General features: G+C 39.2%; 1 protein-coding gene across 1 annotated transcript; it reads right to left on the minus strand.

Annotated features, from left to right (window-relative positions):
* Positions 1–9,416: 9,416 nt before the first annotated feature.
* On the minus strand, positions 9,417–48,173 carry DBX2 (developing brain homeobox 2; the record flags this gene model as incomplete). Its single annotated transcript, XM_082634714.1, has 4 exons — positions 9,417–9,749; positions 15,827–16,014; positions 32,792–32,887; positions 47,774–48,173. 4 exons carry the CDS (start codon positions 48,171–48,173, stop codon positions 9,417–9,419), a joined length of 1,017 nt encoding a protein of 338 aa, XP_082490840.1.
* Positions 48,174–72,089: the final 23,916 nt, after the last annotated feature.

Below are 72,089 nucleotides of genomic sequence, written 5' to 3' on the forward strand. Positions count from 1 at the left end.
AAAAGCAGTGCATTCATTGAGTCTGAAGATATAGGAAGCTGAGCTCACTTGGAGAGGAAGATGCAATCAGTCTTGAATGAAACATGAAGTTAATAAATGGTTGGGGAACTCACAATTCGAACCTAACAAATTCCATCACTGAAGTAAAAAAAAAAAAAAACCCAAGATATAAATTCTCAGAGATAAATCAAGACAAATCTTATAAAGGTGAAAACAATATGGTATGAATAAATAGTATACAGTACAATTACTAGAGATATTTCACAAAAGGAAAGAAAAGAGAATAACATGAAATAAGGTAAAAAGGAATAAAAACTTCAGAAATGCAGTGATTCAAAATACCTAGAGAAATCATTGAGAGCATACAATAAAGCAGAAACTGAGAGTAGGAAACCTTTAAACTGATGTATAATCCCTTTTAGCACAAGTGAACAATTAAATGGCCAGTTTGGATTACTCATGTGAAAGGAATTTAAAAGTTTTATAATATATATAGAAAAGATCTTTTCTATATGTATACCCTTTAAAACAATGGTGTTAAGGCTTCTGATTTTATTTCTGACCTTTATGACTTGAAGTTCTTCATTATAAAGAAGATTTATATATGTTTATGGAACCACAACATAAAAATATACTTTTGACTGAAAGAAATTATACTTTAATATCAAGGCTTAATTGTAAAAGACTACAATATTTTAAAATACTGGTTGTGGGACTTTCCTGGTGGCGCAGTGGTAAAGAATCTGCCTTACAATACAGGAGACACAGGTTCGAGCCCTGGTCAGGGAATTAAGATCCCACATGCTGCAGGGCAACTAAGCCTGCGCCACAACTACTGACCTCACGCACCTCAGCTAGAGCCCATGTGCCGCAAACTACAGAGCCCACACGCTCTGGAACCTGTGCGCCACAGCGAGAGAAAACCTGCACGCTACAACTAGAGAGAAGCCCATGCACCACAAGGAAGAGCCCGCACACTGCAAGGAAAGATCCCGTATGCCTCAATGAAGATCCGTGTGTCGCAACTAAGACCCGACGCAGCCAAAAATAAATTAAATAAATAAACAATAAAGAAATTTAAAAACAAACAAATAAATAAAATAAAATACTGGTTGCGGTAGACTGAGATATCTTCCCTCCAAAGATATCAGATCCTAATCCCTGGCACCTGTAAATTTTACCTTATCTGGAAAAAGGGTCTTTGCAGATGTGATTAAGTTAAGGATCTTGAGATGGGGAGATTATTCTGGATTATCTGAGTGGCCTCTAAATGCAATCACATGTAATCTTATAAGAGGAAGGCAGAGGGAGATTTGATACAGGCAGAAGTAGAGAAAACATAGACAGAAGAGGATGCCATGTGACTATGGAGACGGATTGGAGTGATAAAGCCGCAAGCCAAGGAATGCTGGCAGCCAGCAAAAGCTGGAAGAGGAAAGGAATAGATTCTCCTCTAGAAGTTCCAGAAGAAGCTAGCCTTGCCAACACCTTCATTTCAGCCCATTAATATTGATTTTGGATTTCTTGCCTCCAGAACTATGAAAGAATACATTTCTGTTGTTTTAGGACACGAGTTTGCAGTAATTTGTTATTATAGCAGCCATAGGAAACTAATACAAAAGAATATTTTAAATACTTGTATATTTAAAAAACAAAAAGTAGGGAGAGATGAGACAAGAGATGTGCAGATATCTGATCTCAGAGGACACTGTAAACTATATGAGGGAGGTTGGTCTTGATCTTAGCTTAGGGAAGAACCACAAAAAGATTTTAATCAGAAGAATGGTTTGATCAAATTTGCATTTAAAAAGGATCCTTCTGACTACAGTCTGGAGAAGGAGTTGGAAGGAAGCTAGAAGGAAGAATGCAAAGAGACTTCTAGGAAACAAGAAGGGGTTGCAAACCAGAGGGACTGGTGATCTGGAATGTATTAGCGGCTGTGGGAGTGGTTAGAAGGGGCCAGATTGAAGAGATGTTTAGGAGAATGCATAGACAGGACTCACTAATTAATTATATATGAGGGGAGCAGGGAAGAAAGAGTCAAGCTGACTCCCATGTTGCTGACTTCAGCAACTGTTTGTTCTACTTTACTATTACCAAAAGAAGGAAATACTGCTAAAGATTTGAGGCGAAAGAAGAACTCATTTGAATTGGAGATGTCTGTGAGACATCCAAGTCAATGTGTGTTTTCTAATTTTAAAAGTAATATGATTTGTAGTAGATTATTTGGAAAATGGAGGGAAAAAAGAAAGCAAACATCATCTTTAACCCCACTACTCAGAGACAGTTACAGTTAATACATGGGTGTACAGTTTTTTCTTTAAACCTGTATACACACACACACACACACACACACACACACACAAGCAATATTAGGTGATTAAAATATTGTTTTGTAATGTTTTTCCCTTTAACAATGAATTATGGCCATTTTTATCAATCATCATTCTTCTACAATACTTTCGACGGCTGCATAGGATTTTATTATATAAATTTGCTATGACTGAGTTTAGCAGTCCCCTATTGTCATCAAACCCCTTTGTTAATCAAAATATATAACGAGAGGACTTTTAGGGCAGTGAAACTATTCTGTAGTTAAATGTCATTATACGTTTTTCAAAACGCATAGAATGCACAACACCGAGAGTGAGCTCTGATATAAACTATGGATTTTAGGTGATAATGGTGTGTCACTGTAGATTCTTTCATTGTAACAAACGTACCATTTTTGTGTGAGATGTTGATAGGAAGGGAGGTCGTGTACATGTGGAGGCGGGAGGCATATGGGAACTCTCTGTACCTTCTGCTCAACTGTGCTGTGAACACAAAACTGCTCAAAAAAATAAAGTCAAGTGTATTATGATGAGCATCCTTGTATGTAACTCTGTTTGCATAATCCTGACTATTTCCTTAAGATAAATTCCAGTAAGTGGACTTGTCTGGTCAAAAGGTATGCTCATTTAACAACTTGTTTGTGTTACCGAATACCCCTCCAGAAAGTTTATGGTAAGTTACACCCCTAAGAGAGTACACTTGAGTTGATTTCTCATCCCTGACTCAACACTGCCCATACTGTATTTCACTCCACACCTCCATTTACCCCATCCTCAAAATAATGCTATCAAAACATTATTGGATGTTTCCATCAAAAAATCCCTATTTTCTTAACCACAATATAATACCAAGTTCACTCTGTTTTTTGACTACCAGCTAGCTGCATCTCTGAGAAAATGTATGCCATGCTAATTTGTCTTTATTTAAAATAAAGAAATTCCCACATGGATCCCAGATGTTGACCATTTAATGCAAGAAGGTGTTTCCTCATTATACAAACATGGTATATGTCCTAAATATTGGCATTGTTTCATTTATGAATCACTTAAAATAACTACATCACAAAAAAACAATGGTTCACGTGTGAGTCATAAATTAAACAATGCCAATTTTTTGATGTGCACCACATTTGTATAATAAGGAAACACCTTGGATTAAATGGTCAACATCTGGAATCCATGTGAGGGCTTTAAAAAATTAGTGCTACATTTTCTTAAATTTTCCCATTGTAGAAAGAAATCCAAAATGGAGGCAATTTTTACAAAAATTTCCCTGCTCCAAATATCCTTGCAAGTAGTGCATTGGTTGGTTGGTACAAAAGCCTAAGTCAAAGCAATATAGTCAAATTCCATTACAGGGAATGCCATAGGAGTCTAAGTCTTCTGTTTTCATTTATTTTAGGTCTTACGCTGTGATACTGAGGAACACAGTTGTAGTGGATTGAATAGTGGTTCCCAAAAAAGATACGTCTATGTCCTAACTCCTAAAACCTGTGAATATGAACTTATTTGGGAAAAAAAAGGGCCTTTGCAGATACAATTAAGGATCCTTAGATGTGATATTCCTGGACTTCAGCTCTAAATCCAGTGACAGGTGTCCTTATAAAAGAAAGGCAGAGGGAAGTTTGTGACATAAACACATAGGAGAGAAAAACATAAGAAGTCAGAAGTAGAGACTGGAGTCACACAGCCCAAACCAAAGAATTCCTAGGGGCACCACCAGAAGCTGAGGAGAGGGCTTCCTAAAACCTTCTGAGAGACCAAGGCCCTGCTGACATCTTGATTTTAGATTTTTAGCCTCCACAACTCTAAGAGAATAAACTTCTGTTATTTTAAGCCACACAGTTTATGGTAATTTGTTATGGTAGCCCTAGACAACCACCATGGAAATTCATTGTAATAGGATTAGATTTACATTATGAATTGGTTATGACACGTACTTTTTTCAAATTTAACATGCTTGATATTTTGACTTTTGATTAGCATCAAGCACTTAATGGTTCTATTTTGGGTTTAGATAACATTCAAGGCTCTCTTTTAACCTTGGAATGTTCTGATCCCAAAAGATTCTCTCCATAATTTCTGTTTTCAAGCACATCTGAGAGAATATCCATAGAGTTGTGAGAGCTGGGGAATTCTAGACTGGACAGGCAAAACAGCCTTATCAACGAAGCCTTCAAAACGGTGACACACGTCAGATACCCATTAGCTTACTTGACCTCTGCCCACATTGTGAACAAAAATATGTACCTGAAAAAGCTAACTAATGTATCAATGTGACCGTAAAGCACAATTAAAGAGATGTAGACTATTACCCTACACTAGTTATGTTTGCTGCTGGCTACGTACTGAAATCCATGTGTATACACTCCCTTGGATTTTGAATGGATGGGGGATGTTTTGATAAATTTCATGGTGGATTTTTGGAAGAGGCTCTCCAGTTAGTATATTTGATATTCCTTGATATTCAACACCACTGAAAGTATAAGCCCAAACTTCCTCAATTTTCATTCTACATCTAGTGTTTGCTGGGCTTTCATTTAGTTAAAAGAAATAACAAGCATCAGATTGTTTTTCTTAAGTAAATTTTTGGTATAGGAGCCCAAGATCATTCTTCCCATGACCTACCATGTCCTGGCCCCATCCCCTGGTCCACCTCAAGAAATGAAGGAGTTACAAAGAAATAATATTATGCAGCTGTCATAACCAGTTTAAAGAATTTTTAATGGCGTGGGAAAATATTCTCTATAAAGTTGAGTAAAAAAAAAGAGGATAAACTAGATATACACTAGGATCCAAATTTGTTTAGACATATACATTTACATACACATACATTCAAAAGTGAAAATTTTTCACAAGAGCTAAATTGGCTATCTCCAGATGGCAGAATTACACATGAATTTTTCTTTGTTAGCTACATTTTCAAGTGTTTCTTAATAATGAGCATGTATAGCTTTTATAACCAAAAATACTAATGTAATGGAACCCATCTAACAGCTGGAAGCTAAGAACCATCTTTGGAGGAGTTAGTACTTTGTCCTTAAGGTATTTGCTTATTTAAGAACTAGTTTATAAAGGATATAAATTAATTCTGCAAGATTCTCCCTATATAATCAAGAATACTCATCATCCTGATTTCCTCCCACTTGTGTTATTTGCTTTTTCTTCACTCTTACCACTCAGCATGGTTGCAAGTTGATCTGAGGCTGGGAAGATAGAAAGACGAAAGTAGAGGGTAGGGTGCACTATGAACAAAAAAGTCACTATATTCTTTCCTTAGACTCATTCTGACTCCTCTTGGGACCAATTGTGGCCTAAATGGAGGGGAGAGAGCACAGAAAATCAGCAACTCCAAATAGCTTGTATTTTTCTGAAAAATGGAGCCCTCAATAATTACCCCCCATTCCACCACCACCACTGTAAATGGATAGATAGGGTTTTGGAGGATGTTAGATTATTTTTTACCCCAAATTTACTGGATCCAGTCACTGGTAACATGGAATATTTCAAAAATAGTTTGGCAAGAAGACTAGATCATAAGCTCCTTAAGGGCAAGGACCATGCTCTCCCTCATATTTGTTTACATAGAGCCTAGGACAGTGCCTCACACATAATGCCTAAGAAGTGTTGAGATCCAGAAAGAAAATATTTTTGTGTATTTCAAAAGAGTGCAGAGGCAGTGTCTAACAAGCTTACGAGCCCAGTGGAATGAGCTTTGTTTTATTAAAGGCCAGCAGAACTTGACGAAATCACTGGTCATCAAGGAATCGGTGGTGGATCAAGCTGGGGAGTATGTACCTTTGCAAAAGATGCATCAGAATGGGGAATGAAGGGGGCCAGAAAGGACATGTGTGGTTTATATTTAATTATGCTTTTATATTTGAAAAGTGAAAAGCAGTATATGTATGATTCTAAGGGGGTGGAGTGGGAGGTGTGGGTGCTGAAGAGTATTATGAGGTATATGCCAAATCTGAGCACATACCCAAAACTGGTTGGAAGGTATGGCATGTTCAAGGGTATGGATTTTTAAAGACTGTGAACCACTAGACTGAATAATTAGGTTCCCCATTCAAACCACTTCATTACTAAGAAAACAGAGTTGCCTTTTAAACATCAGTGATCATGGCCTCACTGTCTCCAGATCCAGTGACCATTCCAAACCTGGTTATATACTTCCAACCCTTTATACTTAGCATTATAAAATATTTTCCTGTATAAAAGCTGAAGGATGGTGTTCACCATTGTTTTCCTTCTCTTCCACCTAAGATAATTAGACAATGTCTTTTAAAAAATTTTAAACACTTTTACCTGCAGGCTTATATGGTCCTGGTGCTTTCTAGAGTAGTGTTAGCTTGGAAAGCAGACAGAAAACATACTCATATGTGATCACTTGGAGAAAAGGAGTCTGCATTTAGAAAACAGAGGGAAATACATGTGTAAGAACACTGTAGGTGGAGGGGGCATTGGTAAAGCACAAGTTAAAGGGGAAAGGAGACCCTTGTCAATTAGAATATGAAGCTCAGCACTTCTCTCCAACAACTTGGGTAAATGAAGGCAAAGTCAAGGCACAGCAAGCATATGCCTGTGGACCATGTGCATGTTTGTGTGTGTTTCCTAAGTACCCCTAATATATTCATTCAAGACGTACTTTTCCTAAGCCTTTAACACATTCTGAGGTAGAAACCAATTAAAAGATGTATCTGTGTATACGATTATCAGGCCAATCATACAGAGAGAAGCCTCTGCTGGGTCTCAGAGCTCGAGATGAAACCCTGGGGGAAGATCATTTAAGCACCAAGTAGCCCACTTCTAAACCCTGGGTAATCAGATGGCCAAGACACAGGTTTCTCTCATTTGATTTTCAAGTTATTCTCAAGAAACATTGACCACAGATAAGCACTCTATGATTTCTAGCAACAAGTGATAGAAAAATACACTTCCATTTCATACTTAAACACTCCTGAGTGACTATTCTCTACAGAGACTTCAAAGTTGAAGACTTTTGTGATTCTTTACTTTCCCCAAACTTCAAAATTAATAGAGAAGATACTGAAGAGAAAATCTTTCCCCAAGTAAGAGATTATAAAGTACAACGTGCTTCTGAATTTCTTTAATACATTTCTCTGCAATCCTCAAAATGTATGTCTTACAATGCATCTGATAGCTGGGTGAATACATTCACAGTGGTATACACCCCCGCATGGCTGGTTAGATTTCAAGAGCTGAAACTTGACTGCCAGGGGTCAAATCCCATTTATTACCCTCAGTACCTTGGGCAAATCACCCTAACCATACTGGTCTGGGTCCCTTGTCTGAATAACAAGAATCCTAATAGTAACAGAGTCCCTACACCTCATAGGTTATTGTCATGAGGATTAAATGAGTTAATCCACATTAAAGGCCTATTAGCAGTCTCCAGCACACAGAAAGGACCTGATAAATGTAAATGAGGTTAACATTATACAAAGAAAAGGAACCGTATTATAAATCATTTTAAGACAGGTTTTAAAATTTAAATTGTTGTCAGCAGATCCCTGCCTCTGCTTCCCACAAAGAGGGACTGAGACAATCTTCTTCTGAGATGATTTTTGATCTTGTGATAAAGACATAAGCTAGCATATACCAAATCAAGTTCCATTCATACAAAATAAGTCCCTGGTGTTGACAAAAACCATTATCATCTGAAATATTACCTTTGCTAAAACTCTAAACCCGCAAAGTCCATAGCTAAGAACGTAAGCAAATTAGAAGCTACTCTCTTTATGCAGCTTTCTCACTAACAAAATTCCACATCATGAACTTCTACTAATGTTTCTTGTCCACAGATTAATAACAACCTAGTTCAAAACCACATCATTTCCTTTTTCTGCCTCATTTCCTTCAAGTGAAACATAATTTTTTCTTGGACCTGGAATAAAAAATTCTAGATGAACTAAGCAAATCGTTACCAGAAATGCAATTTTATAATAATACTATTTCAGAGTACTCAAGAAACATAAAACATCTGTGGTGATGCTTTTGTTAATACATAAAAATAACCTAATATATACTGCATACCACCTAAATGGAAAATTGAGTCTATAACTAAAAGTGCAAACAGAAATCACTATAGATCCCATCAGTATCGGGTTTTGAAGCCCAGTTGGGAACATTTTAAGAACTGTGACACTTCTTTAAGTCTTGGTTGGAGGTCACAAACTGCTTGGCACAGATGTTTTGTTTGGCCAACACATTATTTAAAAATTATTAAACTCAAATATCTTTAGGTGAGTCATGCCCTCTATTTACCTGACAGGCCCTTAAAGGCATTTTATTTGGCAGACCCTGATAAAGACCCATCCTTACAGAAAAGAGATCAAATGATAATCATTAGTTAAATGGGTCCCTCCCTCACTGATAGCCTGATAAAGTCCAGAGCCTTGGAAATTAAAGATACTAACAGTTACATTCAGAAATTCTTCTAGTTGCTTGTTGGATTAATTTTAAATACATACTTTCAGTGCATGTATCTAATAGTGGCTCATTTGATTAGGATCGCTGAGCCGAGTTGTTAAAAATCATTTACATCTGGATACTGAAAGAAACCAGAAAGTAGAGAGTTTTTTAAAAATGTTCTTTTGATATGAAAATTTGTACTGAAGTCCAAATTTCACATAATTTTCAAAAAATTAAAAACATTCAGTCATCGTTGGTTTTTCTTCATATAAAAGGAAGTGAATTTGCTCAATGCACTATTTAGAGAGAAACTAATTTCTACTGATGTATTTTAATGAATATTTATATATATACACATAGAGACACACGCATATATACACATATTCAGAGCAAGGACTGAGCTGACCATTATTCTCGTTCTTTTCAGTTCCATCGTACTTTCTAGGAGATTCTGTTCCACTTACAAATTAAGTCTGAGTCTAGGACCCAAATAAGAGAACACTGGAGAGGGTTTCCTAAAACATTAGTCCATGCTTCACTCCAAAGGTGTTAGGTTTTAGGCACTGATGAGACACAAGCTAGCAGGCTTAAGAGTCCAAACATTAATAGTTAACTGTTCTTTACGTTAACGTGGCAGAATGCTTCCATTCACACTGAGCCAGTAAGTACACCCTTGTCTCTGGCATCCTCTTCGGAACACAAATACAAGGCACCTTGCAGTGACTTTGCTTCTGGGGCCAATGCCCCTGGACTCTCCAGGATTAGTCTCTCTGAGGGTTCTGGTGAATTCTCCCTCCATCTTGGACTCGAGTGCTGTTGGGAGATTTCCCAGAGTGAAGGACATGGAGAAGGGAAACCCAGAGCAGATCGTGAGAGGGGGTCCTCTTGAAGGACTACTTCTTGGATACACCTGTTGGAAAGCACTTCCTTTTCTTTGGAATTCCGCCATTTCATCCTTCTGTTCTGAAACCAGATTTTCACCTATTGATAAAGTAATTGGACAAAATGATCACTTACATCACGTTACTTCACTTCAGCATTTTAAACTGTAATTTCTTCCACTGTGCCTTCCATAGAATACGTTATCCTGAGAGCCAGCCTAGCAAAGTCCTTGTGGCTTTTTACTTCAGAAATATCTGAGAAATTATTTTAGTAAAGCATTCTCCACACACTTATGAAACAAAACAACTGTGGTAAGCTGCTGATATCCTGAAAGTCAGACATCTTTCAAGACTGATTTAACTCTCTTCGATATTTTAAAACCTCATTTAGTCTGTGCTAAATTATTTATCCAAAGGAAATGTTATTGACTAGTAATGGCATCTGAGTGTTTATTTTGTGCCAGGTGTCAGGCCAGGCACTCATCGTGGATTTTACAATTTGATCCTCACAATGACTGCAAGAAGTCCTTATTTCACACATAAGAAAACTGAGGTTCAACGCAATGAACGAGTTCAAGGTCACATAGCTAGTAAAATAGAAGCATTTAGACTAGAATCCATGACAGTCCCACTCCAGCACTGAGGCTCTTATAAACATTCAGACCTCATCAGAAACTTCTGGAGACTAAATTAAGATTACATTTTATGGGCTTCCCTGGTGGCGCAGTGGTTGAGAGTCCACTTGCCGATGCAGGGGACACGGGTTCGTGCCCCGGTCTGGGAAGATCCCACGTGCAGGGGAGCGGCTGGGCCTGTGAGGCATGGCCGCTGAGCCTGCGCTCCGCAACGGGAGAGGCCACGACAGTGAGAGGCCGCGTACCGCAAGAAAAAAAAAAAAAAAGATTACATTTTATAATGCTTGGATAAATTGCAAGCTTTATACAATTTCCAAGTTCGAGTACTTCCAGGATTTATCAAACTCGAAGAATTAGGCTCAATAAATAACAATTGATTGTAATTAACCTAAAAGTGCTTATGATGGTAGTTTCTAATTTGAGCCATACCTTCCCCCACCCCACTTGAGTCTCTCTTTACTACTAACCTCCCTCTGACTGTGTAGTCAACTGTGCCTGAGCAGGAAACTTCACAACTGGTTTCCTGATAGCTTAAAAGCCAATCACATTGCTTTCCTGTGCATTACATTGCACCCTTTTTTAGTAGCTTTCTATTTTCAAAACAAAACCTGGAAAATTTTTACCTAAAGAAGTAATTATTAAAGTGTACCAACCAGATATTTCTCCCAATGAAGTAAAAAATTCTACCTGAGATGGTCCTTCCAGATTGGCAAAACAATTCTTTCATTCTTTCAACGTGATGGGCAATGTCCAAAATGGCTACAAAAGAAATCTACCACAGGCAGCTGAGTCCAAAAGACTGCCATCTCAGTTGTAATCCTGTGACTCAGGCTTTTCACAAGAAACCAGTCCTAATGCATACATAGCAGAGGATTTGCTTCTGTTCACAAACTCATTTATTATTTGCAGTAGGCATTTACTCCCAGAATGCCTGCTAACTATTTCTAATGGGTTTTCACCAAGACAGTTATTTGTTGCCATTAGTGATTTTTGTCTTTCTCATCACATTAATTATTTTATTCTCCTCTTAGCTTTTCTGTATATCTAGAAATTTTTTGAGTAATATCTCAATTTTAAAAAATCATGAAAGGAGTTTCTTCATAATCAGTGGTATTGGGACAAATGTACATATTTGGGAAAAATCATAAAATAAAATTTCTACCTCTCAACAAATACAAAAACAAATTCCAGATGGATTAAACAGCTAAACATAAATAAAAAACTATAAAAATTCTAGAAGAAAATATAAGAGATGATCATTACAGTCTTGGGGAGATGAATGTTTTCTTAAGCATGACCGAAAAAAATAAGGCTACAAAGGGAAAACTAGACCTGACTACATTAAAAAAAGAGAAATTTTTGTACAAATAAAGATGCCACAAGCATATGAAAAAAGCCACAAACTACCCAAAATAATTAAAAGCAGGGACTCAAGGAGATATTTGTACACACAATGCTCACAGTAGCATTATTCATATTAGTCAAAAGGTGGAAGCAACCCAAGTGTCCATTGATGGATGAATGAATAAACAAAATGTGGTATATACATACAATTGAATATTATTCAGTCTTAAAAAGGAAGGAAATTCTGACACATGCTACACCATGGATGAAACTTGAAGACATTATGCCTCGTGCGATATTCCAGTCACAAAAGGACAAATACAGTATGATTCCACTCGTATGAGGTGCCTGGAGTAGTCAAATTCACAGAGGCAGAAAGTAGAATGGTGGTTGCCTGATGCCTGGGGGGAGGGAGGAATGGGGAGTCATTGTTTAACGGGTGCAGAGTTTCAGTTTCGAGAAATGAAAAAAGTTCTGGAGAAGGGATGGTGGTGACAGCTGCATAACAAGGTGAATGTACTTAATGACACTGAATCGTACACTTTAAAAAGGTTAAAATGTTAAGTTTTATGTTATGTGTATTTTACCACAATAAAAATACGCCACAAACTTGGAGGGGATTTTTATGGCAGCTGTTAACAGGAAAATGTTACAAGCCATAATATTCCAAATATTCTGATTAACAGCCAAAGTAATTGCTGCATATCTATCAACGAAAAGACAATAGAAAAAAAATGGTGCAGCCATGAAAAGGTTAAATTCAGATGAAAAATGACCAGTAAAGTGATCAAAAGATTCCCGAGTTCTGATAATTAGGAAAAAAATGACAAATACAACTGCCCATGAGGTTGGCAACATTTTCAAAAATTTAAATAGGGGAGGGATTTCAAAAAAAGGACTGTTTATTAGTAAGAGTAAAATTTGATATAATTCAAATTGATATAATTGATATAATTCAATATCTTGATACAATATTTGGAAAGGAATTTTAAAATTGATCACAACTTAAAATGTACATAAACTTTAACTTATAAACCCAACTCCTAGTTCCCTATCTTACAGAATTATTTTTAAAGTGCATAAAGATATGCAACAGTAAAAACTAGGAAGTAACTTAAAGCTGAGGATGGCTAAGTGAATTACAGTATATCCATGTAATGGTCTGCTCTGAGACACTCACTAAAAAAGAATGAAGTAAATGTGTATGCAGACATGGAAGGATGTATCCCATGATATTTGAGTGGGGGAAAAAAAAGCAAAGTGCCAAACAATACGCATTGTAAGCAGCATTAATCATAATAGCCCCAAAATGGGAACAATCCAAACACCCACCATTAGAATGGATAAACCCTGGTATACCATGTAATACTACACAGCAATGAATGTAAATGAGCTACTGCTACAACACAGCCACATGGATGAATCTCACAAGCATATGGTAAGTGAAAGAAGCCATATACCAAAGAAAATGTACTGAGTGATCCTATCTATATAAAGCACAAAAACAGGCAAAACTAATCTATGCTGTTCAAAGTTATTAAGGAGAAGGTAGTGACCGGGAGGGGGCACGCAGGGGGCTCCTGGCCCGGTGGTAATGTCCTATCTGGACATTGTGCTGGTTACACAAGTGATTAGTATTGTCCTCCAGAAGATGTTAAAATATATACAGTGTGATGCCATTTTTATTTAAAATTATATACATGATTCTAGGTCTCAGCTTCTTCATTTGTAAAACAGAAATAGCAAAAGTAGCTACTTTTATTATCTGTAAGTAACATCAAATGTAAGGGCACATAGTAGTCATTATGAAAGTATCTGTGTTTTTATATGTTTGTGCATATATGACACACATATACGTTTATTTATAAAATAATACATGATATGTCAATAAACTCAAACAAGAGCCATATATAAATGACAGTAGTAACCAGGGAGTTGGATTGGAAAGGGAACAGATATGTTTTCATTTTTAACTTTACCAATCTCCCTCTTGTTTGAATTTACCGTAATAAATACCATGTAGTAACTGTGTAATTAGATATAGTGTACATGCAAATAAGAAAACGTTAAATTACTTCCGAACTGTTCGCCAAATTCAATAAGGTAAAAAGCATTCATTCCTGAGGCACTTGAATTTTAAAAATGATACAATCGACTATGTAAAACTATGTGCCTATGGATAACAACTGGGAGATAATATACAAATATGGAAACAGTTTGTTATCTCAGAGTGGAAATATTATGGTCATGCCCTCATAAATATTCCTTAATAGGCTTGCTGCATTCCCTTTTCAACAGTTCATTTTAAAGAAGATGCTATGTACTATCACGGATTTTCACACTTTCTCAGAGCACTGTCAGATCAATCCTAGCCACTTTTGATCTTTTAACACCTACCTCAAGTTCCAACTCAACCAGAAGTCCCCAGCCTCCCAAACCTGCACACTTTCTCCCCTCTGACTCCGGTGTGTCTTATCCATAGCAATGCGATGCAGGCCAGGCCCACTGAGCCCCCGACGTGATCCTCTCTCAGGCCCAGCAATTCCTCTGAGGATCAGGTAACTCCCATCACTAGACTCCCCAGGGGTATAGGAACCAGTCCTATGATCATCCTTTCCAGAGATGGGGATTAGTGTAAGGCTCCAAAGAGATACATAAGTTCTAGGAGAACCACTGATCTAGCTCCTTTATTTGGTAGTATATCTAACCTACCAGGGGCGGTTTCCTACATTAATGTCTTATATTGTTATCTAACTGTTCATGAGCTTCTGTTTTGTTTTCCCAGTTGGTTGTATAAATTCCTGGGGTCCAAGAAGTGTTATTTATCTTAATCAGTATTTATCAATATTCCCTCTTACCTAGCACAGTGTCTTACACACAATAGACCACCAAGATATACCTATTGATTTGTCTGTCATAGACACAAAATTGCTCTGTGACATAGACAGAATTCCTATATTTGTCCCTGTTTTTAAAGCGAGAAACTGAGGCACAGAGCAGTTAATTAAGGTTATGGGCTCATCAGTCCCACACATGAGGAAAACACAGACTGGCTGATCTAGGCCAATTATCCTCTACCACACCTCGTGCTTCCTACGACTATAAAAAGTCGGGGGACAGGGGGACAGATCACTTCCCTAGGGAAAGGAAGCAAGGTTAAGAAGGGTTTCATCCAAAAATAACTAGTTTAATAATATCCAAAGTTAGAAACCAGGTCATTTGTATTGAGGGAAGTACAGTAGAGCATGGTGGTTAACACAGAGCCTCTGCTAGCCCTTCAGTGCCTTTATGCTGATTCAAAAATTCCAGGTGGAAGGAGCCTTGCACCTGGAAAGTCAGTTTGACAAGCAGAGTACCTGCTGCATTTCAGTTGCTGCCATCCCTCTTAGCCAAATGCCCTTGTGCAGTGAACATCCTGCACAACTGTACATGGTGGCTCCAGGTTAAAGAGAATGCAAACTCCAGAGTCAGGGTGCCTGGGGTGGGAGCCCAGTTCCAAAGCAGCTTCACTTTGTGACTCTGTTTACCTCTCTACATTTCCTCATCTAGAAAATGGGGATATTTCATATGGTGATTATAAGAAGGATTAAATAGGAAAATGCTAGTGCCTTATACTGTTAATTATTTATAAGTAGGCCAATCTTTAAATGGAGTATGCTGCACTTCCCAAAAGGCCAGAAAGTCTCTTTCAAAATTATATGAAATATCATTGTACAAGAAAGGTTTGTAAAGGTTGCAAATGTGAAACTACTTGACTGTACTTGACATAAGCCCACAGTGCAAAATAATGAAATCTATTAAGAGGTATTTATGAGTCACTCATTCATGCCTTGATTTTGGACTGGAAATGAAGAAAAAGACAGGAAAATTGGTTCCTGCTTTTGAAGGCAATTATGTAACCTGTTTCTCTGAAAACAGAGCAAACAATGTAATGATGTAAATGCCACAAGCCTTCGCTTTTCTCTTCATTTGGGGAGAATTAATCAGGCAAAAACCTAGACCTCTTCAGCAAAGGGCCCGATTTCCAAATAGGAATTGTGACATATATTTCCACCCACTAAAAAACCATGAAAGTCATTTCAATAATGCTTCAGGGTCCAGTGCTATGCCTACTACAACAAATAGTTACCAAATGAATAGATATCATTGGATTCCTTCAGAAATCAGGAGCAGTAGATATCTTCCTGCTCATTAGTACCTGTGATTCCTTTAGTCCCAAGTTGACGGCAAGTTTCTTTCGGTCTGTTTTGCTGATATATTTCTGCTTCTGAAACATTTTCTCCAGAGCCTTTCTCTGGTCCTCAGAAAAGACAGCTCTTCTTAAAATACCCCTCCGAGCTTTGGAATTAGATTCCTGTGTCAGAAGAGGCAGCACACTCTCTTCTCCTAGAGGGGAGAAAAGACACAAAAAGCCCCATTAGCTGTACGGAGAATTCCATCTGTCTTTTCCACGACAAGATCCTCCTTCTCTGTACCATGGCCAAATTATCTCATCTCTGAACTCTGCACATTTAGAGAGCTTCTTAACCTTTTTTTGGTCATGGACTCCACTGAGAATCTGATAAATGCTCTTTGCTCCCCACTGGGAAAAAAAAGTACATATGCTTGCCTTCCCAATTTTGCATGCCATGTCAGAAAGTCCATGGTCCCAGGTTACAAAGCTCCTATGCAGAACTAGTAGGTGGTTTAAATACTTAATTTTTCTCTAATTCTTCATTTATTTATTCATTCTTCTATTGTCTCAAACTGTTGAACACTTGCCATATGCCAGGCACTCCTCTCAATACTACACACTGAGAAATAAGACATATGTTTTATCGTACTCATTACCTATAAAATCAAGTGGGAGGCATTTATTGAACCAGCATCACAAGTGTGATGAAGTATTCCTAAGAAGAGGGTGCACTGGGAGCACAAAACGATGGGCTTAATCTTCATCTGGGATGTCAGGGAAAGCTTGCAAGAGTCAGAGATGTTTAAACTGAGAAGGAAGGTTTGGAAGACCTCCAATCACCCCCTCCCTGATTCAGTTGATCATCAACTCCTTCAGGGCAGAGACATTTACCACTTTTTCTGCCTTTCTGCGGCTAGCACAACACTGGTTCCCACCCTCTGTGAGCTTCACTCATCATTCACTATTCATTTATTCAGCATCCAAGCTGTGGTAGGAAGAATAATGTCCTTTCCAAAGATGCCCATGTCCTAATCCCCAGAGCCTGAGAACATATTACATTATATGGCAAGGGGTAATTAAGGTTGCAAATGGAATTACAGTTGCTAATCAGCTAAACTTGAGGTCAGGAGAGTATCCTGGAGTATCCAGGTAGGCCCAATGTAATCACAAGGGTCCTTATCAGTGGAAGAGGGAGACCAAAAAAGGAAGTCATAGTGATAGTTTTGAAGATGCTACACTTCTTCCTTTAAAGATGGAGGAAGGGGCCATGAGCCAAGAAATGCACTAGAAACTGGAAAGGGAAGGAAACAGATTCTCCCCTAGAGCCTCCAGAAGAAATGAAGTCCTGCTGACACACTGATTTTTGTTCAGTGAGACCCATTTCAGGCTTCTGACCTCTATAACTGTACAATAATAAGCTTGTATTGTTTTAAGACATGAGGTTTGTGGACATGTGTTACAGCAGCAAGAGGACACTAATTCACTGGGTATCTGCTGAGGAAACCAGACAAACAGCACATGGTCCCTGCCCTCAAGGAGTTCACCTTCTCATGGGAGGACCAATACATGAAAATCAATCCAGAATACAGGCACCAGGGGAGCAGGGACTCCAGTTTACGACTGTATCTGGTATGCATTTTGGTGCTTAATAATTATTTCTAAATAAAAAAGCAAATGCATGTCTTAAGTACTGAAATAGAATGATCCCTACAATGCTCTGGCATCACAAAAAAGGAAGTGATGAGTTCGAGAAAATAGGTTGAGTCAAGTCTAAACGGACAATTCAGTTCCAGAGAGAAAGAACTAAGGCCAATCCAGGCAGAGTGACTAGCATGTCTCAAAGCACTAAAGCACAAAGGAATAAAGTCTCTCCAAGGAAAAGTAAGCAGTCTGCAAGGCCTTGGAAGGGCATGAAACAGAGGGTGCACGCTGGCAACCATATCCAGCCTGCAGACGGGCTTTGTTTAGAGTGTTGGTTAAAAATTCTGATTTAGTTGTTCACATTTAATAACTGGGAGGTTTCATATGAAGTCCAGGTTTCTAACATCTCTTCAAAGGTAACCACACTAGGCTCACCTTCCCATAAAGCAAAGATCTACCATAGTGAGTGGCAGGTGCCCTCTTTAGATGGAGCATGTGGTCCCCAGTTTGCCATAGCCTCACCTAACTTGCTTCTTATCTGACAGGCTCTTGAAGACATCTAGACCTCTGGCACAGAGATTATGGAGTGGAATCGAGCCAGACCATCGAGGACTACAAGGGTTTGGAACATTTCCCAATACTTAGTGAAGACCAATAGAATATGTTTAAGCAGGGTGTGACATGATAATAATAAACCTACACTGAGCGCTTCCTCTGTCCTCATACTATGTTAAGCCGCTGACATGCATTATTTCATTTAATCCTCCCAACCTACCTATGCCATGAATGCTACTATTATTCTTCCCATTTCACAGATGAATAAAAGGAAGCTTAGGTAGCTTACGGAACTTTGTCCAAGGTCACATGGCCAGGGCTTCAAACCCAGGAATACTGATTCCAAAACAAATGCTCTTAACTCTACAGTGGACTGACACAATCTGACTTGTATTTTAGAAGAAATATGTCAATAAGTGGATAAAGCTCATCAATTTTACCTCTGTAATATAATAGTTTCCCTTCCTATTTGTTTAAAAGATTGTAAACATCTCCCAGCTAGTCTCTCAGCTCTGGGTTGCGCCTCATTCTGATTCATCCTGACATTCCCAGAACTACCGGCCTCTCCCTCTTTCTTCCAGGTCTGTAACACCTGCATCTCCGTAGAAATGCCAGAGCCCCTGGGATGTAATCAAGCCCAGTTCTTTACGAAAGTCTACTTTTACTGATGCCCTTCCCATTCATCCTCTTATGGGATCTTGGTTAATTCTCCATCTACAGAACCAATTATTTTTGCCTCTCTCACACCGAGGTCATATCTTGAAGTCAGGCTTTGGCACCTGGATTCACTATTTCTTAGAGATTTGAGTAGTTTTATGCAATATTTGTCAATAATAAAAATAGTATAAACATCACAATATGTTCATATCTTTCTAAATGCTTTTCTTCTCTGAACTATCCTTTGTATAGAGACCATGGAATTGGCCCTTCTGCACTATTTCAGATCACAGATTCATCTGTTGAGATGGTGTCTCTCTAGGAAGCCTCAGGACAAAAGTCTCTGGAGGATGGAAGAACTGGGTTTGGATCTCAGCACTTGGAATGAATTACTTTTTCAGTTTATTTTACAGAGTTTCTTTAAGGATTTGATGAAACAGCACAAAAAATTTCCAGTGCCTAGCCCACAATAAGGATCCCTCAAATCTATTTCACTTGCCCCTGTTGAATTTCATTTTATTCTTATAAGAATCATAGGCCACAGACATCCTCTGTACAGATGAAGAAGTATTCAGAGCAGTAAAGATCCAAAGCATCACAAAGGACACAGATCTCAGTGGTAGCAAGACCTTCTAACTCCAAATTCTTGGCTCCTTTCTATGCTTCCCCACACTGTTTCTTGATGGGTCAAGAATGGGAGGAAAGAAACATTTATAAACATAGCCAGAGCTCCTGTCTGTGTCTATGGGCTTCTGCTCCCTGTCCTGGGTCAGTCTGTGAGCCTGGACCATATAGCATCTCCTATACAACCTGGTAACAGTGTCCTCAGATTCCAGCATACCCTTCTCACTTCATATTTTGATCTGGAATTCTTAATTTGTAACTGTATACAATCCAACATTATTATGGCCATATGTATTAAAAATTAGGAAAGAAACTTAAATATCCAAAGGTAAAGAAATGCATAAGCACATGATGCTATATCTACTAGGTGAAATTTTAAAGAACCACTAAAGATGCTGACTAGGAAGATCAGCCAGCAGCAAAACAAACAAACAAAAAACATTATAATACGTATGATATTTAAGATACATACTATGCTCACAACTAAGTAAAAATGCAGAGAAAAAAGACTGGAAGGCAAAAAATAACTCTACTAAGATAGGCTACTGTTGTAGAGTTATGGACGAATAATTCACCTCCACTCTACATTTTAAGTCTGGCTCAGTTTTCTAAGGAAAACAAGCAAATGTTGTAGTAACCTTTTGGGGAGTAATCTGGACAAGTGATTGAGTCATCGCTGAGTGACAACTGAAAATGAATCCACTCCATCCTTCACAGATGCTCACAGTTGATAAGGATAGGTCCAAGTAGAGACAGCCAAGGTACAAGTGAGAAAAACACCCACAGACCACCACATAGGAAGCTTTCAAGCACCAGATACGAAGTCACTTAGTCTTGGAGGCCAACAGAGTGAGTACTGAGAGAGAAGAGCTGCCAGAAGACTAGCAATTCCTCTTGCTGGCCATCTTGACAAAGGCGGGCAGAGAGAGGGACTGACATTTGCAGATGCCTGAGTGGGGTGAGGACAAGTGTGAAACGTGGTAAATCTAGGAATCTCACACAGCTTGGAACTTCCAGACTGCAGGGGATGAGCGGGAAGAACACAGGACATTAGCTGGGAGGTAGATTAGGGCCAGGGGTGACTGAAACAAATCTAAGGGATAATTTCCCACAGAGGGAAGCCTTTCAAGGACTTGACCAACTTAGTATTTTAGAAAGGCCAATACTTTTTGAGCTAATACAACTTTTTACTTTTTAAAATAATTTTATTTTGTTCTTATTGAAGTATAGTTGATTTACAATGTTGTGTTAGTTTCAGATGTACAGCACAGTGATTCAGTTATATATATATAGTCTTTTTCAGATTCTTTTCCCTTATAGGTTATTACAAACTACTGAGTATATATAGTTCCCTGTGCTATACAGTAGGTCCTTGTGGGTTATCTATTTTATAATACAAATTTTTAAATCTGTATAGAAATACAAACAAATTTTTGGACCAATAAAGCTAGTTTAAAAAAAAATCTGCCTACATTTTTTTCTAAGCCAAGGTTTTATAAATACGGATCATGATTTTACTCATTTTCACCCCTTCTTCACCAAGATCTACATGTTTACATAAAACAGTGGGGTAACACATTTAAATGCCCCTACGACTTTTAATAGGAACCTACAGGTTTTCCTATTGAGTTATATTTAAGTGAAGAGAAAGAAGAGTCCCATCAAGGGGATCTACAGATAAATTATTCTCACCAACATGGTAAAAGCTAACATTGAAGGGCCATGAAAACAAAGCAGACCTCAATCTCTGAAAGACAGAGCTGGAGTGGTTGTGAGGGTCAGAGGGTTAACTCCTGGGTCTGGTCTTTGGGATTCGGTGCCCTATAACAAACACGAATACAACCACTGAACAAGCAAAAACCATGGCAAAGATAAAGAATATTCTATTTTTCCTTTCTTTGCTAGTTGCCTGGTTTCTCTTAGCATTGCTCTCAATACACAAATTGCGCTTGTTTTCATAAACGGATGTGGATCAGTTTCCTACAAGAAGCATGTGACAAGATGCTACTTCTACCACTGATGCTCCTCTCCTTGTCTCCCCCATGAGTCTTTTGGGGGCTGTCTCTGGATCTAACCATAAACTACTGATGAACCTATACCATATTCCTACCTTCTAAATCTAGGAATATGGGCTCAATTACACCTGCAAAACAAACATAGTGACTTCAAGAACACGTTGGTAATTCAAAAATCTCAGAAGCTACTGAAAAGTTATAAGCAACAAACGCCTCTGATTATTCCTAAATTCATGACAAAAGTCTGATTTACATGGAAACTTACAGGTGACAAAAATAAATAAATAATATAAAAATAACAGTTAACAGGGACAGAGTTTAAGGCATGCAGTAGAAAAGACACTTTAAAATCCAGGGCTGCCAATTCAAGGTGCTATAGGCTCTGCTAATTTGTGAATATCATTATTATTATTTTATAATGTGACTTCCGTATTTATTTGGGGCTCAACATGTGCTGATGTATGTGCCAACGACAGGCAGCATGGCATGAAATCTTTACCACAATCCCCAGAGGTACATATTATCATCCCCATTTTCCACAGGAAGAAACTGAGGCTCTGGAAAGATAAGTTGTGCAATTGAGGTCATACAACCAAGCAGCGTGAGGCCAATCAATGCTCTTTAAAATTACCAAAGGCTGTCAAAATTACCAATGTGCCGGGAAAGAGGTCAGGAGGTGGGGAGAGTCATTAAAATGGCAGAATGACCTAGTATAGAAAAGTTTACAAAGGCCTAACTCTCTGCATCCTGAGACAGCCCCCATGTACCACACCCCCCTGGGAATCCCTGTGTGCAGTGAGCCTGTGAAGGGCATTTTGAACAGAGGTGTGCTGTGTGTGAATGATACAGTACAGGGTGGGGGGCAGCGAAGAGCAATAGAGAAACACAGCAGTAGATAGGCCTCTGTTTACCCCAGGGTAGGCTACTACTACTACTTATGAACATTTGGGGAGAAAGGGAACCCCATTCCAGGAATGACCCTCAAATATTTTCACTGCCTCTGTGGAACTGCTGAATAGAGCCATCAACTTGGAAAATCTATTGTCTTCGAGTCTCTGACTCCTTTAAACTTTCTTCCTGGTTGACCAAGTGTCATTTATCTCCCTTCACTATTAAGAAGTCAAAACCTATGTTCAACTTATCACACAAACACAACTATGTTTTCACCACAATAATTAGGCTTCTTTCTCCGTTAGCATAAAATGCTGCATCCCTCTGAAAATCTTAAGAGTTCTAAAGATAAATCCTTATAAAATAAGCTCTCAGGCAGCCTTTTATGGATTTCCATAGGTCTTGATCAGTTCCCTAAGCCCACTCACTGCTCCAGCTGACAGCAGGAAACATCCAGTTCAGGTGGTAAGAAGACCCATCAGAGCACTGCCACCCTTGACAGTGTCACTCATAGGACGAACCTACAGTAATAAAAATAAGGTCCTTTCCCTACTGCCTTGCCTTCAACAAAATCCTAAATTCAAATTTGGAGAGTATTCTATGTTCTTTTAAGTTTTAAAGAGAAAGGGAAGATAGTAAGATGATCTCAAAATGCAGAATCTAAGTTCACCTCCCAAGAAAAAGGGAGAGCAATTTATCCCAGAAGAATATTTCCTCACTCATATTTTTATAATGCTGCTCCAAATTTAAACTTTGTCTTTTAATGCATAAAATTCTTGAAAGGTCAAATTCAAGTTGGGTACTCAAAGACAAAATGAAATAATTATCTCATTAATTCAATTAGCTATTCTACAAAATTAAGACTCCTATACACTTTCATGTAGTCTTTTCCTTAAGGTCATTCTCTGCATAACTTCTACAACTTTCCATCTCATTTTATGAAGTATGTTATTTTGAAAAGAACCTTATGGATATACTATCAAAGATTTTCCTTACACTGCTTTGGGGGAGAGGAGAACTTTTACCACTGCCTTTAAATTTTTCCCACTGTAAGGATTGTGCTTAAATAGCCTATTAAACTATTTATTATATGTGAGAAGGGCACTAGATGAATGATTGTTTCCACACTGCCACAAGTCAATCATAAATCTAAAAGGTTAACAAGAAAAACTAAATCAATTTTAAACAAGTGAATCATGTAAACAGTCAAAATGATGTTTCACTTGCTAGCTAAGGATGTGTTGCTCTAATCCTACACTTCTTAGAAAGAGTGAAGTCAATATTGTGAAGCAATGATGAGGGCCCACTGATTTCATCTCTTATTAAAATTTTTAGTGTAAACCATAATTTTGGCTCCAAACTGAAATACAAAATTACTTCAACAGTTCATTTTCCTTCTTTCGTACAAATGGAAAAAAACTTAAATGCTTGGGCATAAAATCATTCTTCTTATTAAAAAAAGAAGAAGAAAAGAAAATGTAGTAAGTGCCTTAAATTAAAAAGCTTACCGGGCAGTTGTAAGTCTTATTAACTGTTCCTTGGTATAATGATTATTTATGTAATATTCTTAATTGAAAGCCTAAATCCACCATTTCATTATTATTTGCTGCCAATACAGTGAACATCATAAATAAAATAAGAAATTCATTTCAGATTTATCACTAATGAGACACCAACATTTATTAAGAACACTTGTGGCATCTCTACACTTTTATTTTATTTATTTATTTATTTATTTATTTTTTCCTAGTGTTCTTTTTTTTTAAACATCTTTATTGGAGTATAATTGCTTTACAATGTTGCGATGGTTTCCTCTGTATAACAAAGTGAATCAGCTATATGCATGTGTATAGCCCCATATCCCCTCCCCCTTGTGTCTCCCTCCCACCCTGCCTATCCCACCCCTCTAGGTGGTCACAAAGCACTGAGCTGATCTCCCTGTGCTAGGTGGCTGCTTCCCACTAGCTATCTATTTTACATTTGGTAGTGTATATATGTCAGTGTTACTCTCTCACTTCGTCCCAGCTTACTCTTCCCCCTCTGCATGTCCTCAAGTCCATTCTCTATGTCTGTGTCTTTACTCCTGTCCTGCCCCTAGGTTCATCAGAACCTTTTTATTTTCTTCAGATTCCATATACATGTGTTAATATACAGTATTTGTTTTTCTCTTTCTGACTTACTTCACTCTATATGACAGACTCTAGGTCCATCCACCTCACTACAAATAACTCAATTTCGTTTCTTTTTATGGCTGAATAATATTCCATTATATATATGTGCCACATCTTCTTTACCCATTCATCTGTTGATGGATACTTAGGTTGCTTCCATGTCCTGGCTATTCTAAATAGTGATGCAATGAACATTGTGGTACATGACTCTTTTTGGATTATGGTTTTCTCAGGGTATGTGCCCAGTAGTGGGACTGCTGTGTTGTATGGTAGTTCTATTTTTAGTTTTTTAAGGAACCTCCATACTGTTCTCCACAGTGGCTGTATCAATTTACATTCCCACCAACAGTACAAGAGGGTTCCCTTTTCTCCACACCCTCTCCAGCATTGTTTGTAGATTTTTTGATAATGGCCATTCTGACCAGTGTGAGGTGATAACTCATTGTAGTTTTGATTTGCATTTCTCTAATAACCTGTGCTGTTGAGCAGCTTTTCATGTGTTTGTTGGCAATCTGTATATCTTCTTTGGACAAGTGTCTATTTAGGTCTTCTGCCCATTTTTGGATGGGGTTGTTTTTTTGATGTTGAGCTGCCTGTATATTTTGGAGATTAATCCTTTGTCGGTTGCTTCATTTGCAAATATTTTCTCCCATTCTGAGGGTTGTCTTTTCATGTTGTTTATGGTTTCCTTTGCTATGCAAAAGCTTTTACGTTTCATTAGATCCCATTTGTTTATTTTTGTTTTTATTTCCATTTCTCTAGCAGGTGGGTCAAAAAGAATCTTGCTGTGATTTATGTCATAGAGTGTTCTGCCTATGTTTTCCTCTAAGAGTTTTATTGTGTCTGGCCTTACATTTAGGTCTTTAATCCATTTTGAGTTTACTTTTGTGTATGGTATTAGGAAGTGTTCTAATTTCACTCTTTTCCATGTAGCTCTCCAGTTTCCCCAGCACCACTTATTGAAGAGGCGGTCTTTTCTCCATTGTATACTCTTGCCTCCTTTATCAAAGATAAGGTGACCATATGTGCGTGGGTTTATCTCTGGGCTTTCTATCCTGTTCCATTGATCTATATTTCTGTTTTTGTGCTAGTACCATACTGTCTTGATTACTGTAGCTTTATAGTATAGTCTGAAGTCCAGGAGCCTGATTCCTCCAGCTCCATTTTTCTTTCTCAAGATTGCTTTGGCTATTCAGGGTCTTTTGTGTCTCCATACAAAGTGTATAATTTTTTGTTCTAGTTCTGTGAAAAAAGCCTTGGTAGTTTGATAAGGATTGCACTGAATCTGTAGATTGCTTTGGGCAGTACAGTCATTTTCACAATGTTGATTCTTCCAATACAAGAACATGGTATATCTCTCCATCTGTTTGTATCATCTTTAATTCCTTTCATCAGTGTCTTATAGTTTTCTGCATACAGGTCTTTTCTCTCCCTAGGTAGGTTTATTCCTAGGTATTTTATTCATTTTGTTGCAATGGTAAATGGGAGTGTTTCCTTAATTTCTCTTTCAGATTTTTCATCATTAGTGTATAGGAATGCAAGAGATTTCTGTGCTTTGATTTTGTATCCTGCTACTCTCCCACATTCATTGATTAGCTCTCGTAGTTTTCTGGTAGCATCTTTAGGATTCTCTATGTATAGCATCATGTCATCTACAAACAGTGACAGTTTTACTTCTTCTTTTCCCATTTGTATTCCTTTTATTTCTTCTTCTTCTCTGATTGCAGTGGCTAAAACTTCCAAAACTATGTTGAATAATACTGATGAGAGTGGGCAACCCTGTCTTGTTCCCGATCTTAGAGGAAATGCTTTCAGTTTTTCACCATTGAGAACAATGTTGGCTGTGTGTTTGTCATATATGGCCTTTATTATGTGGAGGTAGGTTCCCTCTATGCCTACCTTCTGGAGGGTTATCATAAATGGGTGTTAAATTTTGTCAAAAGCCTCTTCTGCATCTATTGAGATTATCATATGATTTTTATCATTCAGTTTGTTAATATGGTGTATCACACTGACTGATCTGCAGATATTGAAGAATCCTTGCATCTCTGGGATAAACCCCACTTGATCATGGTATATGATCCTTTTAATGTGCTGTTGGATTCTGTTTGTTAGCATTTTATTGAGGATTTTTGCATCTATGTTCATCAGAGATATTGGCCTGTAGTTTTGTTTGTGACATCTTTGTCTTGTTTTGGTATCAGGGTGATGGTGGCCTCGTAGAATGAGTTTGGGAGTGTTCCTCCCTCTGCTATATTTAGGAAGAGTTTGAGAAGGATAGGTGTTAACTATTCTCTAAATGTTTGATAGAATTCACCTGTGAATCCATCTGGTCCTTGGCTTTTGTTTTTTGCAAGATTTTTAATCACAGTATCAATTTCAATGCTTGTGATTGTTCTGTTTATATTTTCTATTTCTTCCTGGTTCAGTTTTAGAAGGTTGTGCTTTGCTACGAATTTGTCCATTTCTTCCAGGTTGTGCATTTTACTGGCTTATAGTTGCTTCTAGTAACCCCTCATGATCCTTTGTATTTCTGCAGTGTCAGCTGTTACTTCTTTTTCATTTCTAATTCTGCTGATTTGAGTCTTCTCCTTTTTTTTTTTTTCTTGATGAGTCTGGCTAATGGTTTATCAATTTTGTTTATTTTCTCAAAGAACCAGCTTTTAGTTTTATTGATCTTTGGTATTGTTTTCTACATTTCTTTTTCATTCATTTCTGATCTGATCTTTAGGATTTCCTTCCTTCTGCTAAATTTGTGGATTTTTTGTTCTTCTTTCTTTAATTGCTTTTGTGTCAGGTTAGTTTGTTCATTTGAGATTTTTCTTGTTTCCTGAAATAGGATTGTATTGCTATAAACTTCCCTCTTAGAACTGCTTTTGCTGCATCCCATAGGTTTTGGGTCATCGTGTTTTCATTGTCATTTGTTTCTAGGTATTTTTTGATTTCCTGTTTGATTTCTTCAGTGATCTCTTAGTTATTTAGTAGCATATTCTTTAGCCTCCATGTGTTCATATTTTTTAGTTTTTTTCCTGTAATTGATATTCAGTCTCATAGTGTTGTGGTTGGAAAAGGTACTTGATATGATTTCAATTTTCTTAGATTTCCCAAGGCTTGATTTGTGACCCAAGATATGGTCTATCCTGGAGAGTGTTCCATGAGCACTTGAGAAGAAAGTGTATTCTGTTGTTTTTGGATGGAATGTCCTATAAATATCAATTAAGTCCATCTTGTTTAATGTGTCCTTTAAAGCTTGTGTTTCCTTATTCATTTTCATTTTGGATGATCTGTCCATTGGTGAAAGTGGGGTGTTAACGTTCTCTACTATGACTGTGTTACTGTCGATTTCCCCTTTTATGGCTGTTAGCATTTGTCTTATGTATTGAGGTGCTCCTATATTGGGTGCATAAATATTTACAATTGTTATATCTTCTTCTTGGATTGATCCCTTGATCATTATGTAGTGTCCTTCTTTGTCTATTTTAAAGTCTATTTTGTCTGATATGAGTATTGCTACTCCAGCTTTCTTTTGATTTCCATTTGCATGGAATATCTTTTTCCATCCCCTCATTTTCCGTCTGTATATGTCCCTAGGTCAGAAGTGCGTCTCTTGTGGACAGCATATATATGCATCTTGTTTTTGTATCCATTCAGCCAGTCTATGTCTTTTAGTTGGAGCATTTAATCCATTTACATTTAAGGTAATTATGGTATGTATGCTCCTATTACCATTTTCTTAATTGCTTTGGGTTTGTTATTGTAGGTCTTTTCCTTCTCTTGTATTTCCTGCCTAGAGAAGTTCCTTTTGCATTTGTTGTAAAGCTGGTTTGGTGGTGCTGAATTCTCTTAATTTTTGCTTGTCTGTAGAGCTTTTAATTTCTCCATCAAATCTGAATGAGATCCTTGCTGGGTAGAGTAATCTTGTTTGTAGGTTTTTCCCTTTTATCACTTTAAATAGGTCCTGCCACTCCCTTCTGGCTTGCAGAGTTTCTGCTGAAAGATCAGCTGTTAACCTTATGGGGATTCCCTTGTATGTTATTTGTTGCTTTTCCCTTGCTGCTTTTAATATTTTTTCTCTGTATTTAATTTTTGATAGTTTGATTAATATGTGTCTTGGCATGCTTCTCTTTGGGTTTATCCTGTATGGTACTCTCTGCGCTTCCTGGACTTGATTGACTATTTCCTTTCCCATGTTAGGGAAGTTTTTGACTATAATCTCTTCAACTATTTTCTCAGACCCTTTCTTTTTCTCTTCCTCTTCTGGGACCCCTATAATTTGAATGTTCAAGCGTTTAATGTTGTCCCAGAGGTCTCTGAGATGACCCTCAATTCTTTTCATTATTTTTTCTTTATTCTGCTCCCTGGCAGTTATTTCCACCATTTTATCTTACAGCTTATTTATCTGTTCTCCTGCCTCAGTTATTCTGCTATTGATTCCTTCTAGAGTATTTTTACTTTCAGTAATTGTGCTGTTCATAACTGTCTGTTTGCCCTTTAGGTCTTCCAGATCTTTGTTAAATGTGTTTTGTATTTCCTCCATTCTGTTTCCAAGATTTTGGATCATCTTTACTATCATTACTCTGAATTCTTTCTCAGGTAGGTTGCCTATTTCGTCTTCATTTATTTGGTCTTGTAGGTTTTTACCTTGCTGCTTCATCTGTAACATAATTTTTTGTTGTTTCTTTTTTTTTTTTTTTAATGGATGGTACTGTATTCCTGTCTTACTGGTTGTTTGGACTGAGACATCCAGCAATGGAGTTTGCAGGCAGTTGGATAGAGCTGGGTTTTGGAGCTTAGATGAGGACCTCCAGGAGGCCTCACTGCACTTAATATTCCCTGGGGTCTGAGGTTCTCTTTTAGTCCAGCGGTTTGGACTCAGAGCTCCCTGCACAGGAGCTCAGGCCCAACCTCTGGTCTGGGAACCAAGATCCCACGAGCTTCGTAGTGCAGTAAAAAAAAAGAAAGAAAGAAAGAAAAGACCAGTACAATATCAAAGAATAAAAAACAAAACAAAATTAGAATGATAAAAAATATATTAGGAAAAATAAAACTATAATTGGAACAACTGCAACAAAGTAAAATAAAACCACAGCAGAAAAAAGAAAAAGAAAAAAAAAGGGGGGAGGGGGGAACAAGCCAAAAGGAGAGAACAATAACAAAGTATAAAGAATAAAATAAAATTAGAAAAATAAAAGAATTGGAAAGATAAAAATATAAAAGAATCAACCACAATGAATCAACAAGGTAAAACAATCCCAATCTAAATGAGGAAAAAAGAAAAAAAAAATAGCCTTGACTATGGGGGCAGAGTTTAGGCAGGGGTGGAACTTAGGCAGGGGTGGGGTTTAGGGTGGGGCGGGACCTAGGTGGGTGGGGGGGAGCATGGGGTGGAGCGTCCAAGTGTGGGGCGGGGCCTCTGCTTAGGACCTGCGTGGAATAGGAGAGGCAGCAGGAGGAACTCTGGAGTGTGGAGTTCCAGAGTTTGTAAGTAGCACCTTGAGTGAGGGTGTGTGCGTGGGGCTTGGGTTCTGCATGGCAGGAGCGAGGCTCCAAGGGCAGAGGATTAGGCCCAGGAGCCCAACAGGCTTCCCGGTGCCTAAGTGGACAGGGAAAGCACTGGCTGCATTCCTCCATGCCCCCCCCCATCTCCCCCAGGGTCTCCCCTGTCACCACTGCTGGACCAGTAACCGTGGGTCAGTCCCACTGGGTTTAGGCACTCCTACCCTCTCCCAGCCACCCGTCGGGGTGTTGGTCCTGGAGGTCGGCCTTAACTTTTGCTCCCCTCCCTCCCACTCCCTCAGGACCTGCACGGCTGGAGGGGGCCTCGGTGGGTAGAGGATCAGGCCCGGGATCTCAGCAGGTTCCTGGGGGCCCAAGTGGTCAGGGGAAACCTGGCCATACTCCCTTTTGATCCTCTGCCCTCCCTATGGTTCCCCAATTTCCCCCTTCGGGTGTGGGATCCCTTCCCCTCAGCCAGCTGCCCCTCAGGGGCACCAGTCCCATCCCGCCTCCACTTCTCCTCCCCCTTCCTTCCCCCCACTCCCCATGTCCTACCCGGTCGCTGGGGCCTCCTCCCATCCCCTTAGGTGTCCGTGGTTCCCCACCGGTGTCTGGTAGGTGCCCTAGTTGTGCCGAGACGCAAATTCCACATCCTCTTAGTACGCCATGTTGACTCCACCCTTCTACGCTATTTTAAAATGCCAACTTAGAAATGGAGACAAACCAAGTGCATTCTCAGCCTCAGTCTGAACTGTGCTGATTTTCCCCTTGTATGGTTTATTAAATAAAAAAGATAAACACAGGACTTTATAAGCCTCCAGGGATAGACACCACAATTTACAACAGCTACACAAAGGCATAAAGTGGGAAGGGCTGAGAAGCAGATGGAGAAAAACGAGACATGCTTAGGGTGATTTTTTTCAAGCAGTCAAGAAGATGAGGTTATCTAGGAAACGACTTTGGACTTACTTTTATGTGCTCTATTTAGTAAACTGGCCTGGGCATTAGTATACTTTTATGGCTTAGACACTCATTAAAACAGTACTATAAAATGAATACACACACACATTCACGCATACATGAATGTCCACCTGTTACATGGAATATTTTGGTACATTGCCCCTTACCTGTTTACATTTCCAGAGAGTTTCTAAAGTAGAAGACCAGTATTATACCAGGGTGAAAACACTGAAACTAGGGGTTGGACCTCTTTCGATCTCCACCCCTGGAATACCACACTGAAGATTTAATTCCACAGAGATGCCACCATGCTGTGGTATCAGATATTTGGGGTTTAAGTCTCTACTCCAGGCATCCTTTCCTGATACTCTAATATATGGTGATAAATGTCTCCTTAATCTGTACAACAGTTTTCAATTATCCTCATAGGAGACCACCTTGAAGGAGCGAGAAAAAGGTTTAGTCATGGTTTCTATTTTTCTGTTTGAATCAATACATTCTAGTTAAATGGACAATTAATAGGTCACTTCCAAAATAGTGTATCAGTCCTGGTTAATAAACAATCCCCACAGTGGATAATGGGCCCTATGTATTCAGCAAGTCCTGTATACACTCAGCTCATCCACTAAATCCTTTTTCAGGTGGACAGGGTTATATGGGAAGATGAGCTAGAATGAGTCTATAAAAGTCAGTTTCATTCACTGCTTTATTTTTCAGCCAAGTGCTTTAAATGGTGTCCAGAAATTCACTTGGAATGTGAGACAGGAGAAAAGACTGACACACAGAGCCTTGCTTTATGACCATACAAAAGGGCAACTGACCCTTGCCCGAGTCTTTTCCCTGTGAAATGGTTCCGAAAGTTCATCTGCACAGTGAAAAATCGTGGTGAGGTCGCGTGTGGATGAGTCAAGTGAAAGTGATGATTGGTCACGGGTCTGTCACCCATTGTGGCCGGGTCTCGGCCATGTAAAGTGCTCTGTGGGAAAGTATCAGCCCCCTAAAGAGATGCTCAGAAGCTTGCAGCTCATTAAACGGCCAGCATTTGCTGCCTCACTTGTCAGGAATCATTCTGTTGAGCAACTGCTCTTCTGAAACATTCATAAAACACATGCAGAGAGGCAACAGGGAATCTGAATTCAACCATGATACAGCTCTGGACTTCCACCTGACTCTACCCCTATTTCACTTTTCACCTGACAGAGCTGTTAACCTGAATCAATGTTTTCTCTTGGGCAGCTGAAATAAATGCACCCCTCCTCTGGACTTGTTTATCATAAACTCGAATCCTCTGTCTACAGATTCTTAGCTGACCTAGAAATCTCAAGATCAAGGTGAACTTTATTTCTTTTTATTTTCAGTTAGACATTTTTTTCTTTGTGCGTGTGAGTGTGAGTGTACTCTTCAAGTTTTTGAAAGTTGTCATTCTCCCTCTACCCTGCACACTATTACAACTGTGTAATGTTTGAAAAGTTCTCTTGAAAATGTTTCCTACAACCCTGGTTGGTTTTCTTAAAGATCATAAGAGAAGGTATTTATCTCCTTTTACAATCTTGACAATTTTTGATTATTTTCCATGGATACCTAGGGACTTTCTGTGTCACATTTTCAGTTGAATGGAAATTTTACACAATTTCTTAGCTTTCTTTCCTTCCTTTCTTCTTCTTTAAATGAGCATTGCTACACGTTTCAGAAAGAGCCAAATGGGTCCCTCTGAGATCTTTTACATCAAATGGAAAATAAGTTGCTTTCCTTGGTGTGTCAGCCCTGGGTTTCAATGCCATTAGAAGCCACTCACAATCGCTCAGTGTGCTGAGGTTCGATAAATCTCTGGAGGCCTCCTGAATAGGATCGCTGTGATTTTTAGTGAGGAATTATCTCCTTGCCATTGCATTACCAATTAGTTTTCCAGAGCACATTAAATCCTGCTGCTTTGGTTTACAGAGTAACTGAGGCATTGCTGATGAAGTATAAAAACTTACTTGGAAAAGCAGTGGGGGAGACAGGGCGCCGACAGGACCCACCGCAGCACGACGAGTAGAATGGCGGGGCGCTCAGAAAAAAAGGCTTGGAAGGCGCTGCAGAGAAAGCGTTGATCACACTGATTAGCCATATCTCTTAGAGAGTATGCAAAATTCCAATTTCCCCAAAGTCATGGAGTAAAGCACTACATCTTCTGAGACTTTAGTTAAACTTTTACTGGAATTAAAGTCATTTTAAAGCAGGCTTTACCTGTCAAAGAGCTTGCTAAATAATTTCATCAAGATTTAGAAGCTGTGGTGTAAACAATCAAATTATCAAAACCAAACTTAGTCATTCGTTTTCTGTGTGGTTATAAGTAGTAAATATCAAATAGTCCTTTATCTAATATAACCTCGAGCAACACTGCCCAGGAGAACTCTCTGTGATGATGGACATGTCCTCTACTTGCACTGTCCAATATGTATCCACTTGTCACATATGACACTAAGCACTTGAAATGTGCCTAGTATGTCTGTGTAACTGAATTCTCACTTTAAGTTCTTTTTAAATTTAAATAGACTCATGTGTCTAGAGGCTTTCATATTGAACAGCACGCCTCTGGATACAATACTTACCAAGAAACAATCTGGATGTTACACACTTCAGTTTACTCTTTTAAGAGATGGCATTACTCTACTGCTTATTTTCAGAAGGTTCTTTGAAATATATAGATAGCTAGATTCCAAAGTTGATAATAGTTAATTCACTGAGCAATTCCATAACAAAAAGTGGCCTTTCTGATCACTTTTACGTGACTCAAAGTATTTGAGAATAGTAACAACATTTACTCTCAAGAGATATCTATTAACCTGAAAGCATTTGTGTTTATAGTATAGGGAGTTGCCATATAATTCTGCTCTTCTCATTTTCTTAAACTATTCTATTCAGAACATTTTCAATTCATATACACAGAATAGTTATCATTACTCTTATAAATAAAGAAATTTTATACTCTGTTCCTCAGTAGATGAAAAATAGCTATAAAGGATGTCACAGAATATTAATGGCTCTTCTTTATTGAGCACTTACTATATGCCAGGCTTTGGTTTAGTACCTTAGATACAACATGTCCTTTAGTACAGTGGGGTTTAATACAATATAAATATGGGTGATACTTCTTTAGGTGGGCAACTTGCTTTTACCATCACATACCCAGCAGAGTGCATGGCACATTCTAAATAGTCAAAAAATGTTCAATAAATGAATGAATAATCTTAAAACTAAGAAATAGGAAATCAGGAATTAACCTCTTCCCTGCTCCCCGACACACCCTGAAACATAGTATCTTCCATAACAGATGACCTTGAAATCTAGAACATGACTTGAAAATAAATATTTTTACTACTCTCCCTTCATTTTCAATGGAAACTTTTTTCTTTTCTTAATCATATACAGTGAATATTATTTTGTCTTTTTCAAGAACACAATAATTTCAGACTCATATTTTAACCAACTGATAAGTATGTGTTTATTTTACCAGTATCTTTGAAGGATATATCAAAATAAGTATATAAGTATATATAAGAATTTTATGGTCTCATGGTCCTTAATGTCTTTGAATTGCAAATTAATCATAATGCAGGGTCTTTTCTATAATATGATGGAAAGTTGTCAATGTCAGTGTTTTTAGTTTTTAAACATCTGGATTTTCAAATAATAAAATGTCTTAATGCTACCTTGGAAATACGGCAACTAAGCAAAGTATAAAAAGGAGACCCACTTTGGTGCTCAATAAGTTCTATGAAACTTTAAAAAAATTTTCATTGTTATCATAAGTTGTTATAATACTGACTGAAAAACCATCATAGAAATGATAAATCACTTTATTTGAATTTGACATCTTAAATTATAAGAGTACAGCGTTATTTAGGCAGAGTTACACTTTCTAATGTCTCTATGAGTATATGAAGCACTTTGAAATGTGGAAATACATTTCCCTGTATAAAAGTTACCTCATTATGTTTATTCTCAAGTATTTCTGTTAACTAACTTATTTCACCTCCAAACTAAACACTCCATAGATAATTAAGTTATGGCTATTGTGCTGTTTGGCATTTTTTAAATTGAGGTAAAAGAAAAACGCTGAGCCATGTTGCATTTACATACATGTGTGTAAGCATTTATCATGATAGTTGGAAATACACACACAAAAGAAATGCTTTTGCTCGATATCTAGTGTAGAAAATAAGCATATTAGTGATACTATTAAAATAACAATGCAGGACATGGACAAATTACAAATTATACTATTCTAGCCAAAATGTTTCTCAGTCTAACCCTATGGCCCTAAAATGAAAAAATAAAGAATTTTTTAAAAAATGGATGGTTCATTTGAGACAAGTGTTCAATTAAATTCAATTTTGATGATAAATGAGGTTCTGAGACATAGGATCTTAGTGTTAAATTTAACCAGAAAAAGTTTTAATCGAACAGTTTGTTATAGTACTCTATATTATCCTATCTTAATATAGTAAAGCTGTAATCAAAATGACATTCTGTCTACAGTAGCAACTCTAGTGGCTAAAGAACTACATGTGACATGACCAGGCTTAAAGTTCCACCGTGTAGCATTTCTTCACCTTTTAAAATCACCTCATTGACACACATATATTTACAGATTAGTCAATTCCTAATTTCCATATATAATACACCTTGTTGAAGCTGGTTTATGTAGAAATCACTGTGAAATTCCAATTAAGTGCTCCATTTTTTTATGTGCTCCTACTTGGACATAAGTCAAATGCTAATCCAGCTGAGCATGTGACTGCAGGGATGTTGAATGGTGTGAGGAAATAGCCATTTAAAACAATGTAGTGCATTAAAAACATGTATAACACTTTTAAGTGTTTGTAAGCCACATGGTTTTTAAAGTGGTGAGCAAAAACAGAAACTCAAGTGTGATAAAAACAAAGTGACGAGTTAACAGATGCATTCAAACTTTTGTAAACCATTTAAGAACTACTTTGAAGAAGCTCTGAAAAGGGCAGAAAACAAGGCAATTTCAAGCAGATGATATGCATTTCAAAGCCCATCAGTATAATCTAGATGCAGTCAGTTTATCATTTATCATGAGAGGAACAATTCATTTTAGGTGTACTGAACAATATTTATGATAATACTATTTAAGGAATACCTCCTATACAAAGGCACTGGACTGGCTATGCATTTAACACTTGCTATTTCATTCATTAATATTCAACCTCAAATGGGCAAGCATCTGGAATGTGATGATGACTGGTCTCAGCACATTTTTTAAAAGACCAGGGAAAGGGCTTCCCTGGTGGCGCAGTGGTTGAGAGTCCGCCTGCCGATGAAGGGGACACGGGTTCGTGCCCCAGTCCAGGAAGATCCCACATGCCGCGGAGCGGCTGGGCCCATGAGCCATGGCCGCTGAGCCTGCACGTCCAGAGCCTGTGCTCCGCAACGGGAGAGGCCACAACAGTGAGAGGCCCGCGTACCGCAAAAAAAAAAAAAAAAAAAAGACCAGGGAAACACAGATATTTTAGCACAGTATGTAGTTATTAGCCATGAGGGATAAGGATGTCATGCATACAGACTGTCAGTTAGCCAGTAAGAGATGGAACCCAGAAAATGGACATCTCCACATCTCCCCAGCTTTCCATAAGAGAAAAATGAATGGCTTTCCCTGTGGCAAATGCACGCTGTCAGGTTCTATAGCGTGATGTTAGGTTCCCTCAGCACAACACTTCAGGATACTCCACATTTTGTATCCTGCCAACAAATCTGCCTTCTGGGTTCTGTGGGAATCTCTTACGAATTACAAACAAATGAGTTAAAATTTCCGGAACAAGACTCTGAATCCAAATGACTAAAATCACTTATTCACAGAAAACTTCATGAAATTTTCATTTCTTAATCAGATGTTCTGACTTATTTGAAGACACAGAATCAAACTATCTACTAATTATGTTGAATGTTTAATTAAGATGGGAACTTAGAGGCAACTTAATGGTGAAATGGCCTGGTTTTGTTTTTTTTTAACTTAACTACATGGTTCTGTGACAAAAGCATCTCACAGTCAAGGATGGTTACAAGCCTAGATACAGAAAAATTATTTTCAAAATTCTGTTGTCTAGAAAGCAAGCAAAATATTTTAAATTGTTTTTTATTGTTTTCATTTTTCTTTACCAATGGAGAACAGAGAGAGTGTATCTACATGGGGTGAAACCACATTCTTTTTATTGTCATAGCAAACTGTGGTATTAACTGATTTGTGCTGACATTTCAAAGGACAGATCCTAAAGACCACTGATAAAACCTTCAAATAAATTTCAGGAGCTACTGCGATGCTATGCCGACTGGGCAGCACATTTTAGAAGGACAAGGAGAAACGAGAAAAGGTTCCAAGGTGTCTTACAAAGGCAACCAAAAGGTCAAAAAATACCTCTGGGAAAGAATAAAAGGGAATTAAATAATTTCAAAAGGATGGTTTTAATGACCTCCTTCAAGTGCTGGGCACATGGCACCGGGAATAAAGAAATCTAAACCCTTGACCTTGAAATACTACATAATTGAACTGACTATAAGGAATAGAGTGGACCCCCCCCCCCACAAAAGGCTCTAAAGAATGACAACCACCTGTCTTGAGTAGTAAGACCTAAGAAATAACACTTACGAATAAGGTGTGATTTATTTTATCACACAACCTGGATGGAATTCATTTATGTGATTCACGTGCTAACTTGCCTTCCATCACAAGGCTAAGCAAGTTAAGTCATCCTTTACCTTTCTGCTCATCAGAAAACAAGAGAAGTCTGCATTTATTTTTGGCTTGAGTACTTCAGAGACAGCAAAACAAAGGTCTTAATGTTCTAGTACAGTTCATGAGAAGATAAACCAAATGCAGAGTCTACTTGTTTGATTCTGTCCTTTTAATTCCACGCAAATAATACTTATTGCACATCTATCAAGTGCCACATAATGCACCGTGTGCTGGGATGACACAGATTAAAAAAGGATAGCTTCCCTCCCTGGAAGAATTTCTACCTTTAAATGTTCCTTACCTTACAGGTCTCAATCTGCTGATCAAATAAATGAAATACAAATATCTTCATACTCCAAATTTAGTTTTTTGGGGTTTTTTTTGTTTTTTTTTTTTGGTACACGGGCCTCTCACTGCTGTGGCCTCTCCCGTTGCGGAGCACAGGCTCCAGATGCGCAGGCTCAGCGGCCATGGCTCACGGGCCCAGCCGCTCCACGGCAGGTGGGATCTTCCTGGACCGGGGCACGAACCCGTGTCCCCTGCATCAGCAGGCGGACTCTCAACCACTGCGCCACCAGGGAAGCCCCAAATTCAGTTTTGTCCTATAAAATCTGAGGCATTTTCCAAGGCCATGAGATCTAAAATACATAGTACTGTGTGTTCCCCTAGCCAATGTTTCTCAACCCTGAATATACTTCAGAATTATCTGGAGTGCTTTTCAAAGATACAGATGCCCAGGCTCCACACCAATTGGGTTAACTCATGCTGGCGAGGAGTGGGCCCCCTAGTATACCATTTTTTTTTCAAAAGCTGCACTCGTGATTATAATGTATAATCAGGATGAGGCCACTGAAAAGAACACAAAAAAATGCCTGACATGCAGCAGGCACTCAATAAATGTTAGCCTTTATTCCTACCACTATTATATAATTTGGGATCGATTCTAAGACAGCATATAAAAAGGAGCAGCATGGTCCAGATTTCCACTAAAATATACTATCAAGAACAAAGAAAAGGGTATTATTGTTAGGAAGCCTTTGTCAAAGAAGGCTTTAAGCAGGAAAAGCATCTTGATCTGGAAACTTGATTTGGAAAGTATTTGAATGGCAAAAGAAGAGAAAGGCATTCCAGGAAGGAAAGGTGGCATGAACAAACGGAAAGAAGGCAAGGATGATGGTGACACCCAGGGCAGGTTAAGGAGACCAGCCTGACTGCTGGCCCAAGGCCAAAGATGTGAACATTAAGAATGTAGTTGGACACCCCAATGTTCACAGCAGCACTATTTACAATAGCCAAGACACAGAAGCAACGTAAATGTCCATCAACAGATGAATGGATAAAGAAGATGTGGTGTATACGTATATGTGTGTGTGTGTGTATACACACACACACACATACACAATGGAATATTACTCAGCCAAGAATGAAATAATGCCATCTGCAGCAACATGGCTGAACCTAGAGATTATCATACTAAGTGAAATAAGCCAGACAGAGAAAGACAAGTATCATATGATACCACTTACATGTTTCCACATGTAAAATCTAAAAAAAAAAATCTAAAAAAATCTTAAAAATATAAGATACAAACAAACTTACTTACAAAACAGAAAGACTCACAGACACAGAAAACAAACTTACGGTTACCAAAGGGGATAGTGGTGGGGAAGGATAAATTAGAAGACTAGGATTAACAGATACACACTACTATATATAAAATAGATAACCAACAAAGACCTACTGTATAGCACAGGGAACTATACTCAGTATTTTGCAATAACCTATAAGGGAAAAGAATCTGAAAAAGAATATATATATATGTATAACTGAGGAAAAAAAGAATGTGGCTGGAGGAGCTAAATGCAATTGATGGAATGAAGGTCTTGAAGGACAAACTGAACATTTTTACTTGATCCGATAGTCAAATGGGGATAATTAAGGTTTTCCTAAATAGCTTGATGATATGATGAAAGCTATATTTTAAAAAATCACCTGGCAGTAGTGGATGGGCTGTAGTGGAATATACAGGGGCTAAATGGAAGGATTCTACTGTGGTCATATGCTGAGTGGCAAGAGGTAACGACCAGTTGTTTGGACACTCCTATTAGCATCTTCTCTTCCGTCCTCACAACACCAACAAGGGGGTGGAGTCTGGCTTTTCCTCCAGCTGTGGGGTTCTAGTTCATTGCAATTATCAAAGGTAGTCCCTTTCCCTTCAAGGAGTCTTCATTAGACAGCTGCCTCTCCCTTCAAGGAATCTTCATTAGACAGCTTCCAAAAAATGAGTTGCTTGACCAAGGGATATGGAAGAAGTGACATTCTGGAACTTCCAAGGCTAGGTTGTAAGAAGACTTACAGCTATTGCCTGGGTTTCTGGGAATGTTGCTCTTAGAACTCTGCCTTTCAGAACCCAGGTGCCATGGTATAAGAAGCTCCAGGCCCTTGGAAAATCCAAGTGTGAATGCTGGAACAGCTTTAGTTGAGCACCCCATCAGCAGCCAGCATCCCTGTCAGCCAAGCGAGTCAATGGACATCCATCTTGGACATCCAGCCCAGCTGAGCCCTCAGATGATGGCAGCCCCGGCTGACCTCTAATTGCAATGAGATTCCAAGGGAGAACCACCCAGCTGTGCCCCGTCAGTCCACAGAACCGTGAGAGAAAATAATAAATTGCTCCTTTAAGCCTCTAAGTTGTGAGATGGTTTCTTCACAGCAATACCCCTTTTCCAGTATGTATTTTACTTATGGCGGAAGGGTGGAAAGCTGTCTTTCACATCCTTCCCTGTATGTTGTCAATGGACTCTTGAGGTATGTGGCTGAAAGTCAAATGGTGAGCCTAACATCTGTGCTCATTTTGAAATGAGGCTCAATGCAGTTACATGAATTGCTTAGGATTATATAATCAGTAATTTAAAGACCTTAGATTTGAATCTAGACTTTAAAATTAAAGAAATACTGCTAAAACCAGCTCAGAAAACTATACATTCTTTTAAAATTGACTCAATTTGCCATTTATGCTTTGGAAAAGGTTTTGGCAAACTTTTATTATAAAGGGCCAGATAGTAAATACATTAGGCTTTGCAGGCCATGTGGTCTCTGTTGCAGCTGTTCAACGTGTAGTGCGAAAGCACCTATAGAAAATACGTAGACAAACAGAAATGACTCTGTTCCTGCTTTGAAGAATCTGACTGTCTTTTGGTTTCAGACCCAATCTAACTCTAGGGTAGGTTCAACACACCTAAACTCAATCCAGTCCTTGGTTAGTCTATTAAAAAAATTCACGAGCAGGCATGGTTTTTATTCTCTTTTTAAAAAAAATTTTTTTATATATATATATTTATTTATTTATGGCTGTGTTGGGTCTTCGTGTCTGTGCGAGGGCTTTCTCTAGTTGCGGCAAGCGGGGGCCACTCTTCATCACGGTGCGTGGGCCTCTCACTATCGCGGCCTCTCTTGTTGCGGAGCACAGGCTCCAGACGCGCAGGCTCAGTAGTTGTGGCTCACGGGCCTAGTTGCTCTGTGGCATGTGGGATCTTCCCAGACCAGGGCTTGAACCCGTGTCCCCTGCACTGGCAGGCAGATTCTCAACCACTGAGCCACCAGGGAAGCCCTTTATTCTCTTTTAATGTACATAAATCTTCTCAAAGAATAATTCCTCCACATATTTTAATTTTGAAAGTATTAGGGATTTAAATTTTTAAGGAACAAGGAATTTTGAGACCTCTCAAGAGGACTGGTATAAATGTATACATTGTATATTCTATTTCTGATGGCCACTTAGAACTAATGAAATCAAGGCTGTTATGGCATGCATGGTGCCTGAACATGTGAAAGAAAAGGGAAAAACCTAGTTCATCTTTGGAATATCTATAAACAAGAAGGCAATTAAATATTCAGCAATATATAGAAAAAGACCTGATGTTTTTTTCCTTTCCTTTTCCCCATGCTTTGTTTGATTCTGAAACAAAAGTCTAAAAACTTATAGAGGCTTTCTGATCTTTGACTTCAGAGAATTTTAGTGCCTTAAGTTTACTGTTCATATAACTTACAAAAAGAGTGTGCCCCTGAAATACTCCCAACTAAGAGCTGGCTGACAAAATAATAACGTTATTAAAGATAAAATCAGTTATGGTAACTTTATATAAAGTGATGAATCACTCAGTATTGCCAAATCAAGTATTGACTGGAGGCTAAAAATAATGAAAGGGACAGATTCCATTCAAAGTGGAAACATTACTGAAAGTAAAATAAAATATTTTTGGAATAAAATATACAAGGGTCTGGTAAGCATATTATACGTTAAGGCAAAAATCCAATTTCTTACTAAGAAAGTTTAAAATGGAAGCATGATCTAATGAAGTCTTTAAAGAAGGATTCTAACAAGCATTCCTAGATAAAAATCATATTGTTTCTTTCTACAGTTTGCCTTTTTATTCCTGACAGATTCCAGGTGCATTTGAATGAAAACAAAGTGATTAAAAATTGTTTTTAATTTTAATTTAAAATTTTTTAATTTTTAAAAATTGTTTTAAATTTTTAATTTGACATAAAAATTGTGTACCTTCACTGTGGAAAGAAAAATGACAGTAATTAAGGTAAAAAAACTTTATTTAGGGGCTCTGTTAACCCAAGATTAAGTGGACAAACACTGTTTTAAGAGCTACAAATCAAGCCTCCCCAAAAGATATAAAATGGATTCTAAAATTATGGGAGATATCAACAAGAGAAATAGTGTGGTGGAAAGTAGGTTGAGGAGAAAATAAGGTATTTACCCCCCAACTCTAACATAAAAACACATTTCTTATGCAAAATATTTGATAATCCTATTGATTAATGACTTATAAGACTTTAGAAAAACCTTATAAAGCAAGGTTACATAGAAATATGAAATAAATGGTAACTTATCAGTGACTTTTTTTATGAATCCAACAAAAACCTTACATTATGACTTCAAATTATAGAAGTTAAAAACTAAATCGAAATAAGCAGGATACCAAACAAATAAAATCTGCCTCAGGAATTCAGACACATTATAAACCAGTCTCACAACATGATCCAGTGGCTGATTTGTTAACTCTTAGAGTTTGAGAATAAAGAAATTTATGACTCCAAAAAAAAAAAAAAAACACACATTTGTTTAAATATTTGAAAGACTATAACATTTTTGCTTCTGTAAAAACTTTCATAGCAATGAAGCTAAAAGTATTTTATGAACACAGCTATTACCTATGTTGCTTCCCTTACTTTCAACTTGATACCATCTCTATCATTGTTCAGCAGCAAAACTAACCGTAAGATGTCTTCTTACAGCAAAAAGAGACTTTTTCTGGTGGGCACAAGAACAGGATGGAGGCGGCACACTCCAAAAGGAATACAACGGAGTCTAATGCACAGCATTGGGTCCCACATCTGAGCCACACTGATGGCAAACAAAAGTAGCTAAAAATCACTGTTGCCAATTCTTTTAAGTTGCCCACAATATATGACATCCTTTGGCTTCCTGACACGACCCTGGACCCTCTGGAGCCTACATTTACTTCTGCATAAATCCGTACACAATTTTCTGGGCATTCAAACCACTGTGCCTCTTAAAATAATCCTCAAATCCCTAAAGTGAGTAAGAATTAAGGGAGAAATTCTAAAATGTTTCTACTTGCCTACTGTATTTACTCCTATTTGATTATTAAACCTCAGTAATAAAGCTTCAATACATGTTAACAGATTGAAATTTCTTGCTGTTAAAGCAAAGTAGAGAAGCATATTTTAGGGACTGGGAGAGGGATAGGTGCTAAAGTGAGAGGCAAATAAAATGCACATAAATTGCTACCCTTTTGTAATTCCAACTCAGACATTATTTTGGAGGGAGTGTGGTTTTCTCAATCTGAACCAGAAGTAAAAGGACTGTCTCTTAATCCTACTGGTTCTCGTCACTGCAAGAACTTCCTGAACCTGAAGTTGATGAACTTGGGGACCAGATAACAATTTGTTCAGAGCTGATTCCTCATGAACTATGTATAAGTTATTAATATGTTCATATAAATCCAAAGATATGTTGAGCAGATTATTTTTAAAAGTACAGGTGTAGTAAGAATATTGTTTGGTATTATCTACAAATTCCACCAAAGGATGTTTGGGGTGATACCCTGAGCAAGGAACTACCAGCATGGGTCCCAACATTATCCTTTTCTGGATCCCCCATTCTCTTTGTCCTGGTTCTGGGTCAGTATCATCAATAGTCAAGATCCTGTGACTTTAATTTGCCAAAACAAACCTAGAGCATAGCGTCAGCAAAAATAAATGACAAACTCCAGCTTCATAAATCAAATCGCAGTCTTCAGCTGGACTGGAATCCCCACCTGGAGCACAGATTCATCTTCTTCTCCCTCTCTTCTCTTAGATGTAAGAGAAGCTATTTTGTGTCACACTTTCAGGGTATCTCAGTGAAAGCGGATAAAACTACCAGTTGGAAAAAAAAAAGACATAAGTGCAAGTAGTTTAAGACAGAGTCAAGGATTAATAGGTCAAGAGTAACTGGTGGACAAGAAACTCAGAGTGCACGTGACGCATTAATTAACAGCCCTACAGGGGTACCAGAAAAAATACTATGGATCTGGTTCCATTTCTGTACTACATGGTACAACCTACTTGACAAAATTACTTTAAAAAAAAGAACAGTTCAATTCAACTATTCAGAATAAACATTTGCTTTCTAATCCTTTTATATGCAGCCCTAGGAGTAGATTTAATAATCACTAAATTATATGCAGGAAATTATCTTCATTTCAAACACTTTCTAAAATGTTTAACATAACAAATGTTACTGAAAAGCAAGGCTATTTGTTCCACTTACTTTGAAGAAAATTGGTGGCATAACTAAGAGAAATTTTAAATTTTCAGCTTTTTACACTTCAGGACCCTCTTTAATATACAAAAACATGGATATTTAAATCTAGCACAATAGTCACCAAATAATGACATTAATGAATTTCTGGGGGAGGATCTCTGATGATTAGGATTTACTTGAAAAACCTGGTTTCATTAATAAACTATAATATCCAAAATTCTTTTTTTCACATACAACTCCTCGAGGTGAATCTACTCAACTACCTGTTATTACACTAAACATGCTCCTTTCAAACTCTGAAGAATGCCCTCTGATTTTTTAAGTTTTAAACTACTCTATATACACAACTTGACAACATACAGCTATGGAATGTTCCTTTGCTTGCTCTAAATACTTAAAGGATTGCCCGTTTTCAGGGATGAAGTACTGACAGCTAAACTTTCATCCATAATCTGTAAACCTGTGTTACTAACTGTCACCACCTTTCAGACACGTAACAAGATGAAGGGGAAGGCCAATTTCTTTCCTTATGGGCTCAGATATAACATCCCAGTCTGATTTATTATTGTGATCCATGCAATTGGTTATCCCATAAGCCCTCATTAGTTTTCTCACATTCAATGAAAGACTAATCCAAGGAATACGGAGATTTGGGGCAATTTTCTTCTCTTTCACAAGACCACAGATGTTTAAACTGATACTTCAGACAAAAACAAAATTAGGAAGTGGAATAATCTTTGTAGGAAAAAATTGGCCTATTATGAGAATTAAAGCAGCTAACAATTATGAAAATGCTTGGTAAACCATAAAGTAGGACAGAACATGGACTCTAAGCTTCACAGGGGCAGAGACAGTCATCTGTTTTGTTCACTGATTATCCCAATGGCCTGGAACAGTCTGAACACATGGGAGACAGTCAGTAAGCATTTGCTGAATGAATGAACTATATGGTATAATTAATAGTGGGTAACAAAAATAATGAAGCCGAAATGCATGCAGTGGCATAAATCCCCTAGTTAAATGGTGCTGTCTTTCACCAATGCCCTTAAAAAGAACTCCGGGGTTTTCTTATTCAACATCTAGACTGGTGCACTCAACAAACTAAGTTGAGAAAAAAAGAGTAGTCAAATACACCGAAATCATTAAAAATCACATTTTGTGATCCACTCCTAAGTTAGTGTCTAAAGGATTAGAACTGGTTGTTCACTGATGTTTCAGAAAGAAGTATTTTATCGTTCTGAAAACAGTAGCTTTTCTAAATCTCCTTTCTACTCTTTACAGAACGTCAATCACTATTTCACCCTCATCTAATTTTCAGGTGATAGCTAACATTGTCAGCACTCATTATAACTTCATAATTCTACACGGTACAAAAGAATTTCCACATTTGGTAGGGCAAGAATCTGTCATTTAAATAAAATTGGAGCACGGTTCAGAAAGCTATATTCTCTGTCAAAAAAATTTTTAAAATGTTTTTAAGCAGCATATTTGTGGGCACAAATGTATGGGGTTCTAATCTTAAGATATTTTTTGAGTTTCAAAAATTAAATGCACTCTTCACAAGAATGATTTTTTTGAAATAAAGTTATTTGTTCAAATAAAAATTAACCTAGGAAAACACCAAATCTTCAATAAGGACTGAAAAAAATTAGGAAAAATATAGGCTTAAGCTATATGAAAATACTTCAAAGTGAAATTTAAGTTCTTATACTCTCAATTATTCCAAAAAGCATTTTTGCATTTTGATACTTTAATAAGTGTACAAGAATGAGTATGTTCTTGAAAATAAAAATAATGTAGTTAGGAAACCCTTTACCCAATAATCGTAACATTTTGAATGAAAATGAATAGGTATACAAAATTATTTTTCAGTTATTGAAATGTCTGCATTTGATTCGCATTTGGTTTACTTAAATTTAACCTGTAAAATCTACAAAGGTTACAATTAACTTTTTTGAGGAGCCAGTCATGATCAAGAGCAACTTAAGAATTCTTGAAAAACAGTTTCTATGAACACAATGCCAAACCACCAAAAATTATACAAATCTCCAAATTTTCTTGAAAATGTTATTTTTATGGTCGTTATTTACCAGCTCTTGTCTACACGAACCTGCTTTACACGTTTGTAATTTTCCTAATACTTCAAAAAGAACAGAGTGGCCCAGATTTCCAAGGCACATCAACTTTGTCTTAACTGTACTTGTTCCTCTCCCAGCGTGCAAAAAGGCTGCCTAGAATTTAGGTTTTACACTATGTGAATGAGACCGGTGCTAATATAATTATATTTGTTCCATTCTGTTAGTAACCATTTCAAACTGAAAGACCAGGACAGGTTCTAAACATGTTCAATTCTATAAAGCTATTAGCAATAAATTTGATTCGGCAGTTTGGTGGGACAATGAAATCTGCTGAAAAAGCGTCTATTAGTCATTCTGGACAAACCCACCGGGATTTAAAGAATGAGTTAAGATCGTCCAAGGACGCAAGCCAAAAAAAAAAAAAAAAAAAATTAATCCAACTGGATCTCAGTTTTTGAGTCTCTAAGAGGCTTTCCCTTTCTCACTGCCAATTTCGGCAGCCCCTCCGTAAGCTTTACCTAATATATTGACTAAACTGTCCGCATCCTCTTCCCAGTCACGACACTTAGGTTTTATTCGGGAATAAAAAACAAGCAAACCAAAACTGCCCTTCGTTTGGTAAATTCTCACTTATTGGCGAACTTCCTACTCCAGGTGCCAATTAGGCTGTTCCAGCTCAGCACGAAGAAAAAGCCAGCCTCGATTTTCTTGCGTTTTAGTGATCCAAATGTAAGAGTGAAGAAAGCCAAAACTTTGCGCAACTCTTTTTCCAAAGATCTCTGCGAGCGTTCTGCAACCGCCTCGACCGTCGCAACGGTTTGAAGAGGCAAAAGCCCCCAAAGCGGGCCGAGCGAGGCTCTCCAAGCCAAGAACTTTCCAGGGAACGGGTGTCGCGCGGCCTCCGGGACAGGAGCGGGCGGGTGGAGACGCTGAACTTGGGAAACCCCGTGAAACTGGTCCTGCGAACCCAGAGATCTCAGGACCGGGGCTGCCCTTTCGGCTAAAGCCAGGAGGTGCCTCCAGGGTTTCTTCAAAAAGGCCTTAAATTCAAGGCAGCCCTACCACTTGTAGAAAGAGGGGACGGAGAGGAAGCTGGTGGTACGCGAAGGGGAGGAAAATCACAGTTAGTGGTGGTACCCTCCTCACCCCCGAGGCGGCATCTCCACCCAATCTCTAGATGCTCTCGGAAGGTCTAGGCCCGGGCGGATTCCTGCGCACTAGGGCCGACGCGCCCAGGTCTCGGGATCTGCAAGCCAAGAGGCGCCGCGCGCAGCTGGGGAGGGGAGAGCGGACTCACCTGGGGTTGATGGCTGGAAGGCACAGTCTCGGTCCCCCGGAGCCCGGCCCGGCAGCCTGGCGCCGTCCGCCGAGGGGCTGAGCACTTGAAACGCCCACCGCGTGCTGTAGAGCGCTCCGCTGGGGCTGACTGGTTCTGCCGCGGGGCACAGCTTGAGCGGAACCGGGCTGGCGGGCAAGGGCCGGACCTGAGCGCCCGCGGCGAGAGCTGCTGCCGGGCCGTGGGGCGGGGGCGGTAGTAGCCTGTGCGGCGGGGCGCCCCCAGCCCGCAGCAAGTTCTCGATCAGGAAACTCTTGCCCAGGTTGCCGAAGCCCGGCGCGGCGGGGAAGTTCAGCAGCGCGGAGGAAGCCACCACGTCCCAGTAGGCGCCGGCATGGGCCGCCACGGCGCTGGGGAGCATGGTGCGGCGCCCCGGAGCGCTGCGCGCCCGCTTCCGGACCCGCGCCCCGCGCGCCGCCTCCCGCAACGCTGGAGCGCGCTCAGCCGGGAAAGGAGGCGAGAGCACCGCGGACGCCGGCGGGTAGGGAAAGATTATTTTCTGGGCTGGGCGGTTTTTTAAAGGAGGGGAGGAGTGAGTGTGGGAGGGGGAAGCTGTGCGTTTCCTCTGCCCGCGGCGTTGGCTCTGGGGGCGCCGGGGGAGTCCCTCCCGCCCTCTATGCAGATCCAGACTTTTTTTTTTTTCTAGAAGGCTGGAAGGTGTGTCCAGCCCATCCATTCATGTCACCCGGCCCACAAAGTGACAGACGCGGCCAACAATAAGGGCAACCCCGAGAGTCCGAGCTTTGGCAAGGGGAGGGGACGCGTAGCCGGAGGAGACGGGAGTGGAGGCGACGGGAACCGGGCGCTCGCCCCCTCCCAGCAGCCAGGCCCCGACCCTCTCTAGGGAGCCAGCGCTGCCCCGGGGGCGCCAGGGCTCGTGGACGCCCTCGCGGAGCACCCTGAGCGCGGGCGGCGCTCTCACCTGGAGAGCGCTCGGCGGACCACCTGTTGGGCGACCCCTGGTTCTCCCGTGTTGGTGTCACTTCAGGGCATCCAGGGGAGGAGAATGGTGGTACAGATGAAAAGGTACCTTTTCAAGAATGGGTTTGTTCGCGTATTAAAATGTGGCCCCTGTTTGTTTGTTTTTAAGAGGAAAAGAAATGTTTTTCTTGAAGACTTTTAAGAAATTTCTCAGGCAATTTTCCAGCAATTCATTTCCAGTGACTTTTTAGTAAGATTTGATTTAGGAAGCACTCAAGAAGAGGTGATCTAATAAATTTTGATCTAGAAAAGGGGATCTTGGTTGGAGTTGGTTAAATGGCAAACGACAGATGCTTGAGTCCAAAACCCAGGAAGAAAGCCACCACCAAACCAAAGGTGGCTGGAGCCTCCTCAGAGACCCGAGTGTGAACACTGAACTCCTTAGAATTATAGTTGCTCTTTTTTCTTTTTTCCCCTACAATTGTGGGTATTTTCAATTTATTGACACTCTGCCAAATAGAGACTGGACAGGTGAAAAAAAACATGTGTGTCATTAAAAGTTCTAGTTAACCACAAGGCAACCTCATTTTCAAAATTTATTTATTTTAAATTTATTTATTTATGGCTGCGTTGGGTCTTCGTTGCTGCGCGCGGGCTTTCTCTAGTTGTGGTGAGCGGGGGCTGTGCTTCATTGTGGTGCGCAGGCTTCTCATTGCGGTGGCTTCTCTTGTTGTGGAGCACAGGCTCTAGGCGTGTGGGCTTCAGTAGTTGTGGGACGCGGGCTCAGTAGTCGTGGCTCGCAGGTTCTAGAGCTCAGGCTCAGTAGTTGTGGTGCGTGGGCTTCGTTGCTCCACGGCATGTGGGATCTTCGCAGACCAGGGCTCAAACCCATGTCCCCTGCATTGGCAGGCAGATTCTTAACCACTGCGCCACCAGGGAAGTCCCAGCAACCTCATTTTGCTCATGACTGTCTATGTCAATGGAGTGTTTACACTGTGACTTCTCTGTCAGTTCACACTTCCCACTATCACTCTCCTGTGCAAATTTTGATGCATTTATTTAGAGTACAGTTTTTAAAGGATGTCTGCAAAGTTTGGGGTCACATGTATAGTTTTACTCTTTTCCCTAAGAATAATTTTGTCCCTAGCTTCCATTTACTTAAAAGCTGGCTGGAGTTGCCAGGTTTGTGAGATAAGTTTCCTCTTGAAAATTCACCTGGTTGATTTGTGTTTCATTTACACTTGGTATGTCCAAAGATTTTTAAAGGTCCACCCTTCCCCCCTGCTGCCAAATGGGAGAGAAGCTTCTGGCAAGGCTGGTGCATGTTACTAATATTCATTTACTTATTGATTTAATCAACATACCTTTACAGAGCATTTCATGTATATTGAGCACCTGTGGTGGTCCTGGGAATATATAGAGTAAAGAAAGATCTTGTCCTTGCCTTGTAGTTCACAGCCTAGTGAGGGAGAAAAACAAGTAACGTCTTGTAATTTGGAGAGAAAAGTGTGAGAAAACTTCCAGAAATCTCCCCTAAACTGAGTCCTAAAAAGTGGACTGTGGTTGAGGATAGGATGTGAAGTAGTAAACTTTGAGATTAGCAAGGAATAGAGAGATTATGTCATCGCTGCCACTCCTGTATCATAGCCACCATTTATCCAGTGTTTACATTTAGACAGGTATAGCACTAAGCACTTTACACATTTTAACTTGTTTATCTCCACAATAATCTTATAAGGTTGGTGCTATTGTTATCCCAGTGTTACCATGGGGCCCAGAGAAATTTAAGTAACTTTCCTAAAGCTGAACAACTACCAGGGTGATAAGGCTGAGACACAATTTAAACTGGATGATTCCAAAGCCTTGGAACCTTTAAGTTCAACTGTCACCCTCTCCACAAACCTGATTTGCCATGCTAAATGGTGTTGCCTGGCCGTTCGAAGAGGGGCTGAAAAGCAAGTATTCCTTTTTTTTAGTGGAAGGTGACAGTGAAGATTTGAGCAAAGAAACTATTGGGTCAGCCAACTTGCCACAGACAGATAAGAAGCAACTGGAGAAATCCAGACACAAGATGATGTGGAATTTAATAAGGTTAATGGTAAGAAAATGGAATGGAGGAGATAAATATTGTAATGATTGAATCAATAAGACTGGATAATGCAGTTCTCAGTGGGGGGTGACCCCCTCCCTCCCCAGGGGACATTTGGCAATGTCACAGCTTTTGTTTGTCACAACTTGGCAGGGGTCGGGGGTTAGCTACTGACACCTAGTAGCTGGAATCCAGGGATGCTGTTAAACATCTTGTAATGCACAGGACAGCTCCCAGCCTGAAATGTCAGTAGTGTGGTGGCTGAGAAACCTCAGCTATAGAGGATAAGGGAAGAATATAGGATCACTTCTCTGGTTTTCTGGTTCAGTGACTGAGCAGATGCCCACTTATCAAGATGGGGACTTGTAAGAGGAGGAGGAGTTTTACATGGGGATATGAACAAAAGGATGGAGATAGATGTTCTGGTTGTTTATGAAATCTTCGAGGGCGAATAATGTAGTGAAAAGGGAAGTGAGTCAGGAGATAGATGCTGGGGGATACCAACATGGAAGGATGGAAAAAAGAAAGAGGAGCTGTGAAGGAGACTGAAAAAACAATCAGTGAAGATTTGGAGACAGAGACCAGGAGAGAATGGAAGACAAGGGAGAGACAGTTTCAGAAAACTGTGAATGGCAAGCTTTGGTAAAGAACTGCTGTATGCTCAGCAGTTTCTTCTTCCAGCTGGACAAAAGCCACAGTGCATTTCCCAGCCTCCCCTGCAGGCTGTGTATGGCCGATGGAGTAACAGGGGAAGTGATCTATTTCTCCTCCAGGGCTGTCCCCTGCTAACAATCCACACAGTCCTCTGCACTCTTTGCTCTTCAGCCACCAGATCAGAGGTCCAGCTGAGGACCCGAAGTCCCCAGGGCATGGTGGAGCCACAAGGTGAAAGGAGCCTAAGTCCCTTCATCACCCTGGAAGGCCAGTGACCATGAATATTTCCATGAGTAAATTATGACATAAGCAAAAAGTAAACCTTTAGTAGCTAATGCCATTAAAATTGAAAAAGTTGATTTCCACAGCATATCCTCACTTACCTTAGTTAATATGCAACTCTGTAAATGCTTCAGACCAAAAAAATAACTTGATTCTAAGTGACTAGGGCAAGAAGCTTTTCATAGGGAGCAAGAGAGGCAGAAATCAGTTTGTGGATGATTGAAGGTCAATAGAAGATAGGAAAGTAGAGATTGAAGAAACATGAGGGAAAAGCTAAAGGGAGTCATGGGTTAAAAGAAGAGATGAATATATCTATATGATGAGAAAAAAAAGAGGTGCTACAGACAGGAGGCTGAAGGTTCAAAAGAGGTGGGGCTGTTTGATGGAACCAAGAGAGGCGATGAGCCCAGCACAGGCTGGCTGGGCTCTTTCTTTCCTGATAAAGCAGTGTTCCAGGCCCCAGGCCCATTCTTACGCAACCAAGTTGGGGATGATAAAGACTGCCTTTCCCAACAGTTATCTTTATCTTCAATTAACACCAGACTTCTTTAGTTAGTTCAATGAAAGTTACAAATTATTTTTCAGGAGATCAATAAGTGGTGTTTAAGATGTGGAGGGAAGCATTCCACCTTTATGTGAAAGCCTTTAACCTCCAGAATGGAGGCTTATTTCTTACCAGGCTTATTTCTGAACCAGGCCTGTGCTCAGCCACTGACTTAGAGAACTCATTTCCTAAACCCAGCTAGTATTAGCAACATCCCAGGACTAGAACACTGTCACATTTCCTCAAGCAAATCTCTCTTAGAGGATGTGACCTTGAAAGGGCCAAGAGTTGGCCATTATTGAGCTTCCAAAACCTATTATATGACTTTCTCTGTACCCGCTTGCACATAAATGTTTAAGTGCGTCATAGAATGCAGTCTGACACTTGCTTTCACACCTAGTGATAGTGGGTTATGGGAATGGCTCTGTATCCCTTAATTCACTTAACTAATTGTTAGAAGCTACTGATATTTATGAAAAAGAACCTAATAATTGAGAATGCACAAAGAGGCTCAGCCCATTTTGCTATATAGAGTTTTCATCCCTTAAAGAACCACCTTGGCCTATGCTAAGATCTGGTCCAAAAAAAAAAAACAACATCATGACAAACTTAAATGACTTCAGGGTCAGATGGGTAAAACCTATGGGATAGCCCGGTATAAAATAATGAGTGCGAGTTATCTAGTAAAGAAGGGTGGGAGGGGGAGAGGAGGAGAGGAGGGGAGAGAGCCTGTAGGGAAAAGTGTAGGCGGAGACCTATATTGTCATTAAGCTGGAGAAGTAGTCTGGGGCCAGATTGTGCCTTGTATGCAGCACTCAGGATTTTGGACTTTGTCATTAAAGCAATGAGATGTGCATAAGAAAAAAAAATTGTAACTATGTGTGTTGATGGATGTTAACTAACCTTATTGTGGTAATCATTTTGCAATATCAAATGGTTGTGTTGCATACCTAAAACTAATATAATGGATGTCAGTTGTATCTCAATAATGTCTGTCAGTTGTATCTCAGTCTCTGCATTGAGATATGATCTCCTATGTGCATTTTAAAAGACCACTTCTGTGGTACGGAGGCTATGCTAAGGTTTGGAGAAAACTGGGATTGGAGACCATTAAAGTAATCCAGATAAGAGGTCCCAGGAGTTTGGGCTGGGTTTGTGGCAATGATAATGGGGTGAAGCAGGAGAATGTGAGAGCTGTCTAGAAGGTATCTGTGAATTTAGAGTCTGAGGAAGTCTTGTCTCTCCGTAAGGAACCAGTATGCTTAGTTTTATCAGACCGTGAGAACTGTATAGCCATTGTGTTTCCTGATGTGTTTTGAATGCCAAGAAGTTGAGCTAATTTTAGAGTTCAATGGCAGTAACTCCCTTAGCCTGCCTTTCCCTCATCTCCATCCCCTCCTTAGCTCACTTTACATCTTTTATGTTTATTTTAATGTCTCTGTTATATGTGTATCCATGTAGTGTGTCTCCTCAAATCCTTTAAGTGGTAAACAGATACAACAAACAAGGTATCTCTCTTTTTATTTTAAACTCGCATGCTTAACAATAGTTCCATTAAGACCTGGACCTCTGTGATGGAGTCTGAAGAAGCTCTTCTCATCCCTCCATGATCAGCAGAATTCTTCCTTTTGAGCAGGAGAGTCTCTGTGCTTGGTGGAGAGAGAAGCCTTCTCATAGCCTTGGTAACACAGACACTGGATGAAGTCCAGGATGAATTGCTGACCTCTCGTTGGCAGCCTCTGAGCACCTGCTCCAACAATCAGACCTCTTTTAAAAGGAGATGCAATTGTGAGGAGCTAGGCTCTGTTCTCAACTTAAAGGAGAAGATTCAGGAACCCTTTGTATCCCGTTTAGTAACCTTTAAGTCTGGCTGGTGCAGGGTTACTCAGGGAGAAACAAATATTTCCCAGTAACTGCTAACTGTGTAGTTTCTCTCCATAGCCCAACACACACTCACGACTCAGAGCCTTAGGCAGATTACATCCTAATCCTTGAATTAGAGGAAAAATATATTTTAAAGAAAAACACAGGGATATGTTAAGAGTTAGGCATATTCAACCACTTAATAATCATTACTCAATTGATTTCTATACAGTTCTATTCTTCCCTAAACATTCTCCCACTCCCCCTACCCCATCTCATCCCATATACTCTCAAGTCTTTGAAATAAATTATAAAAATCTGGCTCACCTCTGAAATATGTTTTCAGTGTTGATCTGGCAGGACTCATGCTCTGATTGTCCTGCTTTTCCTGCACATGTCTTTCCTGGCTGGCTCTGTTGGCATTGGTGTATTATTTTGCCATGCCTCAGGCATTGTTCATCTCCGTGCCCTGCATTCAACCTTCAAGCTCTATTTTACTGACTTTCTTCTGTAACTGGGAGACTTCCCAGTTTCTTTCCAGGGCATTCAGTTTCTCTGGCATTCCTTGCTCATTGGTCATTTCTAACCACGTCTCCCCTTGTACTGCTTGGCCCCAAGTGAAATGTGAGAACCACTGAAAGATTTTGAGGAAATTACCCTGGGTGCTGCTGAGCAGCAGCCTTTTCAACCGTTTCTCATTAGCTCAATGTCCTCAGAGTCACAGGTGCCTCTCATTCATATTGAAATCCTGCAAAGCTTTCTGGTTGGCCCTGAATTACTGCTTTGGACAAAAGGAAGGATACACATTGCATCGTGAATTTTGTCATGTTCCCCAATGTTTACACCAAAGTAGTCCCTTCAGATGAACATTAAGTTGTTTGCATTTACTACCAAAATTATGAAGTACACACAGAGAAGTTAATCCCTTGTGAAGCGCCACTCTAAGGCTATGAATCCAGGCTCTCTGAACCAAATTTAGATGTGTTCATCGCCTTGCTTCAGAGTGTCCTTTCTCTGGTGAGGCTTTGTTTCATGTAAAATACAACAAGTATTTTAGGCCAATAAACAAAAATTAATCCCTAGAGGTTTTTCTAGTCCCCCAGTCCTCTATTGAGTTTCACAGCTTTGACTTTCAAGCATTGCTTGAAAGTCAACCATTTAAATTGTGGGGTGTAATTCTGCAGTGGCATTCCTTATGTTACTCCGATACCCTCCCTGTTTTTCAAGTTACTACAAATATTTCACTCTCTCCATCATTCCATCTAGTAATCACCCCAAGCCCCAGTCCAACACTTCTGCTCTAGCTACACGTTCTTCATTTAGCCTACACACTTTGACCAGTCATTCAGCAATCAACTTGTGAAATGGCACACCACTTAATTGAATGACACACCAACATCTTTCATTTCTTCTTCCATTGCAATATTGCATTATAGATTGCATTGTTTAATTAGATAGATTCTGCCAAAGTCTCACCTTTTTCATAGAGCATAACTACTAATTAGTCCTCTAATTAGGTTCTTGTTAGATTTGGAAATAATAAGTGTTGATTTCTTTAAAATATTCTACAACTCTGACTTCTTACTAATTCAAATGGCCTTCTCCTAGGCAACACTCTCTCAATGTAAGGTTTTATTCTACTTGTTCCAAATGTATGTAATGTTCAAAGATAGGGATAGGTTAGTTATGCTCTGGTAACACATGACTCCAAAATTGTAATGGCTTAAAGCAATAAAGGTTTATGTCCATCTCTGTGGGCTATATAACTCTCCTCCACATAGAATTTATTCCTGGCTTCAAGCTGATGGAGTAACCTCTATCTGAAGTATTTCTGGCCTTTTGGTAGAAGGAAAAGAAAGCATATCAAAGCACATACTAACTCTTAAAATTTCTGCCCAAAGAGGGCACATGTCACTTCTGCTCACATTTCGCTGGCCAAAGCAAGTCACGTGGCCATGCTTGAGTTCAATAGGGTGAGGAATAAAATCTTCCCATAAGGAGGGGCACTGTACATGTGTGAACAGTTATAAAGTGCACTACAGTATCCTAATCATCTAATATTCTGCATTAATTAGAAATCAAAACATACATATAATACTACTGGGTTATAAAATCAAAGGAAAATATGATGATAGAAAACAATAAACTCGCTTGATCATATAAGGAATTATCTTTGGTTTGCCTGAATACTAACAAAGCCTCATAGTAATGCAATTAAATTATTTAGTTAGATACCTATGCAATTTTTTTCTTCATTTATTTCCATTAATTATCTGGATTTTTCTTACTTTGCCTAATATAGCTATGAAATTGAGATAGCATTGAATAATTTCTAGTGATATTTTTGTATAGTACAGATCACTGATATCAGAGTTTTAGACATTTTCAACTGTAGCTTAGATGTTTCTATATAAACCATAGTCTTCTTCAGTCATTAAAATAACATAACTATTTATTCTCTAAAAATATGTTGTTTCACAAACTACTCCAATTAAAAATAGAGGAACAAACTTCTCCCCTCATCACCCTTTTTTTTTTGAGTTGAAGATATTTCCTTGCTTCTATTAAATGTAGTTACAGTTAACCAAAAGATAAATACAGCTTTTTTTTTTTTTTTTTTTTTTGCGGTACGCGGGCCTCTCACCGCTGCGGCCCCTCCCACAGTGGAGCACAGGCTCCAGACGCGCAGGCCCAGCGGCCATGGCCCACGGGCCCAGCTGCTCCGTGGCATGTGAGGTCCTCCGGACCAGGGCACGAACCCGTGTCCCCCGCATCGGCAGGCAGACTCCCAACCACTGTGCCACCAGGGAAGCCCAAATACAGCTTTTTAAAGGTGAATTAATGCCCTTTTGAGCTATAGCTGCTACCAAGCATCTCCCAGTTTATTTATTCAAAAATACTTATCAACTGCTCTAGTACTTACAGTGGGCAAGGTACTGGGGATACTGTAGTAAGTAAGACAGAGATGGTCTCTCCTCAGGGAGTTTAAACTCTAGTTAAAGAGATAGAAAATACATTATTAAACAAGTAAAATAATTATATGCTATTGATAAATGATAAGAAAAAATGAAATGGATGCTGTGTTTAGGGAACGAATTGAGATGGACTGAATATATTCCAAAATATTATATTTTTGAAATAGAATATATAGATCTTATTGATGGATTGTTTGTACAGGATGAGCAATAGGGAGAAATCCAGGCTCACTCAGTGTCTGGGTAGATCACCTGGGTAGATGATAGTATCATCAACTGAGATGGGGAAGAATAGAGGAAAATCAGGTTTTGGAGGTAGCTGGCAGCAGAGGGCTTCTGTGTTTGGCACGTTAAGTTTGAGAGGCTTATTAGATATGGAAGCACAGGGCTTCCCTGGTGGTGCAGTGGTTGAGAGTCCGTCTGCTGATGCAGGGGATACGGGTTCGTGCCCCGGTCCGGGAAGATCCCACATGCCACAGAGCAGCTGGGCCCGTGAGCCATGGCCGCTGGGCCTACACGTCCGGAGCCTGTGCTCCGCAACGGGAGAGGCCACGGCGGTGGGAGGCCCGCGTACCGCAAAAAAAAAAAAAAAAAAAAAAAAAGATATGGAAGCACAAAGATCAAATGGAAAGAAACCTATATAACATCTGATATGTGTAATATTGTACATAATGGTATTATATGTTAGAATGTGCATAACATTTTATATATATATATGTGTATAGAAAGAGAGACGGAGACAGACTACATCATTTAGAGATAGAGCAGAGGAGGCAGAGCCAGTGAAGAAGATGGAAAAAGAATGCAAAATTTCTTCTGTAAACGGCCAGATAGTAAATCGTTTAGGCTTTGCAAGTCATGAGGCCTCTGCCACAACTACTTAACTCTGCAGTTGCAGTACAAAAGCAACCACAGACAATAGAGAAAGGAATGTATGTGGCTATGTTCCAATAAAGCTTTATTTATGACACATTTGAATTTCATATAACTTTTACATTAATGAAATATTATTATCCTTTTTATTCATTTTCAACCATTTAAAAAGGTGAGAACAATCCTTAGCTCACAGGCAGGACAAAAGCAAGCAGTGGGCTAGATTTGGCCCATTGCTGTAGTTTGCTGACCTCTGAGGGAAACTCCCATGTATTAGTTATCTATGACTGTGTAACAAGTTACCCTAAAATTTAGCAGCTTAAAACAACAAATAGTTATTTTCTCATAGGTTCAGTGAATCAGGAATCTGGGCTCAGTTTAACTGAATCCTTGGCCCAGGGTCATTCACAGGCTGCCATTGAGGTGTTGGCTGGGGCTAAGTCACCACAAGGCTCCACTGGGGAGGATCTGCTTCCAGGCTCACCTGGTGGTAGCTGGCAGGATTCAGTTTTCCCCTGCCTGTTGTCCAGAGACCTCTTTTAGTTTTTGTACCATGTGGGCCTTTCCATAGGGAAGTTCACAACATGGTAGCTGGCTTCCATCGAAATAAAAAAGAGCAAGCAAGGGGGAGTGGGCAAGATGGAAGCCAGAGTCTTTGTAATCCAATCTCAGAAGTATCACCCATCACTTTTGCCATATTCTATTCATTTAGAAGCAAGTTGCTAGGTTTACCCCATGCTCAAGGTGAGGGGATCACACAAGGGCATTACTACCAGGAGAGGGGATCATTGGGAGTCATCTTAGAAGCTGCCCCCTGCTGGGAGAATGTGGTGTTACACACAGAGGCTGAGAAAGGAGAGTGGTTCCAGAATGCAGAAGTGATCAACTGTAGTCAATGTTGCTTAAAGGGTTAGAAAGATAAGAATGGAAAAGTATTTATTAAGTATAAGGAGATGATATGAAGAATGAATTGCAGGAGAGTTAAGTGGAGACTTTATAAAGGCCACTTTCAAGAATTTTTGCTAGAAGGAGTCTAAAAATGAAGTAGTTGCTAGAAAGGTACATGAAGTAAGGAGGGACTAAGAAAAGAAAAGAAGGCAGGCTATTCTTGAGCATGCTTGTATACCGATAGGGATAGTTCAGTAGAAAAAGAGAAATTCTTGATGCAAGGGAGAAGAAAAACTGAAGGACTGTCCTTAAGAACAGAAGTGATGGAATCCAGATTACTCGTGGAAGGATGGTTCTCTGATGGGAGGAGGAGTGCATCCTCTGTTGTAACTGCATAGAAGAACATGGGAAGAGATATCAATGCGAGCAGTTTGTTGATTTGGTGGTGGAAAGATAAAGGAGTTCCTGGATGGCCTTCATATATTCAGAAAAGTGTGAGATGGTGCAAACAGGTATAGGAGATTTGAGGATGGAGGTGTAGATATGAAATAGGACACTATTTTTTGGCAAATAGGGAAATAAACTTACTGGGAACACATTTTAGATTGCCTGGCATAATTGAGCTTTGTGTTCATGTTTTTAATGTCAATTAGTCATCCTGCTGGTTTGATTTTCTGTAGTACCTTTCAGCTGCTCAAGTTTGCATAGGAGAAAATGGATAGTTTGAGGTTTTGCTGACATGTACAATGAGGAGGAGGAGTAGAGGCAACGATTGTATTTAAAAGGAGTAAATAAACCAAGAATCAAGGTGAGTCCATAGAGAAGTGAAACCAGGCCAGTCTGATAGTGAGAGAGTGGTGAAATAATAGAATAGAGGGGATGCTTCTTTACAGAAAATTGAGATTCAGAGGAGAAGTTGACCACTTAAAAATGCTTGTCATAAATAAAGTCTCCTTAGTAAGAGGATATTTGACAGGTGAAATCCACGTTCAACTTTGAATTAGTTTGATTTGGTGATTTTAAATCACTCAGACGGAAAGGGGGTTTTCTCCTTTAAGAAATATGGCACTAGAATGAAGGAGAGTGATCTTTAAAAGGAAAGGGAGGTTTGACCAGGAAGAGTAGGAGAGGGTTGATCCTGATGAACCAGCTGGAGCAATCAGTGTTTCTCCTGTAGCTTCCTAACCCTGTAATTTCGAAGCCTGGATATGCAAAAGCATCACCTGTGTAGAGCTTGCTGAAAATCAGATGGCAGGCACCACTCAACACTTTCTGATTCAGAATTAGCATCAGAACCTTAACAATCACCTCAGATGTTGCTGATGGACAGTGGGGCTGAGTGTAGCCTTTAACTGGCTGGATACTTCTGCTTCCTGGTTCTTGGAAGCAAGTCACCATAGAAGTGCGTCTATCCAAAGACCATCATGCTGAGACAAGCCCAAACCACATGAAGAGGCTCTGGAAAATGAGGTGCCACTTAAAGAGAGAGGGGCTGACAGGGGGAGTATCAGAGATAGACAGACAGACACTAAGACACATAAAGGCAATAAACATGTGAATGAGACATCTTGGATATCCAATTAATATGTCCCTCTCTTTGGGTCTTCCCTATCTGTATTTAAACATGCTCAAGTTTCTCCCAGCTGGCAAAGCAAAACTCATTCTTAACCGCAGAGATTCTTCTCTAGCATTTCTCTCTCTTTTTTACCTTCAAGTTTACCTTCTAGAAAGGGTTGTCTACTTTCTGTCTCTCCTCCCCATTCACTCCTCAAACTACTATAACATGACTTCCTCTCTCATCCTACAGAGACCTGCTCATGCCTGAGTCATCCGTGATTTTTTTTTTTTTTTTTTTTTGCCAAACCCAGTGGTCACAGTTGGTCCTTCTTGAAATCTTGATTTCTCTTAAGCTGATGATGCCTATAACCATTTCCTCTTCCTTGAAACAGTTCCTTCTTTAACATTGGCTCTAGTCTGTTCTAATTTGCCTCCTACTTTTTGAACATCTCTTTCTATATATCAGTGTCCCTTCCTCTGCCTGTCTCTTAAATTTTAGTGTTCCATAGGAACTTCTTTTCCAATATTTTACAAACTCTCATTGGTTGCTCTAAATATCCATCTCTGTGGCTTCGACCACTACCTCCATGATGAGAATCCTCAAACATCTCTAGCCAAGATTTCTGTCTGAACTAGAGTTCTTAACCTGGGGTTCACAGACCCATTGGGGGTCTGTGCAGAATTCAGAACAGCTTAGGTGGGAAAAAATTGTATCTTTCTTCTCATTATTCTTTAACTGAAATTTAGCATTTCCTTCAATTATGAATGTAGGCAACAAACCACAATGGAACAATTAGTACCTGTACCAATAGAAGCCACAAATACTTTTATATCAAAATGCAGTTGTTGCAGATATCTTGAAATATGACTTACACTTATTGCCACCTCAAAATTTTGGTAGTTATTAGACCTACCACTGGATCCTCTTATTATTTAACATATTAATAGGAAAATTCAAATATTACTAAATCACAGATTTCCTTTTCTGTATTTTGATACTGCTTTTCAATATAATTATTTTCCTTTTTTACTCTCTATATTTTATTTTATGATTTTAAAACATTTTTCTGAGAAGGGGTCCATAGGCTTTATCTATGATAGACTGATAAAGAGATCCATGAGACCAAAACTACATTTAATTCCTGAGATAAACTCAACTCTGTCATATACATGGCTAGATTTAGTTTGCAAATATTTTGTTTAGAATTTTTGCATCTATATTCATGAGTCAGATTGGCCTATGATTTTGCATTCCTATACTGTCCTTTTTAGGTTCTCTTTTCTTTTTTCTATTTTCTGGAGATGATATCAATTGAAATTATGTTTCAGGAAAGTTTGGTGAAGACTTTTCTGTATAACTTAATAGATCAGGTGTTTTGGGGGGGAGGGAGATTTTAGCCACTGATTCAATTTCTTTAAAGATTAAAGATTACACTGATTTTCAGTCAGAATGGCCATCATCAAAAAATCTGCAAACAATAAATGCTGGAGAGGGTGTGGAGAAAAGGGAACCCTCCTACACTGTTGGTGGGAATGTAAATTGGTACAGAGTTACCATATGATCCAGCAGTCCCACTCTTGGGCATATATCTGGAGAAAAACATGGTTCAAAAGGATACATGTACCCAATGTTCATTGCAGCACTGTTTACAATAGCCAAGCAATCTTGGAACAATGGAAGCAATCTAAATGTCCATCGACAGATGAATGGATAAAGAAGATGTGGTACATATGTACAGTGGAATATTACTCAGCCATTTGCAGCAACATGGATGGACCTAGATATTATCTTACTAAGTGAAGTAAGTCAGAGCAAGACAAATATCATATATCGCTTATATGAGGCATCCAAAAAAACTGATACAAATGAACGTATCTACAAAACACAAACAGACTCACTGAGTTAGAGAACAAATTTATGGTTACTGGGGTGGGGGAACGGTAGGGGAGAGGAATAGACTGGGAGTTTGGGATTGACATGTACACATGGCTATATTTAAAATAAAATGCCTTTCCGTTAAAAAAAAAGATTACACTGGTTTTCTATATTTTTCTTGAGTCACCTTTGGTAAGTTGTATTTCCTAGAAATGTATTAACTTCAAATTTCTAGGCAAAAAAAAGATAATATACTTTTTCTGTTTATGCTCTGTGGAATTTCTAATTATATCTATTTTTTATTCATAAAATTATTTGTTCTTTTTCTTTTTTCTCTTGATTAGTCTTGCTAAAGTTTGCTTAGTCAATTTTATTAATTTTCACAAAATATCAAATTGGTATTTTTGATCCTATTTTATGTGTTTCCTATTTTCTGCTAGTTGTATTTTTATCCTTTTCTAATTTTTATTTTCTTTGGGTTTATTATGATGTACTTTTCCTAATCTGAGGGTAAAGTGCTTAACCAATTAACGTTTATTCTTTCTTTCTAATATAAGCATTCAAGACTAAACTTAAGTACAGTTTATAAATCCCATTAATATTGGCAAACAATGTTTCACATTTCAGGAAATGGCACCACCATCCGCCCACATTCAGGGTACAATCTTCAAGTCATACTTGATATTTTTCCCACTCCTTCATACGCATGTCCATTCACTCACTAAATTTTGTTGATTTTCATCTTTTAACTATTTCCCTGATCTGTTGATTTCATCTTATCACCATCTGACAATACTCTAATCCAAGCCTTGGTTATTTTTGCTCATTCTACTACAGTAACCACTATAATTTATGTTTCCTGAGAGCAGAGTGTTTGTTTCTTGTTCATTGTTATATCCTCAGAGACAAGAAAAGTACCGTGTACTTAAAAGTACTCAATAAATCCTTGTTGAATGAATGAATGAGAACAATTCTAACTAGCCTTCTCCTATTTACTTTTGGCCCTCCAAGATGTTTCTTTTTCTTCTTAATAATGAAATACTTTAAGCTTAATGTCAGAGCAGGTAGAGATCCAGATGGCAGAGTTAGGAGGACACTGAGCTCATCTCCCTCCATGAACACATCATCAAAAATATGACTACATGTGGAGCAACTCTTGCTGGAACAACCTGAGACTGGCAGAAAGGTTCTTCTACAACCAGACTGTAAAGAAAGATCCACAAAGGGACTTCCCTGGTGGTGCAGTGGTTAAGAATCCACCTGCCAATTCAGGGGACACAGGTTTGAGCCCTGGTCCGGGAAGATCCCACATGCTGCGGAACAACTAGGCCCATGCACCACAACTACTGAGCCCGTGCTCTAGACCCCATGAACCACAACTACTGAGCCTGAACGCCTAGAGCCCATGCTCTGCAACAAGAGAGGCCACCTCAATGAAAGGCTCATGCACTGCAACGAAGAGTAGCCCCTGCTCACTGCAACTAGAGAAAGACTGCGCTGAGCAACGAAGACCCAACGCAGCCAAAACTTAATTGATTAATTAATTTTTAAAAAATAGAAAGATCCATATGGAGTTTGGTAGGAAAGGAGGAGAAGCAATCTGATTGGGATTTGCACCCTGGATGGAGGACCCAGGAGAGGAGGGGGATATCACAGGCTAAGGGATATTCCCTGGGGAGCAAGAGGTTCAAGCCACATATCAGGCACCCCAGCACTGGGATCCAACACCAGGAATGCCAATCCCCTTGGCTGGATTGAAAACTAGTGGGGCTTACCAGAAGGCTAAAAGAAACAGAGACTCTGCTCTTGAAAAGCATGCACATGCTTGCTTACTCCCAGTCACAGCACAAAGGCAGCAAACTGAAAACTGCCTGGGGCTCTAGCTGGCTTGCCAGGACTGCCCCAGTATACCCCCAAGCCTGCACCAGGCACCCACTCCAGCCTGTACTGCTCCAGTGCTGCTCTCCACTAGAGCAGGGGCTGCCATTGCCAGTGACAATGCACACACTTAGAGGGAATGGAGCCAGCTTGGACATGACCCTATCTCTGATCAGAGTGAAGGTAGCCATTGCCAGGACACACATGCCTACCTACATTTAGGAGGAGTGATACTAGCTCCAGGACAGAGACCCACATTGCCAGCAGGAGCAAAGCCATCTCAGTAGTGTGAAACCACCCCTCTGTCCTTGACCCAGCCTCTAACCAAGACACACACAGGGAAAAAGTAAAAACCAACACAAAAGTGAAGCCCCAAACCCATAGGCCCCTGTCACTAAACCAACCAAGGTAGAGACAGCCATCACCCACACAAGAGAAACCCAATTCCTTCAGGGGTTCTGCTTCAGCACCTTGAGCCCTGCACTCATACCTGATAGGGTAGGGACTGCCCCGAACATCAGAGAAGCCCTGGATTGCACCTGGCTATAGCTCTAACCCCTCCACCTTCAGCCCTGTCTCCCACCAAGGTGATAGCTGACAGCACACCCTGGGGGAAGATGTGACCATGCTCACTTCAGACCCAGCTTTCCCACCAAAGCCAGTGGGCACACACAGACTGCATAGAAAGCTCCCACACAGGGACACCCCTTCAAGACTAGGATAGGTAACTGTTTCATGTAATTTCATAGAGACAGAAATTTAAACAAAATGAGAAGACAGGAGAGTATGTTGCAAATGAAAGAAAAAGAAAAAAACCTGAAAAAAACCCTAATGAAATAGAAATAATTTACCAGATAAAGAGTTCAAATCATAACAAGAATGCTAACGGAACTTCGGAAAAGAATATATGAACACAGTGAGAATTTTAATAAAGAACTAGAAAATGTAAAAAAAAGAACCAGAGTTGAAGAGTATAATAGCTGTAATGAGAAATAAACTAGAAGAATTAACATCAGGCTAGGTGATACAGAAGAATGAATAAATGATCTGGAAGATAGAATAATGGAAATCACCCAATCAGAACAGCAAAAAATAAAACAACTTTTACAAAATGAGGAAAGTTTAAGGGACCTCTTGGACAGCATCAAGCATACCAACATTTTCATTTTAGGGGTCCCAGAAGGAGAAGAGAGAGAAAGAGAGAAAAGGATCAAGAATGTATTCAAATGAAATTATGGCTGAAAACATCCGGAACCTGAAGAAGGAAACAGATATCCAGGTATAGGAAACACAGAGAGTCCCAAACAAGATGAACCCAAGGAGACCCACATCAAGAAATATCATAATTAAAATGCCAAGAGTTAGAGAATTCTAAAGGCAAAAAAAAGAAGTCACATACAAGGGAACCCCCCTAAGGCTACCAGCTGATTTTTTCTGCAACAACTTTGCAAGATAGAAGGGAGTGACTCGAGGGCTTCCCTGGTGGCACAGTGGTTAAGAATCCGCTTGCCAAGGCAAGGGACACAGGTTCGAGCCCTGGTCCAGGAGGATCCCACATGCCACAGAGAAGTTCAGCCTGCGTGCCACAACTACTGAAGCCCACATGCCTAGAGCCCATGCTCCACAACAAGAGAAGCCACTGCAGTGAGAAGCCTGCATACCACAATGAAGAGTAACCCCCGCTCGCGGCAACTAGAGAAAGCCCCACGCGCAGCAATGAAGACCCAACGCAGCCAAAACTAAATAAATAAATAATTTTTTTAAAAAAAAGGGGAGTGACTTGATACATTTAAAGTGCTGAAAGATAAAAACCAACAAACTAGGATAGTCCACCCAGCAAGGTTATCGTTCAGAATTGAAGGAGAGATAAAGAACATCTCAGACAAGCAAAAACCAAGAGTTCATCAATACTAAACCAATGCAAGAAGAAGTGTTAAAGGATCTTCTCCAAGTGGAAGAGAAAAGGCTGCAATAAGAAGTAAGAATTTGATCACAACTAACTGCTGAACAATCATCGACAGGAAGACACTGGAACTCACCAAAAAAGATACCCCACATCCCAAGACAAAGGAGAAGCCACAATGAGATGGTAGGAGGGGCGCAATCACAATAAAATCAAATCCCATAACTTCTGGGTGGGTGACCCACAAACTGGAGAACACTTACGCCACAGGAGTCAACCCACTGGAGTGAAGGTTCTGAGATCCACATCAGGCTTCCGAACCTGGGGGTCCAGCGATGGGAGGAGGAATTCCTAGAGAATCACACATTGAAGGCTAGCAGGATTTGACTGCAGGCCTTCGACAGGATGGGGGAAACAGAGACTCCATTCTTGGAGGGCACACAAAAAGTAGTGTGTGCATCAGGACCCAGGGGAAGGAGCAGTGACCCCATAGAGACTGAACCAGACCTACCTGCTAGTGTTGGGGGGTCTCCTGCAGAGGCAGGGTGTGGCTCTGTCTCACTGTGAGGACAAGGACACTGGCAGCAGAAGTTCTGGGAAGTACTCCTTGGCATGAGCCCTCCCAGAGTCCGCCATTAGCCCCACCAAAGACCCCGGGTAGGCTGCAGTGTTGGGTCACCTCAGGCCAAACAACCAACAGGGAGGGGACCCAGCCCCACACATCAGCAGGCAAGTGGATTAAAGTTTTACTGAGCTCTGCCCACCAGAGCAACAGCCAGCTTTACCCACCACCAGTCCCTCCCATCAGCAAACTTGCACAAGCCTCTTAGATAACCTCATCCACCAGAGGGCAGACAGCAGAAGCAAGAACTACAATCCTGCAGCCTGTGGAACAAAAACCACATTCATATAAAGATAGACAAGATGAAAAGGCAGAGGGCTATGTACCAGATGAAGGAACAAGATAAAAACCCAGATAAACAACTAAATGAAGTGGAGGTAGAAAACATTCCAGAAAAATAATTCAGAATAATGATAATGAAGATGATCCAGGACCTCGGAAAAAGAATGGAGGCAAAGATCAAGAAGATGCAAGAAATGTTTAACAAAGACCTAGAAGAATTAAAGAACAAAGAGAGATGAACAATACAATAACTGAAATGAAAACTACACTAGAAGGAATCAATAGCAGAATAACTGAGGCAGAGGAACGGATGTGGTAGAATGGTGGAATTCACTGCTGCGGAACAGAATAAAGAAAAAAGAATGAAAAGAAATGAAGACAGCCTAAGAGACCTCTGGGACAACATTAAACGCAACAACATTCGTGTTATAGGGGTCCCAGAAGGAGAAGAGAGAGAGAAAAGACCCGAGAAAATATTTGAAGAGTTAATACTCGAAAACTTCCCTACCATGAGAAAGGAAATAGCCACCCAAGTCCAGGAAGCACAGAGAGTCCCATACAGGATAAACCCAAGGAGAAACATGCCAAGACACATAGTAATCAAATTGGCAAAAATTAAAGACAAAAATTATTGAAAGCAGCAAGGGAAAACGACAAATAACAGACAAGGGAACTCCCATAAGGTTAACAGCTGATTTCTCAGCACAAGCTCTACAGGCCAGAAGGGAGTGGCATGATGTACTTAAAGTGATGAAAGGGAAGAACCCACAACCAAGATTACTCTACCCAGCAAGGATCTCATTCAGATTCGATGGAGAACTCAAAAGCGTTACAGACAAGCAAAAGCTAAGAGAATTCAGCACCACCAAACCAGCTCTACAACAAACGCTAAAGGAACTTCTCTAGGTGGGAAACACAAGATAAGAAAAGGACCTATGAAAACAAACCCAAAACAATTAAGAAAATAGTAATAGTAACATACATATCAATAATTACCTTAAACGTGAATGGATTAAAGTCTCCAACCAAAAGACACAGGCTTGCTGAATGGAAACAAAAACAAGACCCATCTATATGCTGTCTACAAGAGACCCACTTCAGACCTAGGGACACATACAGACTGAAAGTGAGGGGATTCAAGAAGATACTCCATGGAAATGGAAATCAAAAGAAAGTTGGAGTAGCAGTACTCATATCAGATAAAATACACTTTAAAATAAAGAATGTTACAAGACACAAGGAAGGACACTACATAATGATCAAGGAATCAATCCAAGAAAAAGATATAACAATTATAAATATATATGGACCCAACATAGGAGCACCTCTATACATAAGGCAACTGCTAACAGCTATAAAAGAGGAAATCGACAGTGACACAATAATAGTGGGGGACTTTAACACCTCACTTACACCAATGGACAGATCATCCAAACAGAAAATTAATAAGGAAACACAAGCTTTAAATGACACAATAGACCAGATAGATTTAATTGATATTTATATGACATACCATCCAAAAACAGCTGACTACACTTTCGTCTCAAGTGCACATGGAACTTTCTCCAGGATACATCACATCTTGGGTCACAAATCAAACCTCAGGAAATTTAAGAAAATTGAAATAATATCAAGCATCTTTTCTGACCACAATGCTATGAGATTAGAAATGAATTACAGGGAAAAAAAACGTAAAAAACACAAACACATGGAGACTAAACAATACATTACTAAATAACCAAGCGATCACTGAAGAAATCAAAGAGGAAATCAAAAAATACCTAGAGACAAGTGACAATGAAAACACGGCAATCCAAAACCTATGGGATGCAGCAAAAGCAGTTCTAAGAGGGAAGTTTATAGCTATACGAGCCTACCTCAAGAAACAAGAAAATTCTCAAGTAAACAGTCTAACCTTACACCTAAAGGAACTAGAGAAAGAAGAACAAACAAAAACCAAAGTTAGCAGAAGGAAAGAAATCATAAAGATCAGAGCAGAAATAAATGAAATAGAAACAAAGAAAACAGTAACAAAGATCAATAAAGCTAAAACCTGGTTCTTAGAGAAGATAAAGAAAATTGATAAACCACTAGTCAGACTCATCAAGTAAAAGAGGGAGAGGACTGAAATCAATAAAATTAGAAATGAAAAAGGAGAAGTTACAACAGACAGACACCACAGAAATACAAAGCATCCTAAGAGACTACTCTAAGCAACTCTATGCCAATAAAATGGACAACCTGGAAGAAATCAACAAATTCTTAGAAAGGTATAACCTCCCAAGACTGAATCAGGAATAAATAGAAAATATGAACAGACCAATCACAAGTAATGAAATTGAAACTGTGATTAAAAATCTTGCAACAAACACAAGTCCAGTACCAGGTGGCTTCACAGGTGAAATCTATCAAACATTTAGAGAAGAGTTAACACCCATCCTTCTCAAACTCTTCCAAAAAATTGCAGAGGAAGGAACACTCCCAAACTCATTCTATGAGGCCGCCATCACCCTGATACCAAAACTAGACAAAGATACTACAAAAAAAGAAAATTACATACCAATATCACTGATGATTATAGATGCAAAAATCCTCAACAAAATACAAGTGAACAGAATCCAACAACACATTAAAAGGATCATACAGCATGATCAAGTGGGATTTATCCTAGGGATGCAAGGATTCTTCAATATATGCAAATCAATCAATGTGATACACCATATTAACAAATTTAATAATAAAAACCATATGATCATCTCAATAGATGCAGAAAAAAAGCTTTTGACAAAATTCAACACCCATTTATGATAAAAACTCTCCAGAAAGTGGGCATAGAGGGAACCTACCTCAACATAATAAAGGCCATACATGACAAACCCACAGCAAACATCATTCTCAATGGTGAAAAACTGAAAGCATTTCCTCTAAGATCAGGAACAAGACAAGGATGTCAACTCTCACCATTATTATTCAACATAGTTTTGGAAGTCCTAGCCATGGCAATCAGAGAAGAAAAAGAAATAAAAGGAATACAAATTGGAAAAGAAGAAGTAAAACTGTTACTACAGATGACATGATAGTATACACAGAGAATCCTAAAGATGCCACCAGAAAACTACTAGGGCTAATCAATGAATTTGATAAAGTTGCAGGATACAAAATTAATGCACAGAAGTATCTTTTATTCCTATACACTATTGATGAACAACCTGAAAGAGAAATTAAGGAAACACTCCCATTTACTATTGCAACCAAAAGAATAAAATACCTAGGAATAAACCTACCTAGGGAGACAAAAGACCTGTATGCAGAAAACTATAAGACACTGATGAAAGAAATTAATGATGATACCAACAGATGGAGAGATGTACCATGTTCTTGGATTGGAAGAATTGATATTGTGAAAATGACTATACTATCCAGAGCAATCTACAGATTCAATGCAATCCCTATCAAATTACCAATGGCATTTTTTATGGAACTAGAACAAAAACTCTTAAAATTTTATGGAAACACAAAAGACCCCGAGTAGCCAACGCAGTCTTGAGGGAAAAAAACGGAGCTGGAGAAATCAGACTCCTTGACTTCAGACTGTACTCTAAAGCTACAGTAATCAAGACAATATGGTACTGGCACAAAAACAGAAACATAGATCAATGGAACAGGATAGAAAGCCCAGAGATAAACCAATGCACCTATGTGACAAAGGAGGCAAGGATATACAATAGAGAAAAGACAGTCTCTTCAATAGCGGTGCTAGGAATACTGGACAGCTACATGTAAAAGAATGAAAGTAGAACACTCCCTAACATCATACACCAAAATAAACTCAAAATGGATTCGAGACCTAAAAGTAAGACCAGACACTATAAAACTCTTAGAGGAAAGCATAGGAAGAACACTGTTTGACATAAATCACAGCAATACCTTTTTCATCCACCTCCTAGAGTAATGGAAATAAAAACAAAAATAAACAAATGGGATCTAATGAAACTTCAAAGCTTTTGCACAGCAAAGGAAACCATAAACAAGATGAAAAGACAACCCTAAAAATGGGAGAAAATATTTGCAAACTAATCAAGAGACAAAGGATTAATCTCCCAAATACATAAGCAGCTCATGCAGCTCAATATTAAAGAAACAAACAACCCAATCCAAAAATGGACAGAAGATCTAAATAGACATTACTACAAAGAAGACATACAGATGTCCAAGAAGCACACGAAAAACTGCTCAGCATCACTAATTATTAGAGAAATGCAAATCAAAACTACAGTGAGGTATCACCTCACACCAGCTAGAATGGGCATCATCAGAAAATCTACAAGCAACAAATGCTGGAGAGTGTGTGGAGAAAACGGAACCTTCTTGCACTGTTGGTGGGAATGTAAATTGATACAGCCACTATGGAGAACAGTATGGAGGTTCCTTAAAAAACTAAAACTAGAATTACCATATGATCCAGTAATCCCACCACTGGGCATATACCCAGAGAAAACCATAATTCAAAAAGACACATGCACCCCAATGTTCATTGCAGCACTATTTACAACAGCCAGGACATGGAAGCAACCTAAATGCCCATCAACAGATGAATGGATAAAGAAGATGTGGTACATATATACAATGGAATATTACTCGGCCATAAAAAGGAACAAAATTGGGTCATTTGTGGAGACGTGGATGAATCTAGAGACTGTCATACAGAGTGACGTAATCAGACAGAGAAAAACAAATATCGTACATTAATGCATATATGTAGAACGTAGAAAAATGGTACAGATGAACTGGTTTGCAGGACAGAAATTGAGACAGATGTAGAGAACAAACATATGGACACTAATCGGGGAAAGCAGTGGGAAGTGGGGCTGGTGGTGTGATGAATTGGGAGATTAGGATTGACATGTATACACTGATGTGTATAAAATGGATGACTAATAAGAACCTGCTGTATAAAGAAATAAATAACATTAAACTAAACAAATTTTTTTAAAAAGAAGTAAGAATTTATAAGAAAGAAAAAATTCCACTAGTAAAGGTAAACATACAGTAAAGGCTATGGATCAACCA

Source organism: Mesoplodon mirus (assembly GCF_964341445.2).
Source record: "Mesoplodon mirus genome assembly, chromosome: 11".
NCBI lineage: Eukaryota > Metazoa > Chordata > Mammalia > Artiodactyla > Ziphiidae > Mesoplodon > Mesoplodon mirus.